General features: G+C 31.0%; 1 protein-coding gene across 1 annotated transcript in view; it reads right to left on the bottom strand.

Annotated features, from left to right (window-relative positions):
• Positions 1 to 1218, bottom strand: part of LOC139266567 (fap1 adhesin-like) — a 9267-nt gene extending 8049 nt beyond the window's left edge. The window contains exon 1 of the mRNA XM_070884161.1: positions 988 to 1218. Within this exon, the coding sequence (XP_070740262.1) occupies positions 988 to 1218 (231 nt within the window). The remainder of the gene's footprint in view (positions 1 to 987) is intronic.
• Between the last annotated feature and the right edge of the window lie 70871 nt (positions 1219 to 72089).

Raw genomic sequence — 72089 nt, 5'->3', positions numbered from 1 at the left:
CAAACATAGAATCAATCTTATAATCAATCATTGAATCGATCATTGAATCAATTATAGAAGCAATCATAGAATCAATCGAAGAATCAAATTTTTAATCAATTATTAAAATACTCAAAGAATCAATCATAGAATCAATCTTATAATAAATCATTGAATCAATCATAGAATCAATCATAGAATCAATCATAGAATCAATTTTATAATCAAACATAGAATCAATCAAAGAATCAATCATAGAATCGATCATAGAATCAATCCTATAATCAATCATAGAATCAACGTCATAAACAATCATAGAACCAATCATAGAATCAATCTTATAATCAATCTTAGAATCAATCATAGAATCAATCTTATATTCAATCATAGAATCAATCTTGTAATCAATCTTATAATCAATCATAGAATCAATCATAAAATCAATCACAGAATTAATCTTATAATAAATCCTTGAATCAATCATAGAATCAATCATAGAATCAATCTTATAATTAAACATAGAATCAATCAAAGAATCAATCTTATAATCAATCATAGAATCGATCATAGAATCAATCCTATAATCAATCATAGAATCAATGTCATAAACAATCATAGAACCAATTATAAATCAATCATAGAATCAATCTTATAATCAGTCATTGAATCAATCATAGAATCAATCTTATAATCAATCATAGAATCAATCATTGAATCAATCATTGAATCAATCTTATAATCAATTTTATAATCAATCATAGAATCAATCATAGAAGCAATCATTGAATCAATCTTCAAATCAATCATAGAATCATTCATAGAATCAATCATAGAATCATTCATTGCAACAATCATAGAATCAATCCTATAATCAATCATAGAATTAACGTCATAAACAATCATAGAACCAATAATAGAATCAATCTTATAATCAATCATAGAAACAATCATAGAACCAATAATAGAATCAATCTAATAATTAATCTAATAATCAATCATAGAATCAACCATTGAATCAATCATAGAATCAAACTTATAATCAATCATAGAATCAATCATAGAATCAATCATATAATCAATCATAGAATCACTCCTTGAATCAATCATGGAATCAATCTTATAATCAATAATAGACTCAACCTCATAATCAATCATAGAATCAATCATAGAAACAATCTTATAATTAATCATGTAATCAATCTTATAATCAATCATAGAATCAATCATTGAATCAATCATATTAATCAATCATAGAATCAATCGTAGAATCAATCTTATAGTCAATCATAGAATCAATCATAGAATCAATCTTATAATCAAACATAGAATCAAACTTATAATCAATCATTGAATCTATCATTGAATCAATTATAGAATCAATCATAGAATCAATCGAAGAATCAAATTTTTAATCAATTATTAAAATACTCAAAGAATCAATCATAGAATTAATCTTATAATCAATCATGGAATCAATCTTAGAATCAATCATTGAATCAATCTTATATTCAATCATAGAATCAATCTTGTAATCAATCTCAGAATCAATCATAGAATCAAGCATTGGATCAAAGTTACAATCAAGCATAGAGTCAATCTTATAATCAATCTTATAATCAATCATAGAATCAATCACAAAATCAATCACAGAATCAATCTTATAATAAATCATAGAATCAATCATAGAATCAATCATAGAATCAATCTTATAATCAAACATAGAATCAATCAAAGAATCAAAGTTATAATCAATCGTAGAATCGATCATAGAATCAATCCGATAATCAATCATAGAATCAACGTCATAAACAATCATAGAACCAATCATAGGATCAATCTTATAATCAATCTTAGAATCAATCATAGAATCAACCTTAAATTCAATAATAGAATCAATCTTGTAATCAATCTCAGAATCAATCATAGAATCAAGCATTGGATCAAAGTTACAATCAATCATAGAGTCAATCATATAATCAGTATTATAATCAATCATAGAATCAATCATAAAATCAATCACAGAATCAATCTTACAATAAATCATTGAATCAATCATAGAATCAATCATAGAATCAATCTTATAATCAAACATAGAATCAAAGAATCAATCTTATAATCAATCATAGAATCGATCATAGAATCAATCCTATAATCAATCATAGAATCAACGTCATAAACAATCATAGAACCATAGAATCAATCATAGAATCAATCTTAAAATCAGTCATTGATTCAATCATAGAATCAATCTTATAATCAATCATAGAATCAATCATAGAATCAATCATAGAATCAATCATTGAATCAATCATTGAATCAATCATTGAACCAATCTTATAATCAACCTTATAATCAATCATAGAATCAATCATAGAAGCAATCATTGAATCAATCTTCTAATCAATCACAGAATCATTCATAGAATCATTCATAGAATCATTCATTGCATCAATCATAGAATCAATCCTATAATCAATGATAGAATCAACGTCATAAACAATCATAGAACCAATCATAGAATCAATCTTATAATCAAGCTTAGAATCAATCATAGAATCAATCTTATAATCAATCATAGAAACAATCATAGAATCAATCATAGAATCAATCTTATAATCAATTATAGAATCAACCTCATACAAATCATCGAACCAATCGTAGAATCAATCATAGAATCAATCTTATAATCAATAATAGAAACAATCATAGAATCAATCATAGAATCAATCTTATAATCAATCATAGAATCAACCTCATAAAAATCATCGAACCAATCATAGAATCAATCATAGAATCAATCTTATAATCAACCATAGAATCAATCATAGAATCAATCTTATAATCAACATAGAATCACTCCTTGAATCAATCTTATAATCAATCTTAGAATCAATCTTAGAATTAATCTAATAATCAATCATAGAATCAACCATTGAATCAATCATAGAATCAATCTTATAATCAATCATAGAATCAATCATAGAATCAATCTTATAATCAATCATAGAATCACTCCTTGAATCAATCTTACAATCAATCTTAGAATCAATCATAGAATTAATCTAATAATCAATCATAGAATCAACCATTGAATCAATCATAGAATCAATCTTATAATCAATCATAGAATCAATAATAGACTCAACCTCATAATCAATCATAGAATCAATCATAGAAACAATCTTATAATCAATCATGTAATCTATCTTATAATCAATCATAGAATCACTCATTGAATCAATCATATTAATCAATCATAGAATCAATCATAGAATAAATCTTATAGTCAATCATAGAATCAATCATAGAATCAATCATAGAATCAATCTTATAATCAAACATAGAATCAATCGTATAATCAATCATTGAATCAATCATTGAATCAATTATAGAATCAATCATAGAATCAATCGAAGAATCAAATTTTTAATCAATTATTAAAATACTCAAAGAATCAATCATAGAATTAATCTTATAATCAATCATGGAATCAATCTTAGAATCGATCATTGAATCAATCTTATATTCAATCATAGAATCAATCTTGTAATCAATCTCAGAATCAATCATAGAATCAAGCATTGGATCAAAGTTACAATCAATCATAGAGTCAATCTTATAATCAATCTTATAATCAATCATAGAATCAATCATAAAATCAATCACAGAATCAATCTTACAATAAATCATTGAATCAATCATAGAATCAATCATAGAATCAATCTTATAATCCAACATAGAATCAAAGAATCAATCTTATAATTAATCATAGAATCGATCATAGAATCAATCCTATAATCAATCATAGAATCAACGTCATAAACAATCATAGAACCATAGAATCAATCATAGAATCAATCTTAAAATCAGTCATTGATTCAATCATAGAATCAATCTTATAATCAATCATAGAATCAATCATAGAATCAATCATAGAATCAATCATTGAATCAATCATTGAATCAATCATAGAATCAATCATTGAATCAATCATTGAATCAATCTTATAATCAACCTTATAATCAATCATAGAATCAATCATAGAAGCAATCATTGAATCAATCTTCTAATCAATCATAGAATCATTCATAGAATCATTCATAGAATCATTCATTGCATCAAACATAGAATCAATCCTATAATCAATGATAGAATCAACGTCATAAACAATCATAGAACCAATCATAGAATCAATCTTATAATCAAGCTTAGAATCAATCATAGAATCAATCTTATAATCAATCATAGAAACAATCATAGAATCAATCATAGAATCAATCTTATAATCAATCATAGAATCAACCTCATAAAAATCATCGAACCAATCATAGAATCAATCATAGAATCAATCTTATAATCAATAATAGAAACAATCATAGAATCAATCATTGAATCAATCTTATAATCAATTTTATAATCAATCATAGAATCAATCATAGAAGCAATCATTGAATCAATCTTCAAATCAATCATAGAATCATTCATAGAATCACTCATAGAATCATTCATTGCAACAATCATAGAATCAATCCTATAATCAATCATAGAATTAACGTCATAAACAATCATAGAACCAATAATAGAATCAATCTTATAATCAATCATAGAAACAATCATAGAACCAATCATAGAATCAATCTAATAATTAATCTAATAATCAATCATAGAATCAACCATTGAATCAATCATAGAATCAAACTTATAATCAATCATAGAATCAATCATAGAATCAATCATATAATCAATCATAGAATCACTCCTTGAATCAATCATGGAATCAATCTTATAATCAATAATAGACTCAACCTCATAATCAATCATAGAATCAATCATAGAAACAATCTTATAATTAATCATGTAATCAATCTTATAATCAATCATAGAATCAATCATTGAATCAATCATATTAATCAATCATAGAATCAATCATAGAATCAATCTTATAGTCAATCATAGAATCAATCATAGAATCAATCTTATAATCAAACATAGAATCAAACTTATAATCAATCATTGAATCTATCATTGAATCAATTATAGAATCAATCATAGAATCAATCGAAGAATCAAATTTTTAATCAATTATTAAAATACTCAAAGAATCAATCATAGAATTAATCTTATAATCAATCATGGAATCAATCTTAGAATCAATCATTGAATCAATCTTATATTCAATCATAGAATCAATCTTGTAATCAATCTCAGAATCAATCATAGAATCAAGCATTGGATCAAAGTTACAATCAAGCATAGAGTCAATCTTATAATCAATCTTATAATCAATCATAGAATCAATCACAAAATCAATCACAGAATCAATCTTATAATAAATCATAGAATCAATCATAGAATCAATCATAGAATCAATCTTATAATCAAACATAGAATCAATCAAAGAATCAAAGTTATAATCAATCGTAGAATCGATCATAGAATCAATCCGATAATCAATCATAGAATCAACGTCATAAACAATCATAGAACCAATCATAGGATCAATCTTATAATCAATCTTAGAATCAATCATAGAATCAACCTTAAATTCAATAATAGAATCAATCTTGTAATCAATCTCAGAATCAATCATAGAATCAAGCATTGGATCAAAGTTACAATCAATCATAGAGTCAATCTTATAATCAATATTATAATCAATCATAGAATCAATCATAAAATCAATCACAGAATCAATCTTACAATAAATCATTGAATCAATCATAGAATCAATCATAGAATCAATCTTATAATCAAACATAGAATCAAAGAATCAATCTTATAATCAATCATAGAATCGATCATAGAATCAATCCTATAATCAATCATAGAATCAACGTCATAAACAATCATAGAACCATAGAATCAATCATAGAATCAATCTTAAAATCAGTCATTGATTCAATCATAGAATCAATCTTATAATCAATCATAGAATCAATCATAGAATCAATCATAGAATCAATCATTGAATCAATCATTGAATCAATCATAGAATCAATCATTGAATCAATCATTGAACCAATCTTATAATCAACCTTATAATCAATCATAGAATCAATCATAGAAGCAATCATTGAATCAATCTTCTAATCAATCACAGAATCATTCATAGAATCATTCATAGAATCATTCATTGCATCAATCATAGAATCAATCCTATAATCAATGATAGAATCAACGTCATAAACAATCATAGAACCAATCATAGAATCAATCTTATAATCAAGCTTAGAATCAATCATAGAATCAATCTTATAATCAATCATAGAAACAATCATAGAATCAATCATAGAATCAATCTTATAATCAATTATAGAATCAACCTCATAAAAATCATCGAACCAATCATAGAATCAATCATAGAATCAATCTTATAATCAATAATAGAAGCAATCATAGAATCAATCATAGAATCAATCTTATAATCAAACATAGAATCAATCTTATAATCAATCATTGAATCAATCATTGAATCAATTATAGAATCAATCATAGAATCAATCGAAGAATCAAATTTTTAATCAATTATTAAAATACTCAAAGAATCAATCATAGAATTAATCTTATAATCAATCATGGAATCAATCTTAGAATCGATCATTGAATCAATCTTATATTCAATCATAGAATCAATCTTGTAATCAATCTCAGAATCAATCATAGAATCAAGCATTGGATCAAAGTTACAATCAATCATAGAGTCAATCTTATAATCAATCTTATAATCAATCATAGAATCAATCATAAAATCAATCACAGAATCAATCTTACAATAAATCATTGAATCAATCATAGAATCAATCATAGAATCAATCTTATAATCCAACATAGAATCAAAGAATCAATCTTATAATTAATCATAGAATCGATCATAGAATCAATCCTATAATCAATCATAGAATCAACGTCATAAACAATCATAGAACCATAGAATCAATCATAGAATCAATCTTAAAATCAGTCATTGATTCAATCATAGAATCAATCTTATAATCAATCATAGAATCAATCATAGAATCAATCATAGAATCAATCATTGAATCAATCATTGAATCAATCATAGAATCAATCATTGAATCAATCATTGAATCAATCTTATAATCAACCTTATAATCAATCATAGAATCAATCATAGAAGCAATCATTGAATCAATCTTCTAATCAATCATAGAATCATTCATAGAATCATTCATAGAATCATTCATTGCATCAAACATAGAATCAATCCTATAATCAATGATAGAATCAACGTCATAAACAATCATAGAACCAATCATAGAATCAATCTTATAATCAAGCTTAGAATCAATCATAGAATCAATCTTATAATCAATCATAGAAACAATCATAGAATCAATCATAGAATCAATCTTATAATCAATCATAGAATCAACCTCATAAAAATCATCGAACCAATCATAGAATCAATCATAGAATCAATCTTATAATCAATAATAGAAACAATCATAGAATCAATCATTGAATCAATCTTATAATCAATTTTATAATCAATCATAGAATCAATCATAGAAGCAATCATTGAATCAATCTTCAAATCAATCATAGAATCATTCATAGAATCACTCATAGAATCATTCATTGCAACAATCATAGAATCAATCCTATAATCAATCATAGAATTAACGTCATAAACAATCATAGAACCAATAATAGAATCAATCTTATAATCAATCATAGAAACAATCATAGAACCAATCATAGAATCAATCTAATAATTAATCTAATAATCAATCATAGAATCAACCATTGAATCAATCATAGAATCAAACTTATAATCAATCATAGAATCAATCATAGAATCAATCATATAATCAATCATAGAATCACTCCTTGAATCAATCATGGAATCAATCTTATAATCAATAATAGACTCAACCTCATAATCAATCATAGAATCAATCATAGAAACAATCTTATAATTAATCATGTAATCAATCTTATAATCAATCATAGAATCAATCATTGAATCAATCATATTAATCAATCATAGAATCAATCATAGAATCAATCTTATAGTCAATCATAGAATCAATCATAGAATCAATCTTATAATCAAACATAGAATCAAACTTATAATCAATCATTGAATCTATCATTGAATCAATTATAGAATCAATCATAGAATCAATCGAAGAATCAAATTTTTAATCAATTATTAAAATACTCAAAGAATCAATCATAGAATTAATCTTATAATCAATCATGGAATCAATCTTAGAATCAATCATTGAATCAATCTTATATTCAATCATAGAATCAATCTTGTAATCAATCTCAGAATCAATCATAGAATCAAGCATTGGATCAAAGTTACAATCAAGCATAGAGTCAATCTTATAATCAATCTTATAATCAATCATAGAATCAATCACAAAATCAATCACAGAATCAATCTTATAATAAATCATAGAATCAATCATAGAATCAATCATAGAATCAATCTTATAATCAAACATAGAATCAATCAAAGAATCAAAGTTATAATCAATCGTAGAATCGATCATAGAATCAATCCGATAATCAATCATAGAATCAACGTCATAAACAATCATAGAACCAATCATAGGATCAATCTTATAATCAATCTTAGAATCAATCATAGAATCAACCTTAAATTCAATAATAGAATCAATCTTGTAATCAATCTCAGAATCAATCATAGAATCAAGCATTGGATCAAAGTTACAATCAATCATAGAGTCAATCTTATAATCAATATTATAATCAATCATAGAATCAATCATAAAATCAATCACAGAATCAATCTTACAATAAATCATTGAATCAATCATAGAATCAATCATAGAATCAATCTTATAATCAAACATAGAATCAAAGAATCAATCTTATAATCAATCATAGAATCGATCATAGAATCAATCCTATAATCAATCATAGAATCAACGTCATAAACAATCATAGAACCATAGAATCAATCATAGAATCAATCTTAAAATCAGTCATTGATTCAATCATAGAATCAATCTTATAATCAATCATAGAATCAATCATAGAATCAATCATAGAATCAATCATTGAATCAATCATTGAATCAATCATAGAATCAATCATTGAATCAATCATTGAACCAATCTTATAATCAACCTTATAATCAATCATAGAATCAATCATAGAAGCAATCATTGAATCAATCTTCTAATCAATCACAGAATCATTCATAGAATCATTCATAGAATCATTCATTGCATCAATCATAGAATCAATCCTATAATCAATGATAGAATCAACGTCATAAACAATCATAGAACCAATCATAGAATCAATCTTATAATCAAGCTTAGAATCAATCATAGAATCAATCTTATAATCAATCATAGAAACAATCATAGAATCAATCATAGAATCAATCTTATAATCAATTATAGAATCAACCTCATAAAAATCATCGAACCAATCATAGAATCAATCATAGAATCAATCTTATAATCAATAATAGAAGCAATCATAGAATCAATCATAGAATCAATCTTATAATCAATCATAGAATCAACCTCATAAAAATCATCGAACCAATCATAGAATCAATCATAGAATCAATCTTATAATCAACCATAGAATCAATCATAGAATCAATCTTATAATCAACATAGAATCACTCCTTGAATCAATCTTATAATCAATCTTAGAATCAATCTTAGAATTAATCTAATAATCAATCATAGAATCAACCATTGAATCAATCATAGAATCAATCTTATAATCAATCATAGAATCAATCATAGAATCAATCTTATAATCAATCATAGAATCACTCCTTGAATCAATCTTACAATCAATCTTAGAATCAATCATAGAATTAATCTAATAATCAATCATAGAATCAACCATTGAATCAATCATAGAATCAATCTTATAATCAATCATAGAATCAATAATAGACTCAACCTCATAATCAATCATAGAATCAATCATAGAAACAATCTTATAATCAATCATGTAATCTATCTTATAATCAATCATAGAATCACTCATTGAATCAATCATATTAATCAATCATAGAATCAATCATAGAATCAATCTTATAGTCAATCATAGAATCAATCATAGAATCAATCATAGAATCAATCTTATAATCAAACATAGAATCAATCTTATAATCAATCATTGAATCAATCATTGAATCAATTATAGAATCAATCATAGAATCAATCGAAGAATCAAATTTTTAATCAATTATTAAAATACTCAAAGAATCAATCATAGAATTAATCTTATAATCAATCATGGAATCAATCTTAGAATCGATCATTGAATCAATCTTATATTCAATCATAGAATCAATCTTGTAATCAATCTCAGAATCAATCATAGAATCAAGCATTGGATCAAAGTTACAATCAATCATAGAGTCAATCTTATAATCAATCTTATAATCAATCATAGAATCAATCATAAAATCAATCACAGAATCAATCTTACAATAAATCATTGAATCAATCATAGAATCAATCATAGAATCAATCTTATAATCCAACATAGAATCAAAGAATCAATCTTATAATTAATCATAGAATCGATCATAGAATCAATCCTATAATCAATCATAGAATCAACGTCATAAACAATCATAGAACCATAGAATCAATCCTAGAATCAATCTTAAAATCAGTCATTGATTCAATCATAGAATCAATCTTATAATCAATCATAGAATCAATCATAGAATCAATCTTAGAATCAATCATAGAATCAACCTTAAATTCAATAATAGAATCAATCTTGTAATCAATCTCAGAATCAATCATAGAATCAAGCATTGGATCAAAGTTACAATCAATCATAGAGTCAATCTTATAATCAATATTATAATCAATCATAGAATCAATCATAAAATCAATCACAGAATCAATCTTACAATAAATCATTGAATCAATCATAGAATCAATCATAGAATCAATCTTATAATCAAACATAGAATCAAAGAATCAATCTTATAATCAATCATAGAATCGATCATAGAATCAATCCTATAATCAATCATAGAATCAACGTCATAAACAATCATAGAACCATAGAATCAATCATAGAATCAATCTTAAAATCAGTCATTGATTCAATCATAGAATCAATCTTATAATCAATCATAGAATCAATCATAGAATCAATCATAGAATCAATCATTGAATCAATCATTGAATCAATCATAGAATCAATCATTGAATCAATCATTGAACCAATCTTATAATCAACCTTATAATCAATCATAGAATCAATCATAGAAGCAATCATTGAATCAATCTTCTAATCAATCACAGAATCATTCATAGAATCATTCATAGAATCATTCATTGCATCAATCATAGAATCAATCCTATAATCAATGATAGAATCAACGTCATAAACAATCATAGAACCAATCATAGAATCAATCTTATAATCAAGCTTAGAATCAATCATAGAATCAATCTTATAATCAATCATAGAAACAATCATAGAATCAATCATAGAATCAATCTTATAATCAATTATAGAATCAACCTCATACAAATCATCGAACCAATCATAGAATCAATCATAGAAGCAATCATTGAATCAATCTTCAAATCAATCATAGAATCATTCATAGAATCAATCATAGAATCATTCATTGCAACAATCATAGAATCAATCCTATAATCAATCATAGAATTAACGTCATAAACAATCATAGAACCAATAATAGAATCAATCTTATAATCAATCATAGAAACAATCATAGAACCAATCATAGAATCAATCTAATAATTAATCTAATAATCAATCATAGAATCAACCATTGAATCAATCATAGAATCAAACTTATAATCAATCATAGAATCAATCATAGAATCAATCATATAATCAATCATAGAATCACTCCTTGAATCAATCATGGAATCAATCTTATAATCAATAATAGACTCAACCTCATAATCAATCATAGAATCAATCATAGAAACAATCTTATAATTAATCATGTAATCAATCTTATAATCAATCATAGAATCAATCATTGAATCAATCATATTAATCAATCATAGAATCAATCGTAGAATCAATCTTATAGTCAATCATAGAATCAATCATAGAATCAATCTTATAATCAAACATAGAATCAAACTTATAATCAATCATTGAATCTATCATTGAATCAATTATAGAATCAATCATAGAATCAATCGAAGAATCAAATTTTTAATCAATTATTAAAATACTCAAAGAATCAATCATAGAATTAATCTTATAATCAATCATGGAATCAATCTTAGAATCAATCATTGAATCAATCTTATATTCAATCATAGAATCAATCTTGTAATCAATCTCAGAATCAATCATAGAATCAAGCATTGGATCAAAGTTACAATCAAGCATAGAGTCAATCTTATAATCAATCTTATAATCAATCATAGAATCAATCACAAAATCAATCACAGAATCAATCTTATAATAAATCATAGAATCAATCATAGAATCAATCATAGAATCAATCTTATAATCAAACATAGAATCAATCAAAGAATCAAAGTTATAATCAATCGTAGAATCGATCATAGAATCAATCCGATAATCAATCATAGAATCAACGTCATAAACAATCATAGAACCAATCATAGGATCAATCTTATAATCAATCTTAGAATCAATCATAGAATCAACCTTAAATTCAATAATAGAATCAATCTTGTAATCAATCTCAGAATCAATCATAGAATCAAGCATTGGATCAAAGTTACAATCAATCATAGAGTCAATCTTATAATCAATATTATAATCAATCATAGAATCAATCATAAAATCAATCACAGAATCAATCTTACAATAAATCATTGAATCAATCATAGAATCAATCTTATAATCAAACATAGAATCAAAGAATCAATCTTATAATCAATCATAGAATCGATCATAGAATCAATCCTATAATCAATCATAGAATCAACGTCATAAACAATCATAGAACCATAGAATCAATCATAGAATCAATCTTAAAATCAGTCATTGATTCAATCATAGAATCAATCTTATAATCAATCATAGAATCAATCATAGAATCAATCATAGAATCAATCATTGAATCAATCATTGAATCAATCATAGAATCAATCATTGAATCAATCATTGAACCAATCTTATAATCAACCTTATAATCAATCATAGAATCAATCATAGAAGCAATCATTGAATCAATCTTCTAATCAATCACAGAATCATTCATAGAATCATTCATAGAATCATTCATTGCATCAACCATAGAATCAATCCTATAATCAATGATAGAATCAACGTCATAAACAATCATAGAACCAATCATAGAATCAATCTTATAATCAAGCTTAGAATCAATCATAGAATCAATCTTATAATCAATCATAGAAACAATCATAGAATCAATCATAGAATCAATCTTATAATCAATTATAGAATCAACCTCATAAAAATCATCGAACCAATCATAGAATCAATCATAGAATCAATCTTATAATCAATAATAGAAGCAATCATAGAATCAATCATAGAATCAATCTTATAATCAATCATAGAATCAACCTCATAAAAATCATCGAACCAATCATAGAATCAATCATAGAATCAATCTTATAATCAACCATAGAATCAATCATAGAATCAATCTTATAATCAACATAGAATCACTCCTTGAATCAATCTTATAATCAATCTTAGAATCAATCTTAGAATTAATCTAATAATCAATCATAGAATCAACCATTGAATCAATCATAGAATCAATCTTATAATCAATCATAGAATCAATCATAGAATCAATCTTATAATCAATCATAGAATCACTCCTTGAATCAATCTTACAATCAATCTTAGAATCAATCATAGAATTAATCTAATAATCAATCATAGAATCAACCATTGAATCAATCATAGAATCAATCTTATAATCAATCATAGAATCAATAATAGACTCAACCTCATAATCAATCATAGAATCAATCATAGAAACAATCTTATAATCAATCATGTAATCTATCTTATAATCAATCATAGAATCACTCATTGAATCAATCATATTAATCAATCATAGAATCAATCATAGAATCAATCTTATAGTCAATCATAGAATCAATCATAGAATCAATCATAGAATCAATCTTATAATCAAACATAGAATCAATCTTATAATCAATCATTGAATCAATCATTGAATCAATTATAGAATCAATCATAGAATCAATCGAAGAATCAAATTTTTAATCAATTATTAAAATACTCAAAGAATCAATCATAGAATTAATCTTATAATCAATCATGGAATCAATCTTAGAATCGATCATTGAATCAATCTTATATTCAATCATAGAATCAATCTTGTAATCAATCTCAGAATCAATCATAGAATCAAGCATTGGATCAAAGTTACAATCATTCATAGAGTCAATCTTATAATCAATCTTATAATCAATCATAGAATCAATCATAAAATCAATCACAGAATCAATCTTACAATAAATCATTGAATCAATCATAGAATCAATCATAGAATCAATCTTATAATCCAACATAGAATCAAAGAATCAATCTTATAATTAATCATAGAATCGATCATAGAATCAATCCTATAATCAATCATAGAATCAACGTCATAAACAATCATAGAACCATAGAATCAATCCTAGAATCAATCTTAAAATCAGTCATTGATTCAATCATAGAATCAATCATAGAATCAATCATAGAATCAATCATAGAATCAATCATTGAATCAATCATTGAATCAATCATAGAATCAATCATTGAATCAATCATTGAATCAATCTTATAATCAACCTTATAATCAATCATAGAATCAATCATAGAAGCAATCATTGAATCAATCTTCTAATCAATCATAGAATCATTCATAGAATCATTCATAGAATCATTCATTGCATCAAACATAGAATCAATCCTATAATCAATGATAGAATCAACGTCATAAACAATCATAGAACCATTCATAGAATCAATCTTATAATCAAGCTTAGAATCAATCATAGAATCAATCTTATAATCAATCATAGAAACAATCATAGAATCAATCATAGAATCAATCTTATAATCAATCATAGAATCAACCTCATAAAAATCATCGAACCAATCATAGAATCAATCATAGAATCAATCTTATAATCAATAATAGAAACAATCATAGAATCAATCATAGAATCAATCTTATAATCAATCATAGAATCAACCTCATAAAAATCATCGAACCAATCATAGAATCAATCATAGAATCAATCTTATAATCAACATAGAATCACTCCTTGAATCAATCTTATAATCAATCTTAGAATCAATCATAGAATTAATCTAATAATCAATCATAGAATCAACCATTGAATCAATCATAGAATCAATCTTATAATCAATCATAGAATCAATCATAGAATCAAACTTATAATCAATCATAGAATCACTCCTTGAATCAATCTTATAATCAATCTTAGAATCAATCATAGAATTAATCTAATAATCAATCATAGAATCAACCATTGAATCAATCATAGAATCAATCTTATAATCAATCATAGAATCAATAATAGACTCAACCTCATAATCAATCATAGAATCAATCATAGAAACAATCTTATAATCAATCATGTAATCTATCTTATAATCAATCATAGAATCAATCATTGAATCAATCATATTAATCAATCATAGAATCAATCGTAGAATCAATCTTATAGTCAAGCATAGAATCAATCATAGAATCAATCATAGAATCAATCTTATAATCAAACATAGAATCAATCTTATAATCAATCATTGAATCAATCATTGAATCAATTATAGAAGCAATCATAGAATCAATCGAAGAATCAAATTTTTAATCAATTATTAAAATACTCAAAGAATCAATCATAGAATTAATCTTATAATCAATCATGGAATCAATCTTAGAATCAATCATAGAATCAAGCATTGGATCAAAGTTACAATCAATCATAGAGTCAATCTTATAATCAATATTACAATCAATCATAGAATCAATCATAAAATCAATCACAGAATCAATCTTACAATAAATCATTGAATCAATCATAGAATCAATCATAGAATCAATCTTATAATCAAACATAGAATCAAAGAATCAATCTTATAATCAATCATAGAATCGATCATAGAATCAATCCTATAATCAATCATAGAATCAACGTCATAAACAATCATAGAACCATAGAATCAATCATAGAATCAATCTTAAAATCAGTCATTGATTCAATCATAGAATCAATCTTATAATCAATCATAGAATCAATCATAGAATCAATCATAGAATCAATCATAGAATCAATCATTGAATCAATCATTGAATCAATCATAGAATCAATCATTGAATCAATCATTGAACCAATCTTATAATCAACCTTATAATCAATCATAGAATCAATCATAGAAGCAATCATTGAATCAATCTTCTAATCAATCACAGAATCATTCATAGAATCATTCATAGAATCATTCATTGCATCAATCATAGAATCAATCCTATAATCAATGATAGAATCAACGTCATAAACAATCATAGAACCAATCATAGAATCAATCTTATAATCAAGCTTAGAATCAATCATAGAATCAATCTTATAATCAATCATAGAAACAATCATAGAATCAATCATAGAATCAATCTTATAATCAATCATAGAATCAACCTCATAAAAATCATCGAACCAATCATAGAATCAATCATAGAATCAATCTTATAATCAATAATAGAAACAATCATAGAATCAATCATAGAATCAATCTTATAATCAATCATAGAATCAACCTCATAAAAATCATCGAACCAATCATAGAATCAATCATAGAATCAATCTTATAATCAACATAGAATCACTCCTTGAATCAATCTTATAATCAATCTTAGAATCAATCATAGAATTAATCTAATAATCAATCATAGAATCAACCATTGAATCAATCATAGAATCAATCTTATAATCAATCATAGAATCAATCATAGAATCAAACTTATAATCAATCATAGAATCACTCCTTGAATCAATCTTATAATCAATCTTAGAATCAATCATAGAATTAATCTAATAATCAATCATAGAATCAACCATTGAATCAATCATAGAATCAATCTTATAATCAATCATAGAATCAATAATAGACTCAACCTCATAATCAATCATAGAATCAATCATAGAAACAATCTTATAATCAATCATGTAATCTATCTTATAATCAATCATAGAATCAATCATTGAATCAATCATATTAATCAATCATAGAATCAATCGTAGAATCAATCTTATAGTCAAGCATAGAATCAATCATAGAATCAATCATAGAATCAATCTTATAATCAAACATAGAATCAATCTTATAATCAATCATTGAATCAATCATTGAATCAATTATAGAAGCAATCATAGAATCAATCGAAGAATCAAATTTTTAATCAATTATTAAAATACTCAAAGAATCAATCATAGAATTAATCTTATAATCAATCATGGAATCAATCTTAGAATCAATCATAGAATCAAGCATTGGATCAAAGTTACAATCAATCATAGAGTCAATCTTATAATCAATATTACAATCAATCATAGAATCAATCATAAAATCAATCACAGAATCAATCTTACAATAAATCATTGAATCAATCATAGAATCAATCATAGAATCAATCTTATAATCAAACATAGAATCAAAGAATCAATCTTATAATCAATCATAGAATCGATCATAGAATCAATCCTATAATCAATCATAGAATCAACGTCATAAACAATCATAGAACCATAGAATCAATCATAGAATCAATCTTAAAATCAGTCATTGATTCAATCATAGAATCAATCTTATAATCAATCATAGAATCAATCATAGAATCAATCATAGAATCAATCATAGAATCAATCATTGAATCAATCATTGAATCAATCATAGAATCAATCATTGAATCAATCATTGAACCAATCTTATAATCAACCTTATAATCAATCATAGAATCAATCATAGAAGCAATCATTGAATCAATCTTCTAATCAATCACAGAATCATTCATAGAATCATTCATAGAATCATTCATTGCATCAATCATAGAATCAATCCTATAATCAATGATAGAATCAACGTCATAAACAATCATAGAACCAATCATAGAATCAATCTTATAATCAAGCTTAGAATCAATCATAGAATCAATCTTATAATCAATCATAGAAACAATCATAGAATCAATCATAGAATCAATCTTATAATCAATCATAGAATCAACCTCATAAAAATCATCGAACCAATCATAGAATCAATCATAGAATCAATCTTATAATCAATAATAGAAACAATCATAGAATCAATCATAGAATCAATCTTATAATCAATCATAGAATCAACCTCATAAAAATCATCGAACCAATCATAGAATCAATCATAGAATCAATCTTATAATCAACCATAGAATCAATCATAGAATCAATCTTATAATCAACATAGAATCACTCCTTGAATCAATCTTATAATCAATCTTAGAATCAATCTTAGAATTAATCTAATAATCAATCATAGAATCAACCATTGAATCAATCATAGAATCAATCTTATAATCAATCATAGAATCAATCATAGAATCAATCTTATAATCAATCATAGAATCACTCCTTGAATCAATCTTACAATCAATCTTAGAATCAATCATAGAATTAATCTAATAATCAATCATAGAATCAACCATTGAATCAATCATAGAATCAATCTTATAATCAATCATAGAATCAATAATAGACTCAACCTCATAATCAATCATAGAATCAATCATAGAAACAATCTTATAATCAATCATGTAATCTATCTTATAATCAATCATAGAATCAATCATTGAATCAATCATATTAATCAATCATAGAATCAATCATAGAATCAATCTTATAGTCAATCATAGAATCAATCATAGAATCAATCATAGAATCAATCTTATAATCAAACATAGAATCAATCTTATAATCAATCATTGAATCAATCATTGAATCAATTATAGAATCAATCATAGAATCAATCGAAGAATCAAATTTTTAATCAATTATTAAAATACTCAAAGAATCAATCATAGAATTAATCTTATAATCAATCATGGAATCAATCTTAGAATCGATCATTGAATCAATCTTATATTCAATCATAGAATCAATCTTGTAATCAATCTCAGAATCAATCATAGAATCAAGCATTGGATCAAAGTTACAATCAATCATAGAGTCAATCTTATAATCAATCTTATAATCAATCATAGAATCAATCATAAAATCAATCACAGAATCAATCTTATAATAAATCATAGAATCAATCATAGAATCAATCATAGAATCAATCTTATAATCAAACATAGAATCAATCAAAGAATCAATCTTATAATCAATCATAGAATCGATCATAGAATCAATCCGATAATCAATCATAGAATCAACGTCATAAACAATCATAGAACCAATCATAGACTCAATCTTATAATCAATCTTAGAATCAAACATAGAATCAACCTTAAATTCAATAATAGAATCAATCTTGTAATCAATCTCAGAATCAATCATAGAATCAAGCATTGGATCAAAGTTACAATCAATCATAGAGTCAATCTTATAATCAATCTTATAATCAATCATAGAATCAATCATAAAATCAATCACAGAATCAATCTTATAATAAATCATTGAATCAATCATAGAATCAATCATAGAATCAACTTACAATCAAACATAGAATCAATCAAAGAATCAATCTTATAATCAATCATAGAATCGATCATAAAATCAATCCTATAATCAATCATAGAATCAACGTCATAAACAATCATAGAATCAATCATAGAATCAATCATAGAATCAACCTCATAAACAATCATAGAACCAATCATAGAATCTATCATACAATAATCATGCATCAATCTTCTAATCGATCATAGAATCATTCATAGAATCATTCATTGCATCAATCATAGAATCAATGTTAGAATCAATCATAGAAACAATCATAGAATTAATCATAGCATCAATCTTACAATCAATCATAGAATCAATCTCATAAACAATCATAGAACCAATCATAGAATCAATCATAGAATCAATCTAATAATCAGTCATTGAATCAATCATAGAATCAAACTTATAATCAATCATAGAATCAATCATAGAATCAATCATTGAATCAATCTTATAATCAAACTTATAATCAATCATAGAATCAATCATAGAAGCAATCATTGAATCAATCTTCTATTCAATCATAGAATCATTCATAGAATCAATCATAGAATCATTCATTGCATCAATCATAGAATCAATCTTATAATCAATCATAGAATCAATCATAGAATCAATCTTATAATCAATCATAGAATCACTCCTTGAATCAATCTTATAATCAATCTTAGAATCAATCAGAGAATCAATCTTATAATCAATCATAGAAACAATCATAGAACCAATCATAGAATCAATCCAATAATTAATCTAATAATCAATCATAGAATCAACCATTGAATCAATCATAGAATCAATCTTATAATCAATCTTAGAATCAATCATAGAATCAATCTTATAATCAATCATAGAATCACTCCTTGAATCAATCATAGAATCAATCAAAGAATCAATCACAGAATCAATCTTATAATAAATCATTGAATCAATCATAGAATCAATCATAGAATCAAGCATTGGATCAAAGTTAAAATCAATCATAGAGTCAATCTTATAATCAATCTTATAATCAATCATAGAATCAATCATAAAATCAATCACAGAATCAATCTTATAATAAATCATTGAATCAATCATAGAATCAATCTTATAATCAAACATAGAATCAAAGAATCAAAGTTATAATCAATCATAGAATCGATCATAGAATCAATCCTATAATCAATCATAGAATCAACGTCATAAATAATCATAGAACCAATCATAGAATCAATCATAGAATCAATCTTATAATCAGTCATTGAATCAATCATAGAATCAATCTTATAATCAATCATAGAATCAATCATAGAATCAATCATTGAATCAATCTTATAATCAAACTTATAATCAATCATAGAATCAATCATAGAAGCAATCATTGAATCAATCATAGAATCATTCATTGCATCAATCATAGAATCAATCCTATAATCAATCATAGAATCAACGTCATAAACAATCATAGAACCAATCATAGAATCAATCTTATAATCAATCTTAGAATCAATCATAGAATCAATCTTATAATCAATCATAGAAACAATCATAGAATCAATCATAGAATCAATCTTATAATCAATCATAGAATCAACTTCATAAAAATCATCGAACCAATCATAGAAACAATCATAGAATCAATCTTATAATCAGTCATTGAATCAATCATAGAATCAATCATAGAATCAATCATAGAATCAATCTTATAATCAATCTTATAATCAATCATGGAACCAATCTTATAATCAATCATAGAATCAATCATTGAATCAATCACAGAACCAATCTTAGAATCAAACATAGAATCAATCATAGAAACAATCATAGAATCAATCATTGAATCAATCTGATAATCAATCATGTAATCAATCTTATAATTAATCATAGAATCAATCATTGAATCAATCATAGAATGTATCATAGAATCAATCGTAGAATCACATTTTTAATCAATCATTAAAATAATCATAGAATCAATAATAGAATTAATCTTATAATCAATCATGGATTCTATCTTAGTATCAATCATAGATTCAATCATCGAATGAATCATAGAATCAAGCATAGATTCACTCTTATAATCAATCATAGAATCAATCATAGAATCAATCATTGAATCAGTCATAGAATCAATCGTAGAACGAGATTTGTAATCAATCATTAAAATAATCATTGAATCAATCATAGAATTAATCTTATAATCTATCATGGAATCAATGTTGGAATCAATGTTAGAATCAATCATAGAATCAATCTTATATTCAATCATAGAATCAATCATAGAATCAATCTTGTAATCAACCATAGAATTAATCGTAGAATCAAGCATTGAATCAATCAGAGAATCAATCATACAATCATTCATTGAATCAAACATAGAATCAATCTTTTAATCAAACATAGAATCAATCATAGAATAATTGAATCAATCATAGAATCAATCTTATAATCAGTCATTGAATCAATCATAGAATCAATCTTATAATCAATCTTATAATCAATCATAGAATCAATCATAGAATCAATCATTAAATCAATCATAGAATCAATCTTACAATCAATCAGTGAATTAATCATATAATCAATCATTGAATCAATCATAGAATCAATCTTGTAATCAATCATAGAATCAATCATAGAATCAATCCTATAATCAATCATAGAATCAACCTCATAATCAATCATAGAACCAATCATGGAATCAATCAAAAAATCAATATTATAATCAGTCATTGAATCAATCATAGAATCAATCTTACAATCAGCCATTGCATCAATCTTATAATCAATCTTATAATCAATCATCGAATCAATCAGAGAATCAACCTCATAAACAATCATAGAATCAATCATAGAATCCATCATAGAATGAATCATTGAATCAATCTTCTGAGCAATCATAGAATTAATCATAGAATCAATCATTGCATCAATCATAGAATCAATGCAAGAATCAATCATAGAATCAATCTTACAATCAATCATGGAAGCAATCATAGAATCAATCCATTTAAGCAATCATAGAATCAACCTCATAAACAATCATATAACCAAAGAATCAATCATAGAATCAATCATTGAATCAATCATAGAATCAATCTTATAATCAATCAGAGAATCAATCATGTAATCAAACATTTAATCAATCATAGAATCAATCTTAAAATCAATCAGAAAATCAATCATAGAATCAATCATTGAATCAATCATAGAATCAATCTTATAATCAATCTTATAATCAATCAGAGAATCAATCATAGAATCAAACATTGAATCAATCATAGAATCAATCTTAAAAACAATCAGAGAATCAATCTTACAATCAATCATAGAATCAATCATTGAATCAATCTTCTAAGCAATCATAGATTCAATCATAGAATCATTCATTGAATCAATCATAGAATCAATCTTATAATCTATCAGCGAATCAACCTCATAAACAATCATAGATCCAATCATAGAATCAATCATAGAATCAATCATAGAATCAATCATTGAATCAATCTTCTAAGCAATCATAGATTCAATCATAGAATCATTCATTGAATCAATCATAGAACCAATCATAGAATCAATCATAGAACCAATCTTATAATCAGTCATTGAATCAATCATAGATTCAATCTTATAATCAATGAATGAATGAATCATATCATCAAACATTGAATCAATCATAGAATCAATCATAGAATCAATCATAGAATTATTCCTAAAATCAATCATAGAATCAACCTCATAAACAATCATAGAACCAATCATGGAATCAATCAAAAAATGTATCTTATAATCAGTCATTGAATCAATCATAGAATCAATCATAGAATCAATCATAGAATGAATCATTGAATCAATCTTCTAAGCAATCATAGAATTAATCATAGATTCAATCATTGCATCAATCATAGAATCAATGCTAGAATCAATCACAGAATCAATCTTACAATCAAACATGGAAGCAATCATAGAATCAATCTTATAATCAATCATAGAATCAATCATAGAATCAATCTTAAAATCAATCAGAGAATCAATCATTATATCAGTCATTGAATCAATCATAGAATCAATGCTAGAATCAATCATAGAATCAATCTTATAATCAATCATAGGAACAATCATAGAATCAATCATAGAATCAATCTTATAATCAATCAATGAATCAACCTCATAAACAATCATAGAACCAATCATAGAATCTATCATACAATAAATAATTGAATCAATCTTCTAATCGATCATAGAATCATTCATAGAATCATTCATTGCATCAATCATAGAATCAATGTTAGAATCAATCATAGAATCAATCTTATAATCAGTCATTGAATCAATCATAGAATCAATCATAGAATCAATCATAGAATTATTCCTATAATCAATCATCGAATCAACTTCATAAACAATCATAGAACCAATCATGGAATCAATCAAAAAATCAATCTTATAATCAGTCATTGAATCAATCACAGAATCAATCTTATAATCAATCAGAGAATCAATCATAGAATCAATCATTGAATCAATCAGAGAATCAATCTTAGAATCAGAGAATCAATCATAGGATCAATCTCATAAACAATAATAGAACCAATCATAGAATCAATCATAGAATCAATCATAGAATGAATCATTGAATCAATCTTCTAAGCAATCATAGAATTAATCATAGAATCAATCATTGCCTCAATCATAGAATCAATGCTAGAATCAATCATAGAATCAATCTTATAATCAATCATAGAAACAATCATAGAATCAATCATAGAATCAATCTTATAATCAATCATAGAATCAACCTCATAAAAATCATCGAACCAATCATAGAATCAATCATAGAATCAATCTTATAATCAGTCATTGAATCAATCATAGAATCAATCATAGAATCAATCATAGAATCAATCATAGAATCAATCTTATAATCAATCATAGAATCAATCATTGAATCAATCACAGAACCAATCTTAGAATCAAACATAGAATCAATCATAGAAACAATCGTAGAATCAATCATCGAATCAATCTGATAATCAATCATGTAATCAATCTTATAATCAATCATAGAATCAATCATTGAATCAATCATAGAATCTATCATAGAATCAATCATAGAATCAATCGTAGAATCACATTTTTAATCAATCATTAAAATAATCATAGAATCAATAATAGAATTAATCTTATAATCAATCATGGATTCTATCTTAGAATCAATCATAGATTCAATCATCGAATGAATCATAGAATCAATCACAGAAGCAATGTTAGAATCAATCTTAGAATCAATCTTATAATCAATCAGGGAATCAATCTTAGAATCAATCATAGAATCAATCATATAATCAATCAGTGAATTAATCATATAATCAATCATTGAATCAATCATAGAATCAGTCTTATAATCAATCATAGAATCAATCATAGAATCAATCATAGAATCATTCATAGAACCATTCATTGCAACAATCATAGACTCAATGTTAGAATCAATCATAGAATCAATCTTATAATCAATCTTATAATCAATCATAGAATCAATCTCATAAACTATCATAGAACCAAACATAGAATCAATCATAGAATCAATCTTATAATCAGTCATTGAATCAATCCTAGAATCAATCTGATAATCAATCATAGAATCAATTTTATAATCAATCATAGAAACAATCATAGAACCAATCATAGAATCAATGATAGAATCAATCTTATAATCAGTTATTGAATCAATCATAGAATCATTCATAGAAACTATCATAGAATCAAACTTAAAATCAATCAGAGAATCAATCATAGAACCAATCATTGAATCAATCATAGAATCAATCTTAAAATCAGTCATTGAATCAATCATAGAATCAATCTTATAATCAATCTTATAATCAATCATAGAATCAATCATAGAATCAATCATTGAATCAATCTTAAAATCAGTCATTGAATCAATCATAGAATCAATCTTATAATCAATCTTATAATCAATCATAGAATCAATCATAGAATCAATCATTGAATCAATCTTAAAAGCAATCAGTGAATTAATCATATAATTAATCATTAAATCAATCATAGAATCAATCTTATAATCAATCATAGAATCAATCATTAAATCAATCATAGAATCAATCCTATAATCAATCATAGAATCAACCTCATAAACAATCATAGAACCAATCATAGAATCAATCAAGAAATCAAACTTATAATCAGTGATTAAATCAATCATATAATCAAACTTATAATCAATCAGAGAATCAATCATAGAATCAATCATTGAATCAATCATAGAAACAATCTTAGAATCAGAGAATCAATCATAGAATCAATCATTTAATCAATCATAGAATCAATCTTAGAATCAGAGAATCAATCATAGAATCAATCATTTAATCAATCATAGAATCAATCTTATAATCAATCAGAGAATCATTCATTGCATCAATCATAGAATCAATGTTAGAATAAATCATTGAATCAATCATAGAATCAATCGTCGAACCAGATTTTTAATAATTCATTAAAATAATCATTGAATCAATTATAGAATCAATCTTATAATCTATCATGGAATCAATCTTATATTCAATCATAGAATCAACCATAGAATCAATCATAGAATCAACCATAGAATCAATCATAGAATCAAGCATTGAATCAAACTTAGAATCAATCATACAGTCAATCTTATAATCAAGCGTAGAGTCAATCATCGAATCAATCACAGAATCAAACCTATAATCAATCATAGAATCAACCTCATAAACAATCAGAGAACCAATCATAGAATCTATCATACAATAAATCATTAAATCAATCTTCTAATCGATCATAGAATCATTCATAGAATCATTCATTGCATCAATCATAGAATCAGAGTTAGAATCAATCATAGAATCAATCTTATAATCAATCATAGAACCAATCATCGAATCAATCATATAATCAATCTTATAATCAGTCGTTGAATAAATCATAGACTCAATCTTAGAATCAATTTTATCAATCAGAGAATCAATCAGAGATTCAATCATTGAATCAGTCATAGAATCGATCTGATAATCAATCAGTGAATTAATCATATAATCAATCATTGAATCAATCATAGAATCAATCTTATAATCAAGCTTATAATCAATCATAGAATCAATCATAAAATCGATCATTGAATCAATCATAGAATCATTCATAGAATCATTCATTGCATCAATCATAGATTCAATCATTGAATCAATCATAGAATCAATCTTATAATCAGTCATTGAATCAATCATAGAATCAATCTTATAATCAATCATAGAATCAATCATAGAATCAATCATTGAATCAATCTTAAAAGCAATCAGTGAATTAATCATATAATCAATCATTAAATCAATCATAGAATCAATCTTATAATCAATCATAGAATCAATCATAGAATCAATCATAGAATCAATCATTGAATCAATCTTCTAATCAATCATAGAATCATTCACAGAATCATTCATTGCATCAATCATAGAATCAATCATGTAATCAATCATAGAAACAATCATAGAATCAATCATAGAATCAATCTTATAATCAGCCATTGAATCAATCATAGAATCAATCTTATAATCAATCATAGAATCAACCTCATAAACAATCATAGAACCAATCATAGAATCAATCATAGAATCAATCTTATAATCAGCCATTGAATCAATCATAGAATCAATCTTATAATCAAGCTTATAATCAATCATAGAATCAATCATAAAATCGATCATTGAATCAATCATAGAATCATTCATAGAATCATTCATTGCATCAATCATAGATTCAATCATTGAATCAATCATAGAATCAATCTTATAATCAGTCATTGAATCAATCATAGAATCAATCTTATAATCAATCATAGAATCAATCATAGAATCAATCATTGAATCAATCTTAAAAGCAATCAGTGAATTAATCATATAATCAATCATTAAATCAATCATAGAATCAATCTTATAATCAATCATAGAATCAATCATAGAATCAATCATAGAATCAATCATAGAATCAATCATAGAATCAACCTCATAAACAATCATAGAACCAATCATGGAATCAATCAAGAAATCAAACTTATAATCAGTCATTGAATCAATCATATAATCAATCTTATAATCAATCAGAGAATCAATCATAGAATCAATCATTGAATCAATCACAGAATCAATCTTATAATCAGAGAATCAATCATAGAATCAATCATTTAATCAATCATAGAATCAATCATTGAATCAATCATTGAATCAATCTTCTAATCAATCATAGAATCATTCACAGAATCATTCATTGCATCAATCATAGAATCAATCATGTAATCAATCATAGAAACAATCATAGAATCAATCATAGAATCAATCTTATAATCAGCCATTGAATCAATCATAGAATCAATCTTATAATCAATCATAGAATCAACCTCATAAACAATCATAGAACCAATCATAGAATCAATCATAGAATCAATCTTATAATCAGCCATTGAATCAATCATAGAATCAATCTTATAATCAAGCTTATAATCAATCATAGAATCAATCATAAAATCGATCATTGAATCAATCATAGAATCATTCATAGAATCATTCATTGCATCAATCATAGATTCAATCATTGAATCAATCATAGAATCAATCTTATAATCAGTCATTGAATCAATCATAGAATCAATCTTATAATCAATCATAGAATCAATCATAGAATCAATCATTGAATCAATCTTAAAAGCAATCAGTGAATTAATCATATAATCAATCATTAAATCAATCATAGAATCAATCTTATAATCAATCATAGAATCAATCATAGAATCAATCATAGAATCAATCATAGAATCAACCTCATAAACAATCATAGAACCAATCATGGAATCAATCAAGAAATCAAACTTATAATCAGTCATTGAATCAATCATATAATCAATCTTATAATCAATCAGAGAATCAATCATAGAATCAATCATTGAATCAATCACAGAATCAATCTTATAATCAGAGAATCAATCATAGAATCAATCATTTAATCAATCATAGAATCAATCATTGAATCAATCATTGAATCAATCTTCTAATCAATCATAGAATCATTCACAGAATCATTCATTGCATCAATCATAGAATCAAAAATGTAATCAATCATAGAAACAATCATAGAATCAATCATAGAATCAATCTTATAATCAGCCATTGATTCAATCATAGAATCAATCTTATAATCAATCATAGAATCAACCTCATAAACAATCATAGAACCAATCATAGAATCAATCATAGAATCAATCTTATAATCAGCCATTGAATCAATCATAGAATCAATCTTATAATCAACCTAATAAGCAATCATAGAATCAATCATATAATTAATCATTAAATCAATCTTATAATCAATCAGTGAATTAATCATATAATCAATCATTGAATCAATCATAGAATCAATCTTATAATCAATCATAGAATCAATCATAGAATCAATCATAGAATCAATCATTGAATCAATTTCTAATCCATCATAGAATCATTCATAGAATCATTCATTGCATCAATCATAGAATCACTGTTTGAATCAATCATAGAATAAATCTTATAATCAAACATAGAACCAATCATATAATCAATCATAGAATCAATCTTATAATCAGTCATTGAATCAATCACAGATTAATCTTAAAATCAATCATAGAATAAATCAAAGAATCAATCTTATAATCAATCTTATAATCAATCTTATAATCAATCATACAATCAATCATAGAATCTGTCATATAATAAATCATTGAATCAATCTTCTAATCAAACATAGAATCATTCATAGAATCATTCATTGCACCAATCATAGACTCAATGATAGAATCAATCTTATAATCAATCTTATAATCAATCATAGAATCAATCATAGAATCAATCATTGAATCAATCTTAAAAGCAATCATTGAATTAATCATATAATTAATCATTAAATCAATCATAGAATCAATCTTATAATCAATCATAGAATCAATCATTAAATCAATCATAGAATCAATCCTATAATCAATCATAGAATCAACCTCATAAACAATCATAGAACCAATCATAGAATCAATCAAGAAATCAAACTAATAATCAGTCATTAAATCAATCATATAATCAAACTTATAATCAATCAGAGAATCAATCATAGAATCAATCATTGAATCAATCATAGAAACAATCTTAGAATCAGAGAATCAATCATAGAATCAATCATTGAATCCATCATAGAATCAATCTTAGAATCAATCTTATAAACAATCATAGAAACAATCATCGAATCAATCATAGAATCAATCTTATAATCAGTCATTGAATCAATCATAGACTCAATCTTATAATCAAGCTTATAATCAATCATAGAATCAATCATAGAATCAATCATTGAATCAATCATAGAATCAATGTTATAATCAATCAATGAATCAATCATTGAATCAATCATAGAATCAATCGTAGAACCAGATTTTTAATCATTCATTAAAATAATCATTGAATCAATCATAGAATCAATCTTATAATCTATCATGGAATCAATCTTAGAATCAATCATAGAATCAATCTTGTAATCAACCACAGAATCAATCATAGAATCAAGCATTGAATCAAACTTAGAATCAATCATACAGTTAATCTTATAATCAATCGTAGAATCAATCATCGAATCAATCACAGAATCAAACTTATAATGAATCATAGAATTAATCATAGAATCAATCATTGCATCAATCATAGAATCAATGTTAGAATCAATCATAGAATCAATCCTATAATCAATCATAGAATCAACCTCAGAAACAATCATAGAACCAATCATAGAATCAATCATAGAATCAATCTTATAATCAATCATATAACCAATCATCGAATCAATCATAGAATCAATCTTATAATCAGTCGTTGAATCAATCTTAGAATCAATCTTATAATCAATCAGAGAATCGATCATAGAATCAATCATTGAATCAATCATAGAATCAATCTTATAATCAATCTTATAATCAATCATAGAATCAATCATAGAATCTATCATAGAATCAATCATAGAATCATTCATGGAATCATTCATTGCATCAATCGTAGAATCAATGATAGAGTCAATCATAGAATCAATCTTATAATCAATCATAGAAACAATCATAGAATCAATCATAGAATCAATCTTATAATCAATCATAGAACCAACCTCATAAACAATCATAGAACCAATCATAGAATCAATCATAGAATCAATCTTATAATCAGTCATTGAATCAATCATAGAATCAATCTTATAATCAATCTAATATGCAATCATAGAATGAATCATAGAATTAATCATTGAATCAATCTTATAATCAATCAGTGAATTAATCATATAATCAATCATTGAATCAATCATAGAATCAATCTTATAATCAATCATAGAATCAATCATAGAATCAATCATTGCATCAATCATAGAATCAATCTTGTAATCAACCACAGAATCAATCCTATAATCAATCATAGAATCAACCTCAGAAACAATCATAGAACCAATCATAGAATCAATCATAGAATCAATCTTATAATCAATCATATAACCAATCATGGAATCAATCATAGAATCAATCTTATAATCAGTCGTTGAATCAATCTTAGAATCAATCGTATAATCAATCAGAGAATCGATCATAGAATCAATCATTGAATCAATCATAGAATCAATCTTATAATCAATCTTATAATCAATCATAGAATCAATCATAGAATCTATCATAGAATCAATCATAGAATCATTCATAGAATCATTCATTGAATCAATCGTAGAATCAATGTTAGAGTCAATCATAGAATCAATCTTATAATCAATCATAAAAACAATCATAGAATCAATCATAGAATCAATCTTATAATCAATCATAGAACCAACCTCATAAACAATCATAGAACCAATCATAGAATCAATCATAGAATCAATCTTATAATCAGTCATTGAATCAATCATAGAATCAATCTTATAATCAATCTAATAAGCAATCATAGAATGAATCATAGAATTAATCATTGAATCAATCTTATAATCAATCATTGAATCAATCATAGAATCAATCGTATAATCAATCATAGAATCAATCATAGAATCAATCATAGAATCAATCATTGAATCAATTTCTAATCCATCATAGAATCATTCATAGAATCATTCATTGCATCAATCATAGAATCAATGTTTGAATCAATCATAGAATAAATCTTATAATCAAACATAGAACCAATCATATAATAAATCATAGAATCAATCTTAATGTCAGTCATTGAATCAATCACAGATTAATCTTATAATCAATCATAGAATAAATCATAGAATCAATATTATAATCAATCTTATAATCAATCTTATAATCAATCATACAATCAACCATAGAATCTGTCATAGAATCAATCATTGAATCAATCTTCTAATCAATCATAGAATCATTCATAGAATCATTCATTGCACCAATCATAGACTCAATGATAGAATCAATCATAAAATCAATCTTATAATCAATCATAGAAACAATCATATAATCAATCATAGAATCAATCTTATAAACAATCATAGAATCAACCTCATAAACAATCATAGAAACAATCATCGAATCAATCATAGAATCAATCTTATAATCAGTCATTGAATCAATCATAGACTCAATCTTATAATCAAGCTTACAATCAATCATAGAATCAATCATAGAATCAATCATTGAATCAATCATAGAATCAATCGTAGAACCAGATTTTTAATCATTCATTTAAATAATCATTGAATCAATTATAGAATCAATCTCATAATCTATCATGGAATCAATCTTAGAATCAATCATAGAATCAATCTTATATTCAATCATAGAATCAATCATAGAATCAATCTTGTAATCAACCATAGAATCAATCATAGAATCAAGCATTGAATCAAACTTAGAATCAATCATACAGTCAATCTTATAATCAATCGTAGAATCAATCATCGAATCAATCACAGAATCAAACTTATAATGAATCATAGAATTAATCATAGAATCAATCATTGCATCAATCATAGAATCAATGTTAGAATCAATCATAGAATCAATCCTATAATCAATCATAGAATCAACCTCAGAAACAATCATAGAACCAATCATAGAATCAATCATAGAATCAATCTTATAATCAATCATAGAACCAATCATCGAATCAATCATAGAATCAATCTTATAATCAATCAGAGAATCAATCATAGAATCAATCATTGAATCAATCATAGAATCAATCTTATAATCAATCTTATAATCAATCATAGAATCAATCATAGAATCTATCATAGAATCAATCATAGAATCATTCATAGAATCATTCATTGCATCAATCATAGAATCAATGTTAGAATCAATCATAGAATCAATCTTATAATCAATCGTATAATCAATCATAGAATCAACCTCATAAACAATCATAGAACCAATCAAAGAACCAATCATAGAATCAATCTTATAATCAGTCATTGAATCAATCATAGAATCAATCTGATAATCAATCTAATACGCAATCATAGAATCAATCATAGAATTTATCATTGAATCAATCATAGAATCAATCTTATAATCAATCATAGAATCAATCATAGAATCAATCATAGAATCATTCATAGAATCATTCATTGCATCAATCATAGAATCAATGTTAGAATCAATCATAGAATCAATCTTATAATCAATCGTATAATCAATCATAGAATCAACCTCATAAACAATCATAGAACCAATCAAAGAACCAATCATAGAATCAATCTTATAATCAGTCATTGAATCAATCATAGAATCAATCTGATAATCAATCTAATAAGAAATCATAGAATCCATAGAATTTATCATTGAATCAATCATAGAATCAATCTTATAATCAATCATAGAATCAATCATAGAATCAATCATAGAATCAATCATTGAATCTATTTCTAATCTATCATAGAATCATTCATAGAATCATTCATTGCATCAATCATAGAATCAATGTTAGAATTAATCATAGAATCAATCATATGATCAATCTTATAATCAATCATAGAATCAATCATAGAATCTATCATAGAATCAATCATTGTATCAATCTTCTAATCAATCATAGAATCATTCATAGAATCATTTGTTGCATCAATCATAGACTCAATGATAGAATCAATCATAGAATCAATCTTATAATCAATCATAAAAACAATCATAGAATCAATCATATAATCAAGCTTATAATCAATCATAGAATCAACCTCATAAACAATCATAGAACCAATCATAGAATCAATCATAGACAATCTTATGATCAGTCATTGAATCAATCATAGAATCAAACTTATAATCAAGCTTATAATCAATCATAGAATCAATCATAGAATCAATCATTGAATCAATCATTGAATCAATCGTAGAAACAGATTTTTAATCATTCATTAAAATTTTCATTGAAACAATCATAGAATTAATCTCATAATCTATCATTTAATCCATCTTAGAATCAATCATAGAATCAATCTTATATTCAATCGTAGAATCAATCATAGAATCAAGCATTGAATAAAACTTATAATCAATCATACAGTCAATCTTATAATCAATCATAGAATCAATCATCGAATCAATCATAGAATCAATCTTATAATGAATCATAGCATCAATCATAGAGTCAATCATAGAATCAATCATAAAATCATTCATTGAATCAATCATAGAATCAATCTTTTAATCAAACATAGAATCAATCATAGAATAATTGAATCAATCATAGAATCAATCTTATAATCAATCATAGAATCAATCAGAGAATCAATCATTGAATCAATCATAGAATTAATCTTATAATCAATCATCGAATCAATCATAGAATCATTCATAGAATCAATCTTATAATCAATCATAGAATCAACCTCAGATACAATCATAGAACCAATCATAGAATCAATCATAGTATCATTCTTATAATCAGTCATTGAATCAATCTTATAATCAATCTTATAATCAATCATTGAATCAATCAGAGAATCAATCATAGAATCAATCATAGAATCAATCTTATAATCAATCTTATAATCAATCATAGAATCAATCATAGAATCTATCATAGAATTAATCATTGAATCAATCTTCTAATCAATCATAGAATCATTCATAGAATCATTCATTGCATCAATCATAGAATCAATGTTAGAATCGATCATAGAATCAATCTTATATTCAATCATAGAAACAATCATAGAATCAATCATAGAATCAATCATTGAATCAATTTCTAATCCATCATAGAACCATTCACAGAATCATTCATTGCATCAATCATAGAATCAATATTTGAGTCAATCATAGAATAAATCTTATAATCAAACATAGAACCAATCATAGAATCAATCATAGAATCAATCATATAATCAGTCTTTGAATCAATCACAGATTAATCTTATACTCAATCATAGAATCAATCATAGAATCAATCTTATAATCAATCTTATAATTAATCTTATAATCAATCATACAATCAATCATAGAATCTGTCATAGAATCAATCATTGAATCAATCCTCTAATCAATCATAGAATCATTCATAGAATCATTCATTGCACCAATCATAGACTCAATGATAGAATCAATCATTGAATCAATCATAGAATCAATCCTATAATCAATCAGAGAATCAATCAGAGAATCAATCAGAGAATCAATCATTGAATCAATCATAGAATCAATCTTATAATCAATCTTATAATCAATCAGAGAATCAATCATAGAATCAATCATTGAATCAATCTTATAATCAATCTTATAATCAATCTTATAATCAATCATAGAATCAATCATAGAATCTATCATAGAATTAATCATTGAATCAATCTTCTAATCAATCATAGAATCATTCATAGAATCATTCATTGCATCAATCATAGAATCCATGTTAGAATCAGTCATAGAATCAATCATAGAATCAATCACAGAATCAATCATTGAATCAATCTTATAATCAATCATTGAATCAAACATAGAATCAATCTTATAATCAATCTAATAAGCAATCATAGAATCAATCATAGAATCAATCATTGAATCATTCATTGAATCAATCTTACAATCAATCTGTGAATTAATCATATAATCAATCATTGAATCAATCATAGAATCAATCTTATAATCAATCATAGAACCAATCATAGAATCAATCATAGAATCAATCATTGAATCAATCTTCTAATCCATCATAAAATCATTCATAGAATCATTCATTGCATCAATCATAGAATCAATGTTAGAATCAATCACAGAATCAATCTTATAATCAAATATAGAACCAATCATAGAATCAATAATAGAATCAATCTTATAACCATAGAATTAATCGTGTAATCAATTATAGAATCCATCATAGACTCAATCATTGAATCAATCATAGAATCAATCTTATAATCAATCATTGAATCAATCATAGAATCAATCAATGAATCAATCACAGAATCAATCAGAGAATCAATCAGATAATCAATCATAGAATCAATCTTATAATCAATCATAGAATCAATCATAGAATCAATCATAGAATCAATCTTCTAATCAATCATAGAATCATTCATAGAATCATTCATTGCATCAATCATAGAATCAATGTTAGAATCAATCATAGAATCAATCTTATAATCAATCATAGAAACAATCATAGAATCAATCATAGAATCAATCTTATAATCAATCATAGAATCAACCTCATAAATAATCATAGAACTCATAGAATCAATCATAGAATCAATCTTATAATCAGTCATTAAATCAATCATAGAATCAATCTTATAATCAATCAGTGAATCAATCATAGAACCAATTATAGAATCAATCATAGATTCAATCTTATGATCAGTCATTGAATCAATCATAGAATCAAACTTATAATCAATCATAGAATCAATCATAGAATCAATCATAGAATCAATCTTATAATCAATCATAAATCAGTCATTGAATCAATCATAGAATCAATCTTATAATCAATCATAGAATCAGGCTTATAATCAATCATAGAATCAATCATAGAATCAATCATTGAATCAATCATAGAAGCAATGTTATAATCAATCATAGAATCAATCATAGAATCAATCTTATAATCAATCATTGAATCAATCATAGAATCAATCTTTTAATCAATCATAGAATCAATCATATAATCAATCATAGAATCAACCTCATAAACTATCATAGAACCACTCATAGATTCAATCATTGAATCAATCTTATAATCAGTCATTGAATCAATCATAGAATCAATCTCATAATCAATCACAGAATCAATCATAGAATCAATCATAGAATCAATCTTATAATCAATCGTTGAATCAATCATAGAATCAATCTTATAATCAATCATAGAATCAATCTTATAATCAATCATAGAATCAATCATAAAATCAATCATTCATCAATCATAGTATAAATCTTAGAATCAATCTAATATTCAATCATAGAAACAATCATAGAATCAATCATAGAATCAATCTGATAATCAATCTTATAATCAGTGATTGAATCAATCATTGAATCAATCTTATAATGAATCAGAGAATCAATCCTTGAATCAATCATAGAATCATTCATTGAATCAATCATAGAATCATTCTTATAATCAATCCTAGAATCAATCTTATAATCAATCTTATAATCAATCGTAGAATCAATTTTAGTATCAATCATAGAATCAATCATTGAATCAATCATAGAATCAATCTTATAATCAATCATAGAACAATCATAGAATCAATCATAAAATCAATCTTATAATCAATCGTAGAATCAATCTAGAATCAATCAATGCATCTATCATAGAATCATTCATTGAATCAATTATAGAACCAATCTTTTAATAAAAGAATCATTTAATAGAATCAATCTTCCAATTAATCATTGAATCAATCATATAATAAATCATAGAATCAACCTCATAAACAATCATAGAACAAATCGTATAATCAATCATAGAATCAATCATAGAAGCAATCATTGAATCAATCATAGAATCTATATTTTAATCAATCATAGAATCAATCATAGAATCAATCAAAGAATTAAACTGATAATCAATCATAGAATCAATCATAGAATCAATCATAGAATCAATCTCATAATCAATCATAGAATCAATCTCATAATCAAGCATTGACTCAATTTTAGTATCAATCATAGAATCAATCATAGAATCAATTTCACAATCAATCATAGAATCAGTCATAGAATCAGTCATAGAATCATTCATAGAATCAATCATAGAATCAATCATTGAATCATTCATAGAATCAATCACAGTATCAAACTTATAATCAATCATAGAATCAATCATAGAATCATTCATAAAATCAATCTTATATTCAATCATAGAACCAGTCATAGAATCAATCCTATAATTAATCATAGAATCAATCATTGAATCAATCTTATCATCAGTCATTGAATCAATCATAGAATCAATCATAGCATCAATCGTATAATCAAACATAGAACCAATCATAGAATCAATCATAGATTCAATCTTATAATCAGTCATTGAATCAATCATAGAATCAAACTTATAATCAATCATAGAATCAATCATAGAATCAATCTTATAATCAATCATAAATCAGTCATTGAATCAATCATAGAATCAATCTTATAATCAATCATAGAATCAATCATAGAATCAATCTTATAATCAATCATAGAATCAGTCTGATAATCAATCATAGAATCAATCATAGAATCAATCTTATAATCAATCATTGAATCAATCATAGAATCAATCTTTTAATCAAACATAGAATCAATCTTAGAATCAATCATCATGTCAATCATTGAATTAATCATAGAATCAATCATATATTCAATCATAGAATCAACCTCATAAACAATCATAGAACCAGACATAGATTCAATCATTGAATCAATCTTATAATCAGTCATTGAATCAATCATAGAATCAATCTCATAATCAATCATAGAATCAATCATAGTATCAATCATAGAATCAATCTTATAATCAATCATAGAATAAATCATAGAATCAATCATTCATCAATCATAGTATCAATCTTAGAATCAATCTTATATTCAATCATAGAATGAATCATAGAATCAATCTTATAATCAATCGTTGAATCAATCATAGAATCAATCTTATAATCAATCATAGAATCAATCATAGAATCAATCAATCATCAATCATAGTATCAATCTTAGAATCAATCTTATATTCAATCATAGAAACAATCATTGAATCAATCATAGATTCAATCGCATAATCAATCATAGAATCAACCTCATAAACAATCATAGAACCAATCATAGAATCAATCAGAGAATCAATCTTATAATCAGTGATTGAATCAATCATAGAATCAATCTTATAATCAAACAGAGAATCAATCCTTGAATCAATTATAGAATCAATCATAGAATCAATCATTGAATCAATCATAGAATCAATCTTATAATCAATCTTATAATCAATCGTTGAATCAATCATAGAATCAATCTCATAATCAATCATAGAATCAATCTCATAATCAAGCATTGAATCAATTTTAGTATCAATCATAGAATCAATCATAGAATCAGTCATAGAATCATTCATAGAATCAATCATAGAATCAATCATTGAATCATTCATAGAATCAATCACAGTATCAAACTTATAATCAATCATAGAATCAATCATAGAATCATTCATAAAATCAATCTTATATTCAATCATAGAACCAGTCATAGAATCAATCCTATAATTAATCATAGAATCAATCATTGAATCAATCTTATCATCAGTCATTGAATCAATCATAGAATCAATCATAGCATCAATCGTATAATCAAACATAGAACCAATCATAGAATCAATCATAGATTCAATCTTATAATCAGTCATTGAATCAATCATAGAATCAAACTTATAATCAATCATAGAATCAATCATAGAATCAATCATAGAATCAATCTTATAATCAATCATAAATCAGTCATTGAATCAATCATAGAAGCAATCTTATAATCAATCATAGAATCAATCATAGAATCAATCTTATAATCAATCATAGAATCAGTCTGATAATCAATCATAGAATCAATCATAGAATCAATCTTAAAATCAATCATTGAATCAATCATAGAATCAATCTTTTAATCAAACATAGAATCAATCTTAGAATCAATCATCATGTCAATCATTGAATTAATCATAGAATCAATCATATATTCAATCATAGAATCAACCTCATAAACAATCATAGAACCAGACATAGATTCAATCATTGAATCAATCTTATAATCAGTCATTGAATCAATCATAGAATCAATCTCATAATCAATCATAGAATCAATCATAGTATCAATCATAGAATCAATCTTATAATCAATCATAGAATAAATCATAGAATCAATCATTCATCAATCATAGTATCAATCTTAGAATCAATCTTATATTCAATCACAGAATGAATCATAGAATCAATCTTATAATCAATCGTTGAATCAATCATAGAATCAATCTTATAATCAATCATAGAATCAATCATAGAATCAATCATTCATCAATCATAGTATCAATCTTAGAATCAATCTTATATTCAATCATAGAAACAATCATTGAATCAATCATAGATTCAATCTCATAATCAATCATAGAATCAACCTCATAAACAATCATAGAACCAATCATAGAATCAATCAGAGAATCAATCTTATAATCAGTGATTGAATCAATCATAGAATCAATCTTATAATCAAACAGAGAATCAATCCTTGAATCAATTATAGAATCAATCATAGAATCAATCATTGAATCAATCATAGAATCAATCTTATAATCAATCTTATAATCAATCGTAGAATCAATTTTAGTATCAATCATAGATTCAATCATTGAATCAATCATAGAATCAATCATAGAATCAATCAAAGAACAATCACAGAATCAATCAGAGAATCAATCATAGAATCAATCTTATAATCAATCGTAGAATCAATCTAGAATCAATCAATGAATCAATCATAGAATCATTCATTGAATCAATTATAGAATCAATCTTTTAATCAAAGAATCATTTAATAGAATCAATCATCGAATCAATCATTGAATCACTCATATAATAAATCATAGAATCAACCGCATAAATAATCATAGAACCAATCTTATACTCATTCATAGAATCAATCATAGAAGCAATCATTGAATCAATCATAGAATCAATATTTTAATCAAACATAGAATCATTCATAGAATCAATTATAGAATCAATCATAGAATCAATCATAGAATCAATCAAAGAATTAATCTGATAATCAATCATAGAATCAATCATAGAATCAATCATAGAATGAATCTCATAATCAATCATAGAATCAATCTCATAATCAAGCACAGAATCAATTTTAGTATCAATCATAGAATCAATCATGGAATCAATCATAGAATCAATTTCATAATCAATCATAGAATCAATCATAGAATCAATTGCATAATCAATCATAGAATCAGTCATAGAATCATTCATAGAATCAATCATAGAATCAATCATAAAATCAATCATAAAATCAATCTTATAATCAATCATCGAATCAATCATAGAATCAATCATAGAATCAATCATAGAATCAATCTTATAATCAATCATTGTATCAATTTTAGAATCAATCTTATATTCAATCATAGAAACAATCATTGAATCAATCATAGAATCAATCTCATAATCAATCATAGAATCAATCTTATAATCAATCAGAGAATCAATCCTTGAATCAATCATAGAATCTATCATAGAATCAATCATTGAATCAATCATAGAATCAATCTTATAATCAATCTTATAATCAATCTTATAATCAATCGTAGAATCAATTTTAGTATCAATCATAGAATCAATCATTGAATCAATCATAGAATCAATCGTAGAATCAATCAAAGAACAATCACAGAATCAATCAGAGAATCAATCATAGAATCAGTCTGATAATCAATCATAGAATCAATCATAGAATCAAGCTTATAATCAATCATAGAATCAATCATAGAATCAATCTTATAATCAATCATAGAATCAATGTTAGAATCAATCATTCATCAATCATTGTATCAATTTTAGAATCAATCTTATATTCAATCATAGAAACAATCATTGAATCAATCATAGAATCAATCTCATAATCAATCATAGAATCAACCTCATAAACAATCATAGAACCAATCATAGAATCAATCAGAGAATCAATCTTATAATCAGTGATCGAATCAATCACAGAATCAATCTTATAATCAATCAGAGAATCAATACTTGAATCAATCATAGAATCAATCATAGAATCAATCATTGAATCAATCATAGAATCAATCTTATAATCAATCTTATAATCAATCTTATAATCAATCGTAGAATCAATTTTAGTATCAATCATAGAATCAATCATAGAATCAATCAAAGAACAATCACAGAATCAATCAGAGAATCAATCATAGAATCAATCTTATAATCAATCGTAGAATCAATCTAGAATCAATCAATGAATCAATCATAGAATCATTTATTGAATCAATTATAGAATCAATCTTTTAATCAAAGAATCATTTAATAGAATCAATCATCGAATCAATCATTGAATCAATCATATAATAAATCATAGAATCAACCTCATAAATAATCATAGAACCAATCTTATAATCAATCATAGAATCAATCATAGAAGCAATCATTGAATCCATCATAGAATCAATATTTTAATCAAACATAGAATCATTCATAGAATCAATCATAGAATCAATCTCATAATCAATCATAGAATCAATCATAGAATCAATCATAGAATCAATTTCACAATCAATCATAGAATCAGTCATAGAATCAGTCATAGAATCATTCATAGAATCAATCATAGAATCAATCATTGAATCATTCATAGAATCAATCACAGTATCAAACTTATAATCAATCATAGAATCAATCATAGAATCATTCATAAAATCAATCTTATATTCAATCATAGAACCAGTCATAGAATCAATCCTATAATTAATCATAGAATCAATCATTGAATCAATCTTATCATCAGTCATTGAATCAATCATAGAATCAATCATAGCATCAATCGTATAATCAAACATAGAACCAATCATAGAATCAATCATAGAATCAAACTTATAATCAATCATAGAATCAATCATAGAATCAATCATAGAATCAATCTTATAATCAATCATAAATCAGTCATTGAATCAATCATAGAATCAATCTTATAATCAATCATAGAATCAATCATAGAATCAATCTTATAATCAATCATAGAATCAGTCTGATAATCAATCATAGAATCAATCATAGAATCAATCTTATAATCAATCATTGAATCAATCATAGAATCAATCTTTTAATCAAACATAGAATCAATCTTAGAATCAATCATCATGTCAATCATTGAATTAATCATAGAATCAATCATATATTCAATCATAGAATCAACCTCATAAACAATCATAGAACCAGACATAGATTCAATCATTGAATCAATCTTATAATCAGTCATTGAATCAATCGTAGAATCAATCTCATAATCAATCATAGAATCAATCATAGTATCAATCATAGAATCAATCTTATAATCAATCATAGAATAAATCATAGAATCAATCATTCATCAATCATAGTATCAATCTTAGAATCAATCTTATATTCAATCATAGAATGAATCATAGAATCAATCTTATAATCAATCGTTGAATCAATCATAGAATCAATCTTATAATCAATCATAGAATCAATCATAGAATCAATCATTCATCAATCATAGTATCAATCTTAGAATCAATCTTATATTCAATCATAGAAACAATCATTGAATCAATCATAGATTCAATCTCATAATCAATCATAGAATCAACCTCATAAACAATCATAGAACCAATCATAGAATCAATCAGAGAATCAATCAAAGAACAATCACAGAATCAATCAGAGAATCAATCATAGAATCAATCTTATAATCAATCGTAGAATCAATCTAGAATCAATCAATGAATCAATCATAGAATCATTTATTGAATCAATTATAGAATCAATCTTTTAATCAAAGAATCATTTAATAGAATCAATCATCGAATCAATCATTGAATCAATCATATAATAAATCATAGAATCAACCTCATAAATAATCATAGAACCAATCTTATAATCAATCATAGAATCAATCATAGAAGCAATCATTGAATCCATCATAGAATCAATATTTTAATCAAACATAGAATCATTCATAGAATCAATCATAGAATCAATCTCATAATCAATCATAGAATCAATCATAGAATCAATCATAGAATCAATTTCACAATCAATCATAGAATCAGTCATAGAATCAGTCATAGAATCATTCATAGAATCAATCATAGAATCAATCATTGAATCATTCATAGAATCAATCACAGTATCAAACTTATAATCAATCATAGAATCAATCATAGAATCATTCATAAAATCAATCTTATATTCAATCATAGAACCAGTCATAGAATCAATCCTATAATTAATCATAGAATCAATCATTGAATCAATCTTATCATCAGTCATTGAATCAATCATAGAATCAATCATAGCATCAATCGTATAATCAAACATAGAACCAATCATAGAATCAATCATAGAATCAAACTTATAATCAATCATAGAATCAATCATAGAATCAATCATAGAATCAATCTTATAATCAATCATAAATCAGTCATTGAATCAATCATAGAATCAATCTTATAATCAATCATAGAATCAATCATAGAATCAATCTTATAATCAATCATAGAATCAGTCTGATAATCAATCATAGAATCAATCATAGAATCAATCTTATAATCAATCATTGAATCAATCATAGAATCAATCTTTTAATCAAACATAGAATCAATCTTAGAATCAATCATCATGTCAATCATTGAATTAATCATAGAATCAATCATATATTCAATCATAGAATCAACCTCATAAACAATCATAGAACCAGACATAGATTCAATCATTGAATCAATCTTATAATCAGTCATTGAATCAATCATAGAATCAATCTCATAATCAATCATAGAATCAATCATAGTATCAATCATAGAATCAATCTTATAATCAATCATAGAATAAATCATAGAATCAATCATTCATCAATCATAGTATCAATCTTAGAATCAATCTTATATTCAATCATAGAATGAATCATAGAATCAATCTTATAATCAATCGTTGAATCAATCATAGAATCAATCTTATAATCAATCATAGAATCAATCATAGAATCAATCAATCATCAATCATAGTATCAATCTTAGAATCAATCTTATATTCAATCATAGAAACAATCATTGAATCAATCATAGATTCAATCGCATAATCAATCATAGAATCAACCTCATAAACAATCATAGAACCAATCATAGAATCAATCAGAGAATCAATCTTATAATCAGTGATTGAATCAATCATAGAATCAATCTTATAATCAAACAGAGAATCAATCCTTGAATCAATTATAGAATCAATCATAGAATCAATCATTGAATCAATCATAGAATCAATCTTATAATCAATCTTATAATCAATCGTTGAATCAATCATAGAATCAATCTCATAATCAATCATAGAATCAATCTCATAATCAAGCATTGAATCAATTTTAGTATCAATCATAGAATCAATCATAGAATCAATTTCACAATCAATCATAGAATCAGTCATAGAATCAGTCATAGAATCATTCATAGAATCAATCATAGAATCAATCATTGAATCATTCATAGAATCAATCACAGTATCAAACTTATAATCAATCATAGAATCAATCATAGAATCATTCATAAAATCAATCTTATATTCAATCATAGAACCAGTCATAGAATCAATCCTATAATTAATCATAGAATCAATCATTGAATCAATCTTATCATCAGTCATTGAATCAATCATAGAATCAATCATAGCATCAATCGTATAATCAAACATAGAACCAATCATAGAATCAATCATAGATTCAATCTTATAATCAGTCATTGAATCAATCATAGAATCAAACTTATAATCAATCATAGAATCAATCATAGAATCAATCATAGAATCAATCTTATAATCAATCATAAATCAGTCATTGAATCAATCATAGAAGCAATCTTATAATCAATCATAGAATCAATCATAGAATCAATCATAATCAATCATAGAATCAGTCTGATAATCAATCATAGAATCAATCATAGAATCAATCTTAAAATCAATCATTGAATCAATCATAGAATCAATCTTTTAATCAAACATAGAATCAATCTTAGAATCAATCATCATGTCAATCATTGAATTAATCATAGAATCAATCATATATTCAATCATAGAATCAACCTCATAAACAATCATAGAACCAGACATAGATTCAATCATTGAATCAATCTTATAATCAGTCATTGAATCAATCATAGAATCAATCTCATAATCAATCATAGAATCAATCATAGTATCAATCATAGAATCAATCTTATAATCAATCATAGAATAAATCATAGAATCAATCATTCATCAATCATAGTATCAATCTTAGAATCAATCTTATATTCAATCACAGAATGAATCATAGAATCAATCTTATAATCAATCGTTGAATCAATCATAGAATCAATCTTATAATCAATCATAGAATCAATCATAGAATCAATCATTCATCAATCATAGTATCAATCTTAGAATCAATCTTATATTCAATCATAGAAACAATCATTGAATCAATCATAGATTCAATCTCATAATCAATCATAGAATCAACCTCATAAACAATCATAGAACCAATCATAGAATCAATCAGAGAATCAATCTTATAATCAGTGATTGAATCAATCATAGAATCAATCTTATAATCAAACAGAGAATCAATCCTTGAATCAATTATAGAATCAATCATAGAATCAATCATTGAATCAATCATAGAATCAATCTTATAATCAATCTTATAATCAATCGTAGAATCAATTTTAGTATCAATCATAGATTCAATCATTGAATCAATCATAGAATCAATCATAGAATCAATCAAAGAACAATCACAGAATCAATCAGAGAATCAATCATAGAATCAATCTTATAATCAATCGTAGAATCAATCTAGAATCAATCAATGAATCAATCATAGAATCATTCATTGAATCAATTATAGAATCAATCTTTTAATCAAAGAATCATTTAATAGAATCAATCATCGAATCAATCATTGAATCACTCATATAATAAATCATAGAATCAACCGCATAAATAATCATAGAACCAATCTTATACTCATTCATAGAATCAATCATAGAAGCAATCATTGAATCAATCATAGAATCAATATTTTAATCAAACATAGAATCATTCATAGAATCAATTATAGAATCAATCATAGAATCAATCAAAGAATTAATCTGATAATCAATCATAGAATCAATCATAGAATCAATCATAGAATGAATCTCATAATCAATCATAGAATCAATCTCATAATCAAGCACAGAATCAATTTTAGTATCAATCATAGAATCAATCATGGAATCAATCATAGAATCAATTTCATAATCAATCATAGAATCAATCATAGAATCAATTGCATAATCAATCATAGAATCAGTCATAGAATCATTCATAGAATCAATCATAGAATCAATCATAAAATCAATCATAAAATCAATCTTATAATCAATCATCGAATCAATCATAGAATCAATCATAGAATCAATCATAGAATCAATCTTATAATCAATCATTGTATCAATTTTAGAATCAATCTTATATTCAATCATAGAAACAATCATTGAATCAATCATAGAATCAATCTCATAATCAATCATAGAATCAATCTTATAATCAATCAGAGAATCAATCCTTGAATCAATCATAGAATCTATCATAGAATCAATCATTGAATCAATCATAGAATCAATCTTATAATCAATCTTATAATCAATCTTATAATCAATCGTAGAATCAATTTTAGTATCAATCATAGAATCAATCATTGAATCAATCATAGAATCAATCGTAGAATCAATCAAAGAACAATCACAGAATCAATCAGAGAATCAATCATAGAATCAGTCTGATAATCAATCATAGAATCAATCATAGAATCAAGCTTATAATCAATCATAGAATCAATCATAGAATCAATCTTATAATCAATCATAGAATCAATGTTAGAATCAATCATTCATCAATCATTGTATCAATTTTAGAATCAATCTTATATTCAATCATAGAAACAATCATTGAATCAATCATAGAATCAATCTCATAATCAATCATAGAATCAACCTCATAAACAATCATAGAACCAATCATAGAATCAATCAGAGAATCAATCTTATAATCAGTGATCGAATCAATCACAGAATCAATCTTATAATCAATCAGAGAATCAATCCTTGAATCAATCATAGAATCAATCATAGAATCAATCATTGAATCAATCATAGAATCAATCTTATAATCAATCTTATAATCAATCTTATAATCAATCGTAGAATCAATTTTAGTATCAATCATAGAATCAATCATAGAATCAATCAAAGAACAATCACAGAATCAATCAGAGAATCAATCATAGAATCAATCTTATAATCAATCGTAGAATCAATCTAGAATCAATCAATGAATCAATCATAGAATCATTTATTGAATCAATTATAGAATCAATCTTTTAATCAAAGAATCATTTAATAGAATCAATCATCGAATCAATCATTGAATCAATCATATAATAAATCATAGAATCAACCTCATAAATAATCATAGAACCAATCTTATAATCAATCATAGAATCAATCATAGAAGCAATCATTGAATCCATCATAGAATCAATATTTTAATCAAACATAGAATCATTCATAGAAACAATCATAGAATCAATCTCATAATCAATCATAGATTCAACCTCATAAACAATCATAGAACCAATCATAGAATCAATCATAGAATCATTCATAGAATCAATCATAGAATCAATCATTGAATCATTCATAGAATCAATCACAGTATCAAGCTTATAATCAATCATAGAATCAATCATAGAATCAATCATAAAATCAATCTTATAATCAATCATAGAATCAATCATAGAGTCAATCATAGAATCAATCTTATAATCAATCGTTGAATCAATCTTATAATCAATCATATAATCAATCATAGAATCAATCATTCATCAATCATTGTATCAATCTTAGAATCAATCTTATATTCAATCATAGAAACAATCATTGAATCAATCATAGAATCAATCTCATAATCAATCATAGAATCAACCTCATAAACAATCATAGAACGAATCAGAGAATCAATCAGAGAATCAATCTTATAATCAGTGATTGAATCAATCATAGAATCAATCTTATAATCAATCAAAGAATCAATCCTTGAATCAATCATAGAATCAATCATAGAATCAATCATAGAATCAATCATTGAATCAATCATAGAATCAATCTTATAATCAATCTTATAATCAATCGTAGAATCAATTTTAGTATCAATCATAGAATCAATCATTGAATTAATCATAGAATCAATCTTATAATCAATCGTAGAATCAATCTAGAATCAATCAATGAATCAATCATAGAATCATTCATTGAATCAATTATAGAATCAATCTTTTAATCGAAGAATCATTTAATAGAATCAGTCATCGAATCAATCATTGAATCAATCATGTAATAAATCATAGAATCAACCTCATAAATAATCATAGAACCAATCTTATAATCAATCATAGAATCAATCATAGAAGCAATCATTGAATCCATCATAGAATCAATATTTTAATCAAACATAGAATCATTCATAGAATCAATCATAGAATCAATCTCATAATCAATCATAGATTCAACCTCATAAACAATCATAGAACCAATCATAGAATCAATCATAGAATCATTCATAGAATCAATCATAGAATCAATCATTGAATCATTCATAGAATCAATCACAGTATCAAGCTTATAATCAATCATAGAATCAATCATAGAATCAATCATAAAATCAATCTTATAATCAATCATAGAATCAATCATAGAGTCAATCATAGAATCAATCTTATAATCAATCGTTGAATCAATCTTATAATCAATCATAGAATCAATCATAGAATCAATCATTCATCAATCATTGTATCAATCTTAGAATCAATCTTATATTCAATCATAGAAACAATCATTGAATCAATCATAGAATCAATCTCATAATCAATCATAGAATCAACCTCATAAACAATCATAGAACGAATCAGAGAATCAATCAGAGAATCAATCCTATAATCAGTGATTGAATCAATCATAGAATCAATCTTATAATCAATCAAAGAATCAATCCTTGAATCAATCATAGAATCAATCATAGAATCAATCATAGAATCAATCATTGAATCAATCATAGAATCAATCTTATAATCAATCTTATAATCAATCGTAGAATCAATTTTAGTATCAATCATAGAATCAATCATTGAATCAATCATAGAATCAATCTTATAATCAATCGTAGAATCAATCTAGAATCAATCAATGAATCAATCATAGAATCATTCATTGAATCAATTATAGAATCAATCTTTTAATCGAAGAATCATTTAATAGAATCAGTCATCGAATCAATCATTGAATCAATCATATAATAAATCATAGAATCAACCTCATAAATAATCATAGAACCAATCTTATAATCAATCATAGAATCAATCATAGAAGCAATCATTGAATCAGTCATAGAATCAATATTTTAATCAAACATAGAATCATTCATAGAATCAATTATAGAATCAATCATAGAATCAATCATAGAATCAATCAAAGAATTAATCTGAAAATCAATCATAGAATCAATCATAGAATCAATCTCATAATCAATCATAGAATCAATCTCATAATCAAGCATAGAATCAATTTTAGTATCAATCATACAATCAATCATAGAATCAATCATAGAATCAATGTCATAATCATTCATAGAATCAGTCATAGAATCATTCATAGAATCAATCATAGAATCAATCATTGAATCATTCATAGAATCAATCACAGTATCAAGCTTATAATCAATCATAGAATCAATCATAGAATCAATCTTAAAATCAATCTTATAATCTATCATAGAATCAATCATAGAATCAATCATAGAATCAATCATAGAATCAATCATAGAATCAATCACAGCACCATTCATAGCACACTTATAATTCAATGATGGCATCAATCATAGAATCTATCACATGATCGCTCATATAATCAATCAGAGCATCAGTCACAGCATCATTCATAGAATCAAACATACGGTCAATCATAGAATAAATCATAGAATCATTCTTAGGTCAAGAACCTCCACTTTTCTTGCATGATTAACAGCCACTTAACGCCCATTTCACAGCTGAAATGCTGTGTAACTCCCATATATCACCCATTTTGCCACAAATTTAAACTGACGCCTATTTTTCGGAAAATTATCACCGACTGTTACGTTCCCCGTGTGCTTAAAGCCGGGAGAAAACAATATTATCCACCTACTTTCTTGTGGCGGAATAATCAGAATGGGCAAAATCAATGGCCATAATATTGCCAGGCATTCATTTCCGCACTGATTTATCGCCGAGTTTCAATAATACCGCACTCCCAATTTTTGTTGTTGTAAAGAGCATATTTATCGAAACTAGCAGCCATGAGATTGCCTAGCTTCAATTTCACCACATCGCACACATATCGCCCACAATATCGCTCGCTCAAAAAACCACTCAGAAAAAGTGGAACTTATTGGAACTAATCACAGCATTATGGAAGCCATGTTCTACATCATATGTCACATCCTTTAAAAGGCTGCTGTGTTTCAACCTTGGGGGAGTTCAGATGTACTCCGTAGGTCTTTGGAGTTGATGTGAACATCTGTACAAACATCATCCTGTGACCAATTGGAATTTAATAGGTGTCTTCGTTGGGACATTAAGTGTTTGTGACCAATTGGTGGAAAACAGAGAGCTACTGCAATGGGGTCTGTACTTTCCCACCCTCTCTTGATGACCAATTACATGCAGCACACTCGAGATCGCAGAAGGTACGCTCCACATCATTATGTGCCCAATGTAAGACGTGCCAGACTGGTGAGGATGACCAGGCGTTACACCCCCCGCAAGTACAGGGAGAAGCAGTCTTACCTCGACTTGCCTGACACCGCCTGCCTTTGGAGACTGCACTTCCACAAAGAAGTTATCACTGAGGTATGCCAGCTGATAAGTGGAGATCTGCAGCCAGCCAGCACCATTAGTACTGCACTGTCTGTCGAGGTCAAAGTCACCGCAGCACTGTTGTTCTACACCTCGGGTTCTTTTCAGGTCACAGCTGGTGACATTTGCGGACTTTCTCAGCATGCCACACATTGCTGCATTAGACAGGTCACTGAAGCCCTGTACCCATGCAGGAGGGACTTGATCAGCTTCTCTATGACCAAGGAGGCACAGAGTGAGAGGGCTCTAGGATTCTCCAGAATTGCAAACTTCCCCAAGGTGCAGGGTGCAATAGGCTGTATGCACATCGCGATGCGGGCATCTTTTCAGGATGCAGAAGTTTTCAGGAACTGCAAGGGATTCCACTCCCTGAATGTCTAACTCATTGTTGACCACCAGTAAATTATACAGGCAGTGAATGCTCAATTTCCGGGCAACATCCTTGATGCTCACATTCTGGGTGTGAGCACTGTATCTGACTGGTTTAACAATCAGTCACAAGGTCAATGCTGGATGCTTGGTGACAAAGGATATGGCATCGCCCCCTGCCTGATGACCCCCCTGCGTGAAACCCACACCAAAGCCGAGAGGCAATACGAGAGCCACAGAGCCACTCGCAATATCGTGGAGAGAATCATTGGAGTGTTTAAGCATGTTTTAGATGGCTGTACCGCTCAGGAGGTGACCTCCAATATCACCCTGAACAGGTAGCTCAATTCATGGTGGTGTGCTCTATGCTGCACAATTTGGCTATCAGGAGGGGACAAAAATTGCCTGATGAGAGAAAGAGGAGGACGAGGAGGTGGACGCTGATATTGGCCCAGACAATCAGGCTGATGCTGATGCTGTGTCCCCGCACTCCTGTAGACCGCATGAAAGGGCCAGTGGTGGCAGGATAGCTGCAAGAGCCTTACATCAGGAGCTCATCAATGATCACTTTGCCTGAAAGAACCGTTGGTGTTATTTACAAGGCTGACACACTGCTGAGTGGACAGGTGATACATCAATGTTGGGCATCATCTTGGTGACAGTTAAAGTTTAAGTTGATTGAAGTTAAGCGTCATTATACCCTTTGATGTTAAGGAATCACCAGCGTGTAATGGTGCAGCTATCTGAGCCAATGTGCTACAAGGTTTTGTTAAATAAAAAACATTGAAACTGAACATTTGTCTGAAATCATCAGTATTTCTGCAAATACCAACTCCCCCCTCCCCCCGCCCCCACACCCCGTTTCTCCTCCCCACCTCTACCCCTTCCCCTTCCCCTCCTGACTCCAAGCCGCCTGGCCGAGGAGCTCCTCAGGCGATGCTCAATTGGGGGCGGGGGGATGACAGCCGAAATGCTGTTTAGATGGATATGGGAGAGGATGGCCCTGAGGTGGGAATGTGCTCCAAGCCAGTAGCAAAATGTTGCTGCTGGCTCTCATGTGTGGTTGGCAATGGGGGTGCAGCACCTTGGGGTGCAGTGCCATGCTCCGGGACCACTGGGAGCCCTCCTCCACCAATATTCCTGGCTACCAGCTCCAGGGTCTCCACCATTCCTTCCATGTTATTTTTTTTGCTGGACAAAAATTCGGTGCCAACTATGTTGTTGGTGCTTAGTAGGCTTTTTGCTGCTGATAGATCTCCCTTGTGCCTCCCACAACAGCCAAACAAGCACACACCACAGCCACACACGCCTTCAGTCACTCTCCGCTCCCTCTCTCTCTGTCTCCTCTTCTGCGCATGTCACAATGAGCGTTGACTTCCTGAATAGCGGGAATCGAGCGTTGCCATGCCATTGCTAAGGATGGCGACACTTTATGGCAGAAGTTCAGCAAGATTTAATGCTCTGCACATTTCCTATCGCTCGTGTAATGCCCATGTTAGAGACAAACATTGAATCAATCTTCGAATCGATCATAGCGTCAATCATTGGATCAATCATACAATCAATCATAGAAACTACCAGTGATCAATCATAGAATCAATCATGGAATCAATCATAGAAGCTCTCAGTGATCAATATAGGATCAATCATAGAATCAATCTGACTATCAATTATAGGATTAATCATCAATTCAATCAGAGGATCATTTAAAGCATAGAATCAATCATTGGATCAATCAGATAAATATCGTAGATTCAATTATAGTAACAATCATAGGTTCAGCCTTAGATTCATAGGGCACAGAGTTGCCCATTCAGTTAATCCTGCCTGTGGCGGCTCTTTGAAAGGGCAATCTAATTAGTCCCATTCCCCTCTTTCTTTCCCCATAGCCCTCATATTTTCTTTTCTTTTTGTTAATTGTGAAGTCTTCATTTATTGGTTGATATCCTCGGGGATTTGAATTTAATCTACATGCTTATTTATTGATATCTCACAGCAAATTACCAAAGAATATAAACTGGGATCATTATCGATAATACCTCTGCAGAAGCAAAAACAATAATTAGGAAAATAACTATTCCTCCGTAACTCTCACACCCTGTTATGCGACTGTGTCTGGGAGCTGTGTATTTTAATCAGAGTGCTGAGCTTTACCCCTGATTGACACTAGAAAGTGATTCCAGAAGCGATGCAGAAAGCACAACGCCCCAAGAGGCAATCTCACAGTGTTTCAAGGATTACCCTCGTACTTTCAATTATCGTATGTAGCAGTGCGAGAAATAAGTACGAATAGCATTTGCATTTGTATTACATTATTCCTTTAACAATGCAAGGTTTCCTTTGATCAGTTCAATAAAGACATTTTGGAATTGAGATAGCAACTGTATTATAATGCCCAGAAGCGTGGTTGCTTCTCTTAAATACATCCCTGTGATGATTGCTGGATACTCAGCCCACCACCGACATCCTCCCTCTATCTAAGTGGCAGTGCCAATCTCAAAGGTTTCAATTCAGCAAACTTGAGCTCACCATTAACTTTAATGGAGGTGGGGCTAGATAATTAGATGTGACAGCGAGGGAAACTTCGAAGCTCCACAAATGTTTTAGGAAATTAGGGAGCAGCATAACTAATTATTGAAGTTTCATATGGCAACATTTCCTGGGGCTTTTGCATCGCAGATCGGGCCCCGTCATCTTCATGCAAACGTTACAAGAGCACAATTCTCCAGGAAATTCCGGCTAAATATTAACTGAACCCAAACTCCATTCTTGGATAAATTGGTAAAAGTTTTAAATGTTAAAAGGATGCAAGGATAATTTGGGTCTTCAAAGTCCTCAATCAACAATGACAGTTTGCCGAACCACATCTCTTTATCATTCAATGGCATTACGATTAATGACTATCCCATCATCAACGTTCTGGGGGTCACCATTGACCAGAGGCTCAACTGGACCAACTACATAAATGCTGTGGCTCCTCAAGTATGTCAGAGGCTGGGTATTCTGTTGAAAGTGGCTTGTCTCCTGACCAATGTTCCCTGTGATTTTATTTGGCACTTTGAGGCCCTGTAAATGGCTGCACAGACCATTCAAAATGTAGTGTGGAGGACAAATTAATGGAATGTATACAAGATAGTTTTCTGGATCAATACGCTGAGGAACCAACTAGGGAACAGGATATGTTAGATCTAGTATTGTGCAATTAGCAAAGGTTTAGTAATAAGCTTGTAGTAAAGAGGCCTTAATGGAAGAGTGACCATAATATGATAGAATTTTATATTGAGTTTGAAAATTATTTTGTTGAATCTGAAACTAGGGTATTGAATCTAAACGTAGGTATGAGGGGTGAGTTGGCGAAGGTAGATTGGGAAACTACATCAAAGGGTATGATGGTAGACAAGCAATGGATAACAGTTAAAGAAAGAATACATAATTTACAACAAACATACATTCCTTTGAGGCAGAAGAAAGCCCACAGGTAAAGTGGTCCAACCGTGGCTAACAAGAGAAGTTAAAAATAGTATTATATCAAAGGATATCAAAAAGCGTAGTAAGCCTGAGGATTGGGAGGATTTTAGAATTCATCAAAGGAGGATCAATAAATTGATAAAGAAAGGGAAAATAAAATATGAGAGTAAACTAATAAAATACTTAAAAACAGACTGTAAAAGTTTCTTTAGGTATGTAAAAAGGAAAAGATTAGCAAAAGTAAATATGGGTCGCTTACAGGCTGAGACAGGAGAAATTACAATGGGGAATAAGGAAATTGCGGAGAAATTAAACAAATACTTTGTGTCTGTCTTCACGGAAGAAGACACAGAAAACCTCCCAGAAATAGTGGAGAGCCAAGAGTCGAGTGAGAATGAAAGAAATTAGTATTGGTAAAAAAATAGTACTGGAGAAAATAATGGGACTGAAAGTCAATAAATTCCCTGGACCTGATGACCTACATCCTAGGGTTTTGAAAGAGGATGCATTGGTTGTCATCTTCCAAAATTCTATAGATTCTAAAACAGTTCCCGCAGATTGGAAGCCAGAAAATTTAACTCCACTCTTTAAGAAAGGAGGGAGAGAGAAAACAGGAAAATGCAGAGCTGTTAGCCTGCAATTGATATGGGGATGGTGTAGGCAAGTGGAGTTCAGGTAGAAGATCAGCCATGATCTGATTGAATGATGGAGCAGGCTCGAGGGGCCAAATGGCCTACTCTTGCTCTTATTTCATACGTTCTTATGCACAAAAATGTGCATTTATTTCTCATTGAAAAGTCGGTAAGCTGGCTGCCTGGGGTTCCCGGCCGCACAGCTTACAGTGGATATTGCTCCTGACTCCCCAAAGCATCTCCACCACCTACATGCCACAAGTCAGGAGTGTGATGGAATACTTTCCACTTGCCTAGACAGGTGAAGCTCAACACTTAAGAAGCTCAACACCAACCAGGACAAAATTTCCACTTAATCGTTAGCCCATCGTGACAGCAGTTTTTACCATCTACAGAATTCACTCTAGCAACTCACCAGGTTAAAATCACCATTGCTTCATTGTCACTGGGTCAAAATCTTGGAACTCCCTACTTAAAGCATTGTGACAGCACCTTCACCACAAGGACTACAGCGGTTCAAGAAGAAAAACCACCACCTTCTCGAACAAGGGTAACTAGGGATGAACAATAAATGGTGGCTTTGTCAGCAATGCCTGTATGCCAAGAATGAGTTAATATAGTACATTTTTTATTAAACAAAGGAAGAATCCCTTTACATAGCTCTTGTAGCATTGAAGAGAAAGAATGGAGGGAAACATTTATTAATGCCGTAAAGTAAAAAAGAAGTCTCACATTTTAGATGTGAATATATAAACAAGAATTGATAGAGAATTGTTACCTCACCAGTGAGGAACATGGAATTTGTTCCATGTATGTGAGATAAAACCCAAAAGCACTCTGCTAACTTTCACCGTAAATATGTAATTGCTGTAACCATGGTAACAGTCTCACCATGATTGCCCTAAGCAACAGTAGAAACAAAATATCTGACAATCACTGTGCACTTTATCTAGAAAATAAATTTATATACTGCCGTAACAAACTCATGTAAGACCACTTAGGTAAGATAAATGAGAACTGAATTCCGCAGTAATTCCGAGGCCTAATTATCAGCATGCATACTCCTTCATCCCTTGTGATGACTAAAGAGTAACTCAGGTCACAAATATGGATATATTTGAGTTTACGTACTTTGGAATCTGGGTGCAAAATGGATCTTTCTAATTCTTAACTGTGTTATGCAAATGATGCACCCAATTTTTGGCAATAGAAAATTTATTTGTGTATGAAATAGTCAAATACTCACATATCTTTGCCTCCCATGAGTCACCCTGTATGTCTTGCATAGAATGATTTACTTTCATGGAGTACTTCAATCTCCGTGATATAGGGAAACCAAATGTATTTTGAAACAGTATTCTCCATAGATCATATAACACTTCCGTGAAACGTATCAGGATCAGATTGTTCTTCTGATCTAGAATGCACTGCCTGAAAGGGCTGTGGAAGCAGATTCAAGAGTAAAGTTCCAAAGGGAATTGGCTGTATACTTGAAAAAATTGCAGGGCTAAGGGGAAAGAGCAGGAGAGGGGGACTAATTGGATAGCTCTTTCAAAGAGCTGGCGCAGGCACAAAGGGCCAAATGGTCTCCTTCTCTGCTGTAAGCATCTAAGATTGGAAGATTGTAATACACTTCTGTGAAATGATTCAGGTCCATCTGACTGCAGGGTCTTTGCATACACTGCATGCAAAAAATGCAACCCTACTCATGAGTTACCCATAAATTTGTAGCATTGTGGGGTAACTGCAGAAAGAACATTCTCTTTGAGGTGGCAGAGAATCTGTCAATGACTGAACGATACCACCCACACAATACAACACTTACTTCATGAGTGAGGGTCACCTCTCCCCATGTAAAACCTAAAGCCCTATTCATGAGTTATGATGTGTCTTTCTCTAATGAAATAACAAGAGTGTCTTCTATTGTTTGAATCATCCACTGATTGACAAATTCACTACCACCTCAAGGCGAATATTTATTCTATTCAGTTACCCTGTGTAGCGAATCTGGGTGATTCTCTGTCACTTCTCGCTACCCTGTTTTATGCTAGTTTGAAGGGCTCTGGGTGCAGACATTGGAGTAGATACAGTTAGAATTGACTTTTGGGAATAGTGTAAAATGGGCAATATCGATTCAGCTGTCCATTATGCATCTCTCCCAATTTCCTTTTCTACTGGCTTCAATGAAAATGAAAATCAAGGGTGAGATGCATAATGAACGGTTCATTTAATTGCAAGTTTTACACTATCATCCAAAGTCAAAATTATCCCCATTGAATCCCCCATGCACTTTGTGTAAAGAAAAATCAGGTAGAGAAGAGTGCATGTCCATAAGGAAATCTGCCCAATGTCCAACTTGTGTTGAATGCTGTTAAAAAATTACCAAGGCATTTCACAGGATCGTTATAAAACAATACTGACACCGAACTATGCCACCCCATGCCGAGACCTTAGCGCCCCTTGGGGGAAATTGCTCCACAGCCTGCGAGGCTGGCACAAGTGGATGTCAACGCCAGCTTCGTGGGTCACGAACCGGGCCACCATCTGCTCTCATGGCGCTCCTTAAAGGGGAGGGCACCAGTGCCCAGGGCCGTCAGCTTCATTTTATTGTCGACCCTAGCGTGATCCGGTCCGCCATCATGCAGCCCGGCTGCACTGCCCTGCTGGCATAGTGAAGGCCATCAGAGGCCTTGCAGAGTGCGTAGCGGCCCTATCCTTCAAGCGAAGGGCAGTGCATCGAAGCGCGTCAGCGTGTCGTGGAGCATCCGCATAACGCTTCCCTCACAGGCCCAGTAGTGCCCCACTCCATTTCCTTTAAAAGGCGGTAAGCCGAATTCAGTGGCGGGGGCAGAAAGTCCCAGGCCCAGATGGTGATCGCCCCCAATAGTGCGAAGGCGATTTCTCCCCCCTTTATCTATTATGATCGGACTGTACTTTGTGCGTTCTTGCTGTGCGCAAATTGTCTGCCGCGTTTCCTACATTACAACAGTGACTACACTTCACTTCAAGACAAATGCAAAAATCTAGGCTGACATTCCAATGCCGTGCTGAGGGAGTGCTGCATTGTCGGAGGTGCCATCTTTCGGATGAAACATTAAACCGAGGTTCCGTCTGTTCTCTCAGATGGACATAAAAGATCCCACAGCCCCTATTTCGAAGAACAGCAGGGGAGTTATCCCTGGTGTCCTTGCTAATATTTATCCCTCAATCAACCAAACAAAAACACATGGGGCTAGACTTTGCATGTCTTTTGCATGCTTAACGCCCACTTAACGTCCATTTTACCGCTGAACTGACGCATAACGCCCATATATCGCCCATTTAGCCACAAAATGGAAACTGACGGGCATTTTTCGGAAATTTATCCGTGAGCGGAACTTTCCCCATGAGCTTAACGGCAGGAAAAAATAATACCACCAATTCACTTTTTTTGGGCGGAATTATCAGAGTGGGCGAAATCAATACCCATAATATCGGCCAGCGTTACTTTCCACACGGAATTAATGCCGAGATTCAATAATACCACTTGCCCTTTTTTTTGTCATAAAGACCATGTTTAGTGAAACTAACGCCCAGGAGATCACCCACAGGCACTTTTAGAATCTCGCAGAAATATCGCCCACAATATCGCTCGTCCACAAAGCCGCCCAAAAAAAGTGGAACTGTTCTGAACTAAAGCCAGCGGTGTGGCTGTAATATTTTAAATTGCAGATCGCTTCATTCAAAAGGCTGCTTCAACTTCAGGGGAAATTGCATTCACTCTGGAGTCCTTCTCAGTTGAAGTGACGATCTCAACAGATATACTTTCAGACTCTGGACTATTGGGGGTTTACTCTAGGTGTATTTTAGTGAGGAAATTATTGCTTCTGATCAATCGCTATTATACTTTCATTGCAATGGGGCCAGCCATTTCTTAGCCTGCATCAATTAATACGCAGATGCTGCAGAGTGCATCATTATGTCCCCAAGTTAAGATGTACAAAAATGAGGAGGAGGGCCAGACCATATGCACCATACAGGGAAAAGAGGTCTTACCTCAACGTTTCTGACTACACCTGCCTTCGGAGACTGCGCTTCCACAAAGTGGTGATCAATGAAATATTTGAGCTCATCAGGCCCCATATGCAGCCTGCCATCAGTGTCGGTCGAGGTCAAGGTCACCACGGCACTGTATTTCTATGCATCAGGTTTCTTTCGGGCCTTGGCAGTCGAGATTTGCCCTCTGTCTCACCATGCAACCCATCGTTACATTAGACAGGTCATGGAAGCCCTGTACGCGAAAAGGATGGACTTTATCAGCTTCCACATGACCACAGAGACTCAGACTGACAGGGCTGGAGCATTCTACGGCATTGCTAAGTTCCCCAGGGTGCAGGGAGCTATACAGTGCACTCACATTGCCATGCGGCCACCTTCTCAGGAGCCGGAGCGTTTTCATAACACAAAAGGATTTCACTCCCTGAAGGTCCAACTAGTTGTTGACCACAACCAGATCATCATGGCAGTGAATGCCAAATGTCCAGGCACCTTCGATGAGGCTCACATGCTGCGTGAGAGTGCAGTCTCTGACACCTTAAATGGTCAGCCACAAGGACAATGCTGGATGCTTGGTGATAACCGATATGGCCTAGCCACCTGGCTGATGACCCCGCCTGCATGACACCCACACCGAGGCCAAGAAGTGTTACAACCAGAGCCACGGAGACATGCGCAAAATAACTGTGCTTAAGCAACTGTTCAGATGTCTGGACCACTCAGGAGGGGAGGTACAATACAACCCTGAGCAAGTAGGTAAATTCGTGGTCATGGGCTCCATGCAGCACAATCTGGCTATCAGGAGGGGCCCAGAAGAGAGTGGTGCTTAGGAGAGAGAGGAAGAGGATGTGAGGGACTGGATGCTGATCTAGGGGCAGACAATCAGGCTGGCTATGCAAGCATGCCCACGACCCTCTCCAGACCACAGGAAAGGGCCCGTGGTGGCTACATAGTTGCAAGACTCTTACGTGAGGAGCTGCTATCTGAAAGATTTGCCTGAAAGAACGTCGATGTGAGTGACAACGCTGACACACAGCTGTGTGTGTGCAGCTCAGACATCAATGGTGCCCATCACCTTGGTGCCAGTTAAAGTTTACGCTGATTGAAGCTAAGATTTATTTAACCCTTTCATGTTAAGGAATCACCAGTGTGTAACGGTCCAGCTATCTGAGACAATGCGCAACAAGGTTATGTTCAATAAAAAAAAATGTTTTACCAACATTGGTCTGAAATCAAATAACATCCAACCCCCGTCCACATCCCACTTTTTCTGCCATTGACATCAATCAAATGTTCAACATGTCCAGCAACACAGAATACAAAGGCAAAGCAGGAGTGTTGTCCCCTCCCCCTATACATTACAACAAATTGCATACACCCAGATGGAGATATAACACAGCCATCACCTGCGGACATGCACCTCACTTTCTTTCCCCCATCCCCTTCTTCTCCCCATCTCTACCCCTTCCCCTCCTTGCTCCACAGCGCTTGACTGAGGAGCACCTCAGGCAGTGCCTCATTGAGGGGATGAAGGCAAAGGCGGTGGTTGCATGGGTATGGGAGCAGGGGTGCCGAGGGAGCAACATTCTCTGATGCAAAAGCGGGATCTTGGTCCTTGCTCTCATCTGTCATTTGCCGTGGTGTTGCGGAACCTAGGGGTGGAGTGCCGCACTCTGGGACAACTGGAAGGCCTGTGCCAGCAGTGTTCCTGGCTATTGCATCCAGGGCCTCCACCATCCGTGGAATGTACTCAGTCATGGTGGTCAGCTGTCGGGATATGCCCCTCATTGCTTCGATGAGCTGGTCACCAATGTCTACAGTCCTCCTGGACAAGTGTACCATCTCTTCGTTCTCATGTGGCGCTCGTGGAACAGACCTGCTGCATCCACAAGGCTTCCGCGGGGTCGGCACCATCCTGGGGACAAATGGTGGCGAGTTGCTTGGGGCCGGTACTTCCAGAGTGGAGGCGGGAATGACCGGAGGACCACTAGATGGCCTTGGGGTGGAATGGCTTCTGGAGCGTGGCGATGCAGGTTCCTCGAAGTTAGCGCTCTCATCCGTGGAGAACAGACCCAGTGGATTGAGGGGTGAGAATCGGCGCGACACACAGCATGTGCACGACAAAAGCACCAGCGCTCTCAAAACCATCACACACATCACATTTCATCACCATCAACACATTTGCATTGCAATGATTATCATTAGGCCAGCATTATTTCTATGACTATTTTAGAAATCATCTATCATATATGATTGTGCGGATATGAGTGGATGTGGCTTCCATTGACTTTACATCACGCAATGGTGTAAGCTTTACTCACGTGGCATCACTTCAGGGTCTGCAGGTGCTTCCGTGGCTGTCCAGGTGTGCTTCCCCATGAGTGCGAGCACTCGCTCCTCCATCTCAGTGATGTTGATGGCCCCCCACCCGTTCACCTCTGCATGGACCTCATCATCGATAGCTTTTTCTGTGAAAGGTGACAGGACGACATGGCATGAGATCATTGCGTGATATCATTGCTAGATACTGTCATAGACACTGATATAAGACATAACTGACAGATGTAATCATGATTATTATGATAATTATCAATCTTAACCTAAAGACGTGCAGCGTGACCGCAGGCTTTGAGTAAAACATTCCTGGTAAAAGTGGAAGACCTCACATCTGCTGATAGTCACTCATGACTGTTACAAATCAAATTATATAAATACATAAGAACATGTAAGTAAATGTAATACTTACTCTTGCAGATCCCACAACGTTGGTCCATCGTTTGCGGCATTGGTTGACCTCACGCACCTCGTTGATCGCTGACGAGACCACCTGTACTATCTCGATCCATATCTTTTGTTAGACCTTTGGCATGGGCTTCCCACGCCTTCCCTGTGTCAAATCACCCCAGCGTAACTCGACCTCCTGCAGGAGGGAGGTATTTGCTTCATCCGAGAACCTCCTCGCTCATTTAAGCCCTCCAATGTGCTCCTCTCCCACCTCACTGCTCGCTCCAGCGTCAGTCTCCACAGTGTGCTATGATTCCTCCTCCTCTCCCTCCATTATAGGCCAAATTCGGGCAAATATGTGGTTGGTAACAGCTAATTTTTGTTTCCCTATTTGCTCTAAAGCTCTAAAGTCTCCCTCCTTCCTCCCAAAGCAGCCACACAACACTCAGATACACCTTCAATCCCTCTCAGCTCCCTCTCTCTCTGTCTCCTCTTCTGCGCATGTCTTGATGACCCTCGACCTCCTGAATCGCGGGAATCGAGTGTTGCCATGCCATTGCTAAGGACAGTGCAACTTTACCGCAGAAGTTCGGCGAGGTTTAACGCTACCGCCCATTTCATAACACTCGCAGTAACACCCAATTTCAAAACTGGAGACTAGGTGCTTTGAGAATGGCCGAGAAGCCGGCGATCTGAAAACCCATTTTTACCGCCCACGCTGGAGCACAAAAGTTTAAAGTTGAGCCCATTATCTGGTCATTATCACATTGCTGTTTGTGGGAGCTTGCTGTGTGCAGATTGGCTGCTACCTTTCCCACATTACAACAGTGACCACACCCCAAACAATACTTCATTTGGCTGTAAAGCACTTTGGAACCATCTTGAGGCGCTATATAAATGCAAGTTAATTCTTGCTTCTAAGCAGCAGTTTGTTTGAAACATAAAACGAGACAATGAAAGTTGACTGAGAGATGTCAGTCAGAATGCAATGAAAGTTCTGCTCTCCAATATTTTGAATTATGGTGAAACTCTTGCCTTTGACAGAAAGTCTTTACTTGTGACTTGACTGAAGTTTTACATCAAAGGCAGAATTAAAGCATCCTCAGGTCAATATAAGTGTACACTAGAATGGGAGTGGAAGACATTTCCCTTTGAAATGTAATAGCATTACAAATAGCTATTGTGATAGGCCAATTACTCTTGTACACAGTGCTGATTGCTAGGATTGTGCAATGTAAATCTTGTCAAGGCAGTTATGTCGCAGCAGTGCTAAGAACAAACATATTTGCAAAATGCACTTTCACTAAATTTATGGCTGCAAATAATATTTATGTAATGATGAAATGGTACAATCTGAAATGCATGTTACAGATTATAAAAATGAATTCAAATCCAGTGGAATACATGAAGGGATATGTGAAAGATGATTCCCAAAAGTACAAGCTGCACAACAGTTTGTGCAACCAAATTGGTGCTGACATCCCTTAAAGCTGCTGACCTATTTAAAAAAAAATAATGCTGGGGATGTAGGTAACACCGACTCGGCCACATTTATTGCCCAACACTAGTTTGCAAGATAAGGTAGTGGAGGTACCCTAAAGGTACAGCAGTTCGTCAGGCCCACTGCTACAGTATGATGGAGGCACCCTCTGGGTATAACTGCACATCAGTACAGGGTCACAGTATAATGGAGATTCTCTCAGGGAGGAGAAGAATATCATGCCACAGTGTAACGGCCCTACTCTCAGGATGTGGCAGAACATCAGGACAGTGCCAAAGTAGAATGGAGTTACCCTCAGGGTATAACAGCACATTCATGCAGTGCCACAGTATAATGGAGGTTCTCTCAGGGTATATCAGAACATCAGTGCAGTGCCACAGAATAGTAACGGCAACCTTATGGACTCAAGGTCTGAATGGTGTCAGCCTAATGCAGTAATGAACCAGAAATGGAGGAGTTGGGATGCTGGCTGATTCTGATCTGATTCTATAAATATGACTATGTCAGGCTGTTGCTTGACTACTGTGTGAGACAATTGTGGCACCAGCCAAGAGCAGGTCTGAATGGCTCAGTACCATACATGGTAACTCTCCACCTGCCACATGGTAACTACGCTCCCCAATCCGTCTCCACCATGAACTCTCCACCTTCCACATGATATGTACTCCCATCCCTCCTGTCCACCTGCACCGTGAACACTGCCACTACGCTAAACACAAAGTATAGCCCTTCACAGCTGTCACCGTTACTTCATTGATGCTTCAAGCTGACTTCACCCTATCTTCAAATCAATATCATTCCACCACGGAACCTTTGATTTCAATTTTGTATGTCCCCTTTTGTCTCGTCACTATCCTCTGCCTACAATCAGGACATATCTAACCTAATCTTTTCCATTACTATGTACCCTGAATGTCCTCCATGTCCATTCGTACTTTGGCTGAATCTCTGGAATTGAACTTATGACTTCTATCTACTTTTTTTTCTCTCTGGGCCCTTTCCTCCCATCTTCATATCTTCCTCTTGCCCAGTCATGCCAACTTTTAGTTCCCCCTCCCGCATACTTTCACCTCCCCCCCACCCCGCCCCCCAGCATCCCAGATGCCTACCACATACTATTCCTCTACCTTCCTGTTTACCTGCTGATTTGAATCTATCTTGGATAAGCCGACAACTACCATCTGTACCGCTGTTGGTATCCTTCATGCTCACTGAAGGCTAAACACACCAAGCTCATTCCTGTCCGACTCACCTATCCGATCGCTGACCCTGTGAACTCGGCCAGTCGATCGGCAATCACCGCCTCTCTCCGCATCTCCTTCCAGTACTCTCTGCCACCTCTCTGGTCCTCTCCACTGTCTCTGTGTTCTCAACCTACCTGCAACACCTAGTCTTGGATGAGCATTGTCTTTGGTCCCTACACAAACTTCGTTCTCTAGTCACCAGTTCCATCCCCCTCCTGGCCACTGTTGTAGGTTGAAACAGACTACTTGCAACCTTTGACCCTGAGCTGAGCTTCTAAACCCATTTTCATTCCATCACAAAGACCGCCTACTTCCACCTCATAACATTGCCCATCTCCGCCCCGCCTCAGCCCATTTGTTGCCAAAACTTTTGTTACCTCCAGACTCGACTGTTACAATTCTCACCTGGCTGGCCTTCTATCTTCCATTCTCCATCCTCTATAGACTTGAGCTCATCCAAAACTATGCTGCTCTATCTGCTGCACCAGTTCCCGCTCACCCGTCACTCCTGTGCTCGCTGACCTACACCCACCACGCCTCAATTTTAACCTTTTCATCCAAGTTTTTAAATCTCTCCATGGCCTCTCCCCTAAATACTTCTGTAACCTTCTCCAGCCCTACAAGCCTCCAAGAACTCTGCATTCTTCCAGTTCGGGCCTCTTATGCATCCCCCCACTCCCTTCATTTCACCATTGGCAGTTGTGCTTTTAGCTGCCTGGGCCCTAAGCTCCGAAAATCCTTCCCCAAACCTCTCCACCTCTCTCTCCTCCTTTAAGAACTTCCTATCCATTTGAATGATTTTCAGTTCCCCTCTTTGAAACTTTTCCTTCTTTAAAACATAATTGGGGGAGAAATTCATCATGGCCCAGGAATGGGTGGTAACTTCAGAAAAGTTTGAGATTTAGCGCCAACCACTAATGAATCACACTGCATGCAAAATTAAGTCTCATTGTTCAAAGAAAGAATTGAAGTGCTAAATCAAGCACTAATGGCCGAGCTCCATGGCATTAGACTCAAAGCGCTAAGCAATATCAGGTGCAGTTTAATTGTAAGTCATCAGTGCCACAGGCTCTTGCCATTTCTTAAAGGGGAGGTTCACTGATGCTGCAGAACCTCATTCTAATGTAGCACTTTGATATGTTGTGAGAATAAAAATGTCACAATTTTTTAGTAGCCACAACACTCCAGAGACTGAACAACCTTTTTAAATGACTGAATTCAATTGTTGCACTATGTCAAACTGACAATGAAGCAGTGAAACAACACTAACCTGACGGCTGGGACTCATTACTCATGATTCCTTTAAGTAGCGCCCCTGGAGCCGGCATCCGCCTGTTTGACACCTCCTCGGCCTGTCGCTGTCGAGGTGAGACGCTAAGGCAGGGGCGACAATGAATTTTGCAGATTGGACGCCCAGTGAGCATCTCAGCGTCCCGTTAGCACCCCGAACAAGGCGCTAACTGGAGGCACTAAGGTAAGAAATTTTCCCCTCCAATGAAATTTGTGTTGTTGCAACAGTACTAAAATCTGTGAAATTTAAATTACTGATCTCGTAATATCTCTTTAGCATACACATGTGAATGGACTGTCTTTCATGCTGTTGATATTCCGAGCTCATCTTTAGAGACCAGTGAAGTGCAGCTGAAAGTTAGGTACATTTTCCTAGCTGAACATACACTGGTAAAGATGCTATAAAACACAGTCAGCAAAGCCTTTCTAGTGTGTCTGTGCAATCAAAGAGAGGGGTATTTGGATACAGAAGCATATTGCATTCTGAGTTGAGCTCTTGAAGCGTGGATAATGGAAAATAAAAAGGTAAGTGCAAGAGAAAACTGTCAGGGCTTTTGAATAAAATTCATTCTGGTGGATTCTAGTTCTAGAGAAGAAAGAATGTTCACAGTAAATGGAATGCAAGTGTGTTTTAAGGCAAAATTAATTATAATTCTGGTAGATAGATTAGCATCGTACTCGCATCTTTCTCCAGTTTCTCTCCGATCTCCCTACATGGCCTCTCCACGCTCACTGTGTCCTTAAGACCCACTTCCTGCTCCCATGACCCCATTCCCACTAAACTGTTGACCACCCAACTTCCTTTTCAGGCTCTCATGTTAGCTGATATTGTTAACGATTCTCGCTCCTCAGGTACTGTCACCCTCTCCTTGAACTCTGCTGTTATCACCCTCTCCTCAAAGAAACAACCCTTGACTCCAACCCTTGAAAACTACTGCCCCATCTGCAACCTCCCTCTCCTCTCCAAAGTCCCTGAACATGTTGTCACCTCCCAAATTCGTGCCCATTTTTCCCAGAACTCCATGTTTGAATTCCTCCATTCAGGTTTCTGCCCCTGCCTCAGTACTGAAACGGCTCTTACCAAAGTCAGAAATGATATCCTATGTGACTGTGACAAAGGTAAGCTAACCCTCCTCGACTTTCTCGACCTGTCTGCAGCCTTTGACACAGTTGACCATTCCATCCTCCTCCAAAGCCTCTCCACCATCGTCCAGCTGGGTTGGACTGCACTTCCTGGTTCTATTCTTATCTATCTAATCGTAGCCAGAAAATCACTTTCAATGACTTCTCTTTCTGCTCCTGTATCATTACCTCTGGTTTCCCCCAAGGATCTATCCTTGGCCCCTTCCTATTTCTCAGCTACATGCACCCCGGTGACATCATCCGAAAACACAGCACAACACAGTTGGCCCATGTATGCTGACGACACCCAGCTCTACCTCACCACCACTTCTGTCGACACCTCCACTGTCTCTAACTTGTCAGACTACTTGTCTGACATCCAGTACTGAATAAGCAGAACTTTCCTCCAATTAAATATTGGGAAAACTGAATAATTGTCTTTGGTCCCCGCCACAAAGTCCGTTCCCAAGCCACCAACTCCATCCCTCTCCCTAGAATCTGTCTGAGGCTGAACCAGACTGTTTGCAACCTTGGTGTCATATTTGACACTGAAATGAACTTCTGATCATATATCTGGAGCATGACTAAGACCACCTACCTCCACCTCCGTAATATCGCCCGTCTCATCTGTTGCTGAAACCCTCATCCATGCCTTTGTTACTTCTTTACTTGTCTACTCCAACGCCCTCCTTGCTGGCCTCACACGTTCTACCCTACATAAACTTAAGGTCATCCAAAACTCAGCTACCTGTATCCTAACTCACACCAAGTCCCCCTAAACAACGCCTCGATTTAAAAATTCTCATCCTTGTTTTCAAATCCCTTCATGGCCTCGCCCTCCCTATACCTATAATCTCCTTAAGCTGTACAATCCTCCGAGATATTTGTGCTCCTCTAATTCTGGCCTCTTGAGCATCCCTGATTATAATCACTCAACCATTGGTGGCCGTGCTTTCAGCTGCCTTAGGCTCCAAGTTCTGGAACTCACTGCCTAAACTACTCCACTTCTCTACCTCTCCTCTTTTAAGACACTCCCGAAAGCCTACCTCTTTGTCCTCATCTGCCCTAATTTCTCTTTATGTGGCTCGGTGTCAAATTTTGTTTGATGACGCTCCTGCGAATCCCCTTGGGATGCTTTACTACATTAAAGGTGCTAAATAAATACAAGTTGTTGTTGTTGGTGTTGTACTCATTTTCTAAATTTGTCTTATTGAGCAATATGAAGCCGATAATATTACAGTGGGCTTCCTCGACAGGTCAGGTGAAACTGAGCCATGCAGATGGGCCAGATTCCAATTTGTAGTGTCTATACACCTTACTATAGAATCACACGAGGCATGTACTGCAGACAAGGTCACGACATGACCTGAACCTTTATTCCCAAGACCAAAAAGAGCTGACCCTGCGTGGGCCCTCCCTTTATATACCTGGATGACAAGGTGAGGAGTGTCTCCCACAAATTCACCCCCTCTGGTCAAGGTGTGCATTACTCAGGTGTATACAGTGTACAGTGTTGGTACATAAAGGTTACAATTATGTGAAGGTTACAAACATGACATCACCTCCCCACAACGTCTTTGGTTCAAAGATTGAATCTTTCAGGCGGTCGACGCTCTCTCGTGGAGCGCCGCAGTTGGGGCTCTGGTGATTGAGCCTTGGCATGCATCTCTGTCGCCTGAGGTGATTCCGGCCTGTCCGGGATGGCCGTAGGGACTGTGCATGCTGGTGAATGTCCTTGTTGCTCGTTCACTGGCAGTGGTGTGGATGACATCTCATGATCTTCCTCAGGTTCCTCAGTGTCCATGCTGAACCTTTTCTTTACTTGGTCCAGATGTTTGCGGCATGACTGCCCATTGTTAAGTCTGACCACTATGACCCTATTCCCCTCTTTGCCAATTACAGTACCCTCAAGCCACTTGGGTCCCAAAGCATGATTGAGAACGAATACAGGGACATCGATTTCTATGCATCTCCCCACTGAGTTGCGATCATGGCACTCGATTTGGGACTGGCGCTTGCCCTCAACAATATCTGACAGGGCTGGACGAATGAGGGACAGCCGCGTTTTAAGTGTGTGTTTCATGAGTAGTTCCACAGGCGGGATTCCCGTGAGCGAATGCGGGCAGGACCTGTAGGCCAGCAGGAGGCGCGATAGGCGGTACTGAAGGGAGGGTCCTTGAATCCGGAGCATGCCCTGTTTTATAATTTGAACCGTACGTTCTGCCTGGCCATTGGAAGCCGGCTTGAACGGTGCTGTCCTGACGTGTTTGATGCCATTACCTGACATAAACTCCTGGAATTCATAGCTAGTGAAACACGCGCCATTATCGCTAACCAGGATGTCCGGCAAGCCGTGGGTTGCAAAGACCGCACGCAGACTCTCCACGGTGGTGGATGTCGTGCACGAATTCAATATGATGCACTCGATCCATTTCGAGTATGCATCGACAATAATCAGGAACATTTTTCCCATGAACGGGCCCGCATAGTCTACGTGAATACGTGACCATGGCCTGGTGGGCTAGGGCCACGGTCTGAGTGGGGCCTCCCTGGGGGCATTTCCCAGCTGGGCACACGTCGTGCACCTGCGAACACAGTGTTCCAGGTCTGAGTCAATTCCCGGTCACCATACATGTGACTGGGCAATGGCCTTCATTAGCACGATGCCTGGGTGCTCGCTGTGGAGTTCCCTGATGAATGCTTCCCTTCTTTTCTGGGGCATGACTACCCGGCTGCTCCATAGCAGGCAGTCGGCTTGGATGGAGAGCTCGTCCATCCGTCTGTAAAACGGTCTGACCTCCTCGGGGCACACTCCGTGTGCGGGCGCCCAATCCCCAGTCAGTACACATTTCTTTATCAGGGATAGGAGGGGATCTCTGTTGGTCCAGATTTTGAGCTGGCGGGCTGCGATGGGGGAGCCTGCGGTGTCGAAAGCCTCAACGGCCATGACCATCTCCGCGCTTGCTCCGACGCCCCCTCGGTGGTCACCAGTGGGAGCCTGCTGAGCGCGTTAGCGCAATTTTCGTTGCCTGGCCGGTGCCGTATACGCAGCCAGCGTGAGGGCCCACCGCTGTATGCGAGCTGATGCATTGGCATTGACAGCCTTGCTGTCGGACAACAGGGATGTTAACGGTTTGTGGTCCGTTTCTAACTTGAACCTTCTGCCGAAAAGGTACTCGTGCATCTTTTTCACCCCGTAGACACATGTGAGTGCTTCCTTTTCAACCATCCCATATCCCGGTTCTGCCTGGGAGAGCGACCTGGAGGCATAAGCCACAGTTTGGAGTTGGCCCTCATCATTACTCTGCTACAACAGGCACCTAACCCCATAGAATGATGCATCACGTGTTAAAACCAGTTTCTGACAGGGTTTGTACAGGGTCAACAGCTTGTTAGAAGAAAGCAGGTTCCGCTCCCTGTTGAAAGCCCGTTCTTGACAGTCCCCCCAAAACCATTCACAACCCTTACTCTGGAGCATGTGCAGTGGCTCCAACAATGTGCTTAGGTTCGGCAGAAAGTTCCTGAAGTAGTTCAATAATCCCAAAAATGACCGCAACTCCGATGTGTTGCCGGGACTGGGCGCACGACAGATCGCCTCCCTTTTGGATTCGTTGGGCCGGATCCCTTCTGCAGCAACCCTCCTGCTCAAAAACTCGACCTCAGCGGCCAAAAACACACACTTGGACTTCTTGAGTCGCA

The sequence above is a fragment of the Pristiophorus japonicus genome, chromosome 7 (genome assembly GCF_044704955.1).
Source record: "Pristiophorus japonicus isolate sPriJap1 chromosome 7, sPriJap1.hap1, whole genome shotgun sequence".
In the NCBI taxonomy this organism is placed as follows: domain Eukaryota; kingdom Metazoa; phylum Chordata; class Chondrichthyes; family Pristiophoridae; genus Pristiophorus; species Pristiophorus japonicus.
The sequence above is the reverse complement of the archived record's forward strand: the minus strand, read 5'-3'. Positions and strand labels throughout refer to the sequence as shown.